General features: G+C 38.7%; 1 protein-coding gene and 1 pseudogene across 1 annotated transcript; both read right to left on the bottom strand.

Annotated features, from left to right (window-relative positions):
* Nucleotides 1–5,293: 5,293 nt before the first annotated feature.
* LOC131903389 (vomeronasal type-2 receptor 116-like) lies at nt 5,294–48,477 on the bottom strand. Its single transcript, XM_059253937.1, has 6 exons — nt 48,281–48,477; nt 13,051–13,342; nt 11,991–12,788; nt 10,391–10,618; nt 9,351–9,393; nt 5,294–6,198 (listed from the first exon to the last, which is right to left on the bottom strand). Exons 1-6 carry the CDS (start codon nt 48,475–48,477, stop codon nt 5,294–5,296), a joined length of 2,463 nt encoding a protein of 820 aa, XP_059109920.1.
* On the bottom strand, nt 19,916–24,024 carry LOC131896019 (suppressor of cytokine signaling 5-like; annotated as a pseudogene).
* Nucleotides 48,478–60,765: the final 12,288 nt, after the last annotated feature.

Below are 60,765 nucleotides of genomic sequence, written 5' to 3' on the forward strand. Positions count from 1 at the left end.
AAAGGAGGAGTTATGAGGTTGAATTATGTTTGCAGAAATTATATTTACCCTATTGATATTAATGCACCCTGGTTTTGTGTAGTTAAGGAATATTTAAGTTTGATGTGAATACATCCAAGTTTTTCCTATGTTCTGTTAGCAAGAAAATTCAAATGATTGAGTTAAAGTTGTAAGATGGAGAAAATTGTTAACTATATATAGCACCATATATGCTAATTCAAATGGTTCTGTTAAGAGTTTGCTTTGAGTTGTAAGATTGAGAGAATTGTGACTATGTATAGCAATATTTATGTTAACCTGTTAATGGTAATGATGAAGCTAAGAGATTCTTTAAGTTTGTAGTTGCCTTAAGAGGTTTTGGCTTAGAAAGGGCTTGAGGCAGCTAAGACTGCTGTAGTCAACTTGGACCTAATTCAAAACAGAAATACCATCTTTATCATCCTCTACTACCATACTGGGAGGTGTAACAGCTATGGAGATTGCTGTAAGCCATTAATAGGTTTTTTTTATATATTAAGAAATAGGGACCTGTGGGAGCCCGTTCTCGGGTTCCTCGTGGCTTTACACAGCAGGTCCGCATAGAGGATGATTAGACCACAGGCCTAAGTGCAGGTGTCTGGGATGGTCTGCACTTGGCTGTGCTGGGGGAGGAGGTCTTTTGCTCCACTCCTTGGCATCTCTATAAAAACCCTGGGGCAGAGACAGTCAGGGCCCGTTGGAAAAGTTTCCAGGCCCTGTCGAGGCTATCCTTTATTTTCTATCTGTTTATCTCCACGATATTCTCCGCAATAAATCCTTCTATCTAATATTTCCTGCTGCTCGCACTCAAGAAAACTCTGGGGAACTGTAGGGGTGGTTGTTTAAACACCCCACAGGGTATCAGGGTAATTGTAGCCTCATAAAAAAGTTTGGTAGTGTTCCTCCTGTTTCTATTGTGTGGAACAATTTGAAGAGTATTGGTATTAGTTCTTCTTTGAAAGTCTGGTAGAATTCTGCACTGAAACAATCTGGTCCTGGGCTTTCTTTGGTTGGGAGACTTTTGATGACTGTTTCTATTTCTTTAGGGGTTATTGATCTATTTAGATGGTTTATCAGGTCTTGATTTAATTTTGGTATGTGGTATTTGTCCAGAAAATTGTCCATTTCTTCCTGGTTTTCCATTGTTGTGGAGTACATGTTTTTGAAGTATGATCTGATGATTCTCTGGATTTCCTCGTTGTCTGTTGTTATGTCTCCCTTTTCATTTTTGATTTTGTTAATTTGGGTGCTCGCTCTTTGCCTTTTGGTTAATTTGGCTAGGAGTTTGTCTATCTTGATTTTTTCAACGAACCAACTCTTTGTTTCATTGATTTTTTCTATTGTTCTCTTGTTTTCTATTTCATTGATTTCAGCCCTCAATTTGATTATTTCCTGGCGTCTATTTCTCCTGGGTGAGTTTGTTTCTTTTGGTTCTAGAGCTTTCAGTTGTGCTGTTAATTCATTGGTATGAAATTTCCCCATCTTCTTTATGTGTGCATTTAGAGCTATGAATTTTCCTCTAAGCACTGTTTTCATAGTGTCCCATAAGTTTGGGTATGTTTTACCTTCATTTTCATTGAATTCTAGGAAATCTTTAATTTCTTTCTTTATTTCTTCCTTGACCCATTGATGTTTCAGGTGGGCATTATTCAGTTTCCATGAGTTTGTAGGCTTTCTATAATTTTTTTTGTTGTTGAAGTCTAACTTTAAGGCATGGTGGTCCGATAAGATACAGGAGGTTATTCCAATTTTTTTGTATCTGTTGAGATTTGTTTTGTGGCCAAACATGTGGGCAATTTTTGAGAAGGTTCCATGGGGTGCTGAGAAGAAGGTATATTCTTTTGTGTTAGGATGGAATGTTCTGTAGATATCTATTAAGTCCATTTGTGTCATAACATCAATTAGGTCCTTTATTTCTTTGTTAAGTTTCAGTCTGGTAGATTTTTGTTTAGGTGAGAGTGGTGTGTTGAAATCTCCTACTACTAATGTGTGGGGTTTGATGTGTGTTTTAAGCTTTAGTAGTGTTTCTTTTATGAATGTGGGTGCTTTTGTATTTGGGGCATAAGTGTTTAAAATCGAGACTTCATCTTGGTGGATTTTCCTGTGATAAATATGCAATGTCCATCCTGATGTCTTTTGATTGATTTTAGTTTGAAGTCTATTTTATTAGATATTAGGATAGCTACACCAGCTTGTTTCTTAGGTCCATTTGCTTGGAAAGCCTTTTCCCAGCCCTTTACTCTGAGGTAGTGTCTGTCTTTGAAGTTAAGTTGTGTTTCTTGTATGCAGCAGATGGATGGGTCCTGTTTTCTTATCCATTCTGTTAGCCTGTGTCTTTTTATAGGTGAGTTGAGACCATTGATATTGATGGATATTAATGACCAGTGATTGTTAATTCCTGTTATTTTTTGTGTGGTTGTGTTGTGTTGTCCTTCTTTGGTGTATGTTGGTGTGGGATTATCTATTGCCTGAGTTTTCATAGATGTATTTAGCTTCCTTGGGTTGGATTTTCCCTTCTAGTGCTTTCTGTAGGGCTGGGTTTGTGGACAGGTATTGATTAAATCTGGTTTTATCATGGAATATTTTGTTTACTCCGCCTATGGTGATTGAGAGTTTTGCTGGGTATAATAGTCTGGGTTGGCATCCATGGTCTCTTAGTGTCTGCATAAGATTTGTCCAGGACCTTCTAGCTTTCATAGTCTCTATTGAGAAGTCTGGTGTTATTCTGATGGGTTTGCCTTTATATGTTACTTGGTCTTTCTCCTTTGCGGCTCTTAATATTTTTTCTTTGTTCTATGTGTTTAGTGTTTTGATTATTATGTGTCGAGGGGACTTTTTTTTGGGATCCAGCCTATTTGGTGTTCTGTAAGCTTCTTGTATCTTCATAGGTATTTCTTTCTTTAGGTTAGGAAAGTTTTCTTCTATGATTTTGTTGAATATATTTTCTGTGCCTTTGAGTTGGTATTCTTCTTCTATCCCTATTATTCTTAGGTTTGGTCTTTTCATGGTGTCCCAAATTTCTTGCATGTTTTGTGTTATGACTTCTTTGTCTTTAGTGTTTTCTTTGACTGACGAATCTAGTTTCTGTATTGTGTCTTCAGCATCAGAGATTCTCCATTCCATCTCTTGCATTCGGTTGGTTATACTTGTTTCTGTAGTTCCTATTCGTTTAGTCAGGATTTCTATTTCCAGCATTCCCTCAGCATGTGTTTTCTTTATTGTCTCAAATTCATTTTTCAGATCTTGGAATGTTTCCTTCATCTGTTTAATTGCTTTTTCTTGGCTTTCTTTGATTTCTTCCAATTTTTTGTTCGTTTTTTCTTCCATTTCTTTAAGGGGATTTTTTATTTCCTCTTTAAGGACCTCTATCATCTTCTTAAAGTCATTTTTAGGATTGATTTCTTCTGTCTTGGTATGTTCAGGTCTTGCAGGTGTAGAATCACTAGGTACTGATGTTGCCATATAGGTCTTTATGTTGTTGCCTGTATTTTTGCACTGGTGTCTACTCATCTCTTCCTCTGCTTGGTGCACGCAGTGTCTGTGTCTGAAAATGCCTCTCTTGTTCTAATTTTTAGTCTTGGTTCACAAGGAGTTCTTGGTTAAATTGGTGCTGTTGGGCTGTTTCTTTGGGAGCAGCTGATCTCAGTCAGTGAAATATATACTTATGATTCTGGTGACCTGGTTTGGTGGCTGGGCAGCGCCTTCTGTTTACTCAGGTCATGTTTTACTCATTCATCAACTCCTCAGCTGATCTTATTTCCTCAGATTTCAAACTGTAGGGATCTGAATCCTCTCCCAGATGGATTTCAGCTGAGCAGGGTAGTCTCATCAACACCTCCAAGTTGTTGGGTTTTGCAGGATCAGCAGCTGGGCCCTGGTTTGGCCTCGGACAGAGTGTTCAGATCCGCTCTGGTTCTGTCCCACAGAGATATCTTCTTCCCCGGGTGTTGGGATTAAAGACGTCCCTGTTCCAAGCTCTTGATTAAGAGCTTGTTTTCACTAACTCTTCAGCGGGTAATAGCTCAGTTTCTGGTCTTTATTGCAACTGTGTTTTGGCCGACTCCCACCGGGCCTGCCTGCTTCCATGGGCCACTGCCTGGCCTGCCTGCCTCTGCCGGTTTGCCTGCTTCTGCCAGCCACCTCCAGGCCTACCTGCCTCTGCTGGCCACTGCCACCGCACCTGTCTCTTCTACTCAATTTTAAACTATACATTGCTTGCATATATGTTATGGTTCAAGGAAAGATTTTTGGGGGGATTCCTGAATGTACAAACACATGTGTTTAATTCTCATGCCTTCTCTTGGGCTCTTTTTCTTATGTTTGCCGATTTTGACCAATTCCAATGTGTTAGATTTTCTTTATAATAGTATGGTTTTTTTTTATTATCCACTAGAAACCTTACTTTTTTCCAATGAGAGATAGAAATGGGGTGGATTCAGATAGGAAGTGATGTGGGGAGGATCTTGGAGGAGCTTTAAGGAGCTAGAGGGGAAACCATAATCAGGGGATATTATGTGAAAGAAAATCTGTTTTCAATGAATGGGAAAGAAAGAAAATCAGTGTTCCATTGTAGTGATATGTAAACTTCAATTTAAAATTTTCATTTAATTTCAATTATGTGTATGTGTGCTTTTTGGGTGTGCTCTTATGTGCACACCTGTGTGTAGGTGTTCTTGAGAGACAGAAAAGGCATCTGATCCATTGGCACTATTGTTATAGGTGCCTATGAATGGTAAGATGCATGGATTTGATAGTGAACTCATCTTCTTTGAAAAAGCCATACATGATTTTAAATGCTGATACATCTCCCCATCTTTCACAATATTATTTTTATTTATTTAACAAAACATCTTTCTTTCTCCTAAGTTTTACTCCTCTAACTCCTACTATGCAACAGCAGTCTCTTGTCACCTCCAAATATTCATTCCCTATACTACAAACTTTCTCAGTTTTCTCTTACATTAAAAGTCACACATTAATTCAGATATCAAAAGAATTTCTTGGAGTGTATTTCAAATATTACTTTGTATTAGAGAAATAAAAGAACACATCCCTGATGCACTAATATCCAGGAAACAGGTCTTGTAAAATAAGTGTTTGAGTGGAAGATTATAGGATACAATGTACAGAAAAGTAATATACATGACATTCCTGGGCATTATCATTAGAAGAAACAGTGAGAATCAATAGCTGATGCATAGATCTTGCATTGTATCATAACAGGTGTCTCTGTACCATAACTATATTTTTCAGTAACAATTTATGAAATGAGTGTTCAGGAAGATGTTTTCTCCCTTAACGTTTGAAGAGAATTTCTCTCTGGTTGGAACAAAATTATATAGCACTTGGGGATAAAGATACATCCCAGCATGCCTGCACTTGAGGACAAAATGGAGAAGACCTCCACCATCACCATGACCTTGCCCTTGATGCTGTGGTAGAAAGGGAGAAAGGCGACCCACACACTGCAGAACAACAGCATGCTGAAGGTCAGCAACTTGGCTTCATTGAAATTGTCAGGGAGATTCCTGGCTAAGAAAGCCACAATGAAGCTCCCTAAGGCAAGGGAGCCATGGTATCCCAAGACACAGTAGAATGCAGTAACTGAGCCCTTGTTGCACACAATGATGATTTGGCCATGCTCAGAGTGTGCATCAGTGTCAATAAAGGGAGGAGAAACTAGCAGACATATTGCACAGAGAATAATTTGGATAAGGGTACATATGGCAATGAAGTAGTTGGGTGCCCTTGAAATCATGAAGAACCTCATCCTTCTTCCAGGGGCTATGACTATGAAAGCCAAAAGCACAGTCACTGTTTTGGCCAAGACAGTGGAAACAGCCACAGTGAATACAACTCCAAATGTGATTTGCTGTAGAATACAGGTAGCTGAGTTGGGATGGCCAATGAAGAGCAAGAGGCACAAGAAACAAAACATAAGTGAGATAAGCAAGATGTAACTAAGATTCTGATTGTTTGCCTTCACAAGGGGAGTGTCATGATGCTTGACAAAGACTGCAAGAACAAGCACTGTGAATGCAGAGAAGCACAAGGCTATTGAGGCAAGAGTCATTCCCAAGGGATCTTCATAGGTCAGAAAGACCACAGATTTGGGAATGCACTGGTTCTGCTCTCTGTTGCCATACTTGTCCTCTGGACACCTCATACATTTTTCCACATCTGATGGAGAAAGGAAAGTATGATTAATGCAGCTTTAGCCATTTATTGACTGGATATTTCAATTTAATGTGCTGAAGAAGCATTGCACTATCTGCATTTGTTTCTGAGGATGGAGTCGAAGGACACTGCTGAATAAAAATGCTTCCATTGCATAATACTCATTCATTATCTTTATGGGGAATGAAACCAAATGCACAGTGTATTGTCTAATTTACTATGTGTTGATGATGCCATTTGTTATGTTATCAGAAAGTACAGATATTTTCAGTACATGACTTAAACTGGTGAATTGAGAGAGGGTAAAATCATTAGCCATTATTTTGCACAGAGTGTATTTTAAAGTCTCAGATCCCATGATTGTAGTGCCTGCTGATGTCTTTCTGTCTGTTTTATTTATGTTCTTCCTGTAATAGATGGGGACTGTGTCTTCTATTGGGACACTTCCTGTGATATGCTTTCTAGTTTGAATTTACTATCCCAAACCCATTGACATAGAAGAAATACTAAACATAATCTGTAGGGACACTTAGAATTCACACATGACATGCCAACACAAAGTAGATTTATTTGACCCAAAGAACAATGAGCAGGGAATATGAGACAAAAACAGGAGATAGAGAATGAAGGAGAAGAGGAAAACAATAAGAAAGAGGGGGAAGAGGTTTTTGGCCATGGAGGACAAAGAACTGCTCTGGATAGAGAAGACACAGACATGGCCTCTTGGAAAATGGCAGCTTATAAAGATGAAAGGGAAACCCCTGGTTAGGCTGAAGTGTTTAATTTTGATTGGACAGTTTAATTAGGACAGACACAACAGAGTTTTGGGAAGCTGGACTTCAATACTTGGATAGCTGGACCTTGATAGTCAGCCTCAGGAGGAGGAAGTGGCCAAATAAGGGAATAGACACAGATGACTAGCTTTAGGAATGTAATAGCCTTAGTTAGCATTTCTATTGCTGTAAAGAGAACCATGATACCAGTAGCTCTTACAAAGGAAAACATTTGATTGAGTGGCTTATAGTTCAAAGGCTCAGTCCATTATCATCATGGGGGGACATGGTGCTAAGCATGCAGACATAGTTCTGGAGAAGAAGCTGAGTATTTTACATCTTTGATCCATAGGCAACAGGAAGAAAACCCTCTCACTTGGTATGGCTTAAGCATATAAGAGGCCTCAAAGTCGTCCTCCACAGTGCACAAATCCTCCAATAAGACCACACCTTCTCCAACAAGACCACACCCTCTAATAGGGCCAATTTCATTCAAACTATCACTGTAATCTCATGATTTTTAGCAAGGTAAAGGGAATGGGGAAGAAAGGCAGGACTTTCTAGAGCCATATTTCCATGCTTATTGTAACTAAAGTTCCTTCATAATTAGTAAGTTGTGTGTGTGTATATATGTGTATGTATGTACATGCAAAAGTAACAACAGAGCTCTAATATGACAGTGATTGGGTTTATATGGGGGAAGTAGGAGGGTGAGAGTGAAGGAAGAATGTTAAATAAATATAATTTTTATGTTTATAAGTGCAAAAATAATTAATCAAATAAATATATCCCCAGTTGTGTCCTTATCTGGAAGTAGGGGTGGTTTGTCCCTGAGTCTTGTTCATAAGACTCAGTAACCCCCTCCTGAAGGCAGAACCTCTGTACATACTTAGCATTAACAAGCCTTTCTTCTTGATTCTATCACTTTTGGGAACAGACAACCACCTTTCTTCCTCTTTCACTAATTTCCATCTATGTGAGTCTCAGATTTTGTGAGTGTACTCAAGTGTGAAGTAGATATTGATATAACACCATGATCACAATAAAAGAAGAACACTCAAGCAAGAGTAATAGGACAGTATGTTTATTTGGAGGAATAATATCCCATCCATAAGTTGCAGTCTCCACCATGGAAAGTTTAAGAAACTTGAGTACAATTGCTCTGAATCATTGGATAATTGCATAGAGTCATGATGTGCTTCTAGGTTTCAAGTCTTTTTATCTAGAACAATGCATTTATGGTCACATGTAACTAGTTATTTTTTTTAAAGGAATAGAAATTTTTCTCAGTAGTGAAGAGAATACACTGCTCTTGCAGAAGAACTGAATTCAGTTCTAAAGACCCATGTCAGGTGTCTCACAACTGACTATAACTCTAACTACAGGGGCCTTGGATGCCTCTCACATGCACATGCAATTGTGTACCCATAACCACCCGTTTCACACATATAAACATAATTAAAGAAATAATAAAAATATTTTCTTTAATTTTCGATGTATTTATTATTGTAAATACCCTTTATTCTTATATGTTTCATATGTAAAACAATTTCTTCAGAGTTGATTTAAGTAAATTGCAGTAAGTTGTATGTGGAGTGCATAGGGATCAGAACACAACCTCTAAGACTTGGCAACATCTTTCTATTACATGGGTCCAAGGGATGAACTCATCATCAGCTTTAGTAGAAAGGGATTTAACTTCTGAACTGTTTTACTGGCCATAAATGTTCTTTAAGAACTTTCATTGTATAGGATGATAGGCAACAAGAAAGAAAACATAAGTATCTGCCATTTTTATATAACTATCTCTAAATAATCATTTGACTAACATGGGCTGTGTAGGTGACAACACCATTTGGATAACTGTAGCTAGTTGCTGTCATAAAAAACCATTGTGTCTTCTACTTTTTACTTTATTAACTATGCTATATATAAAATTCTGATTATAGTACTCCATATTTTCTACTTTATGTGGCAACAATTCTCCACACTCCTCTAGATTTCAAATCACAATGATACTTTGAAAGGGGGGGATCTCTGGATATAGCTTGAAATCCTTTGTATCATACTGAACAGTTTCTTATAATTTCCCAAGAATTTGTTTCCATTCTTCATTAATCTTACAGAGACAGAGGGTTTATATTTGGTTTCTAGAACCCACATAGCAGAGTTCAAGGGATCAGAAGCCCTAGTCTGTTCTCCATTGATTCCCTGCATATACATGGTGCCTATCAACTTATAAACTTATGTAGTGACACAAACAAACATGTAAATATAAAAAAAATATATTAATAAAGTTTCAGGATTGGAATCTAATCTAATGTTTGGGGCCCAGGAATGGGTCCTAGGGGCAGGGAATCACTGGTATGAAGAGTCCCTTACCTCTAGGCCCAATGAAAGCTATCAGAAAGTTTGAATTGGATACCTTAAAACCACCCACATCAGAATTCATTCCTTTAATATACCTTAGGTTCATAGAAGTATACATCATTTATAAATTTCCAAAGCCATTTCTTTTACTACCAATAATACCTCCTCCCCACACAGATGAGGAAAATAGGCACACCCTTGTTTGTTTGAGAGAACTATAAAGAATTAATGGGACCAAGAAATGTTCCTCTATTGAGTAATTTTTTTTTACAAAATATGCTTTTAGGCTGGAGAAATGGCTTGACTGTCTATAACAATTACTGCTCATGTACAGGGTTCAAGTATGACTTTTAGCACCCACTGGGTGGCCCTGCACTGTCTCCACAACCCAGGGATTCAAGCCATTGTTTTGGCATCCATATGCACCAGGCATACCAGTGTTGCAGAAACATATATGCAGACAAGACATCCACACACATTTAACAGAAAAAAGGAACAAAGAAAGAGAAAGACAGAGACAGAGACAGAGAGAAAGAAAGAAAGAAAGAAAGAAAGAAAGAAAGAAAGAAAGAAAGAAAGAAAGAAAGGAAGGAAGGAAGGAAGAAAAAACAAAGTTATAATTCATAGGGTATCTAAATGGGCCATGAAAATGTTATCTTAATATTTGGTTAGCGATGTTGGCAATTTAGGACCTGTTGGTAAAAAGGCTTAAAACAAATTACTTAATAATAATTAATGGTTTGCCTGTGTTTACTTTATTCCTCCTTACATTTACCTTCAGTCTTTCAGCATCTATGTCAAAGGTTCAGCAGAAAAAAAGACAAGCACTGTGTAGTAATCAGAATGGTATCAAGAGGATATTGCTCACTTTACTGGAAATAATATAGTATAGTGGTAACTATTAATTTACTTTCTGTAATAAAAACAAGAAACATGTTCTGGAATGATTGAAAAATCTATTTCAGTGCATCAGTTACAAGGCAGCACAAATGGACCCACTTGACAGTGTTACTGCTGTATGACAGAAATAATTACAGTTAGGTCAGACCCACCTGTCTAGTTCCTGTGGCCCACTCTATCATGTCTTCATATAAATGGAGCTGTTGACCATGTGGAAAATATGGACTAAACTCTCCTATCTTCACCTTGAGTCCAAATCCATTTGGGAAATTCCAAATCTGGAAAATGTCATATTCTGCCTGTAGGTTTTCTCTCTGGTTCATATTCACTTTTTCTCTAACAGGATTAATGAAGTGAGTCTTCCTTAGAAAGGAGTGCAGCTGAAAGAGAGGCAGCATTCTAGAGTGTATGTGCCCTTCCTTGAAGTCAGAAAACATATACATATTTCATCATAAAGGAAACATTATTAAAGGTGTCCAGTAGAGAAACATAATAAGAGAAATAAAAGCAAGTGGATAAATAAAAGTATAATAACATTCCTAGTATTTAAGTTCTTTCAGAGGAAACTACCAAACAGAAACCCAGACATACATGCAGACACAAAACTTTGGTAAGAAAAATACACACACACACACACACACACACACACAGAGAGAGAGAGAGAGAGAGAGAGAGAGAGAGAGAGAGAGACTCACATCCATACAGACATACAGACAAAATACAGATACATACAATATACACACACGTATATATGTCAGACACACACATCAAAATACAGTCAGAAACAGTCATACTAACCCAAACAGACACACAGAAACAGAAACCTGAAAAACACAGAGGCTCACACACAAATGCACACACTTATAGACAAATACACATGGGGAGACATACACATATTGAAACACCCACACCGAGAAACATTGACATATACAAATTTATGCTCACAATCAAAGATTGACAGACAGACAGACACACACACACAGACAGACACAGAAAAACAGATATTCATATGTGCAAGCAGATACACAAAACACTGCAGTAGTGACATGCAGCTGAACTGAAAAACACACAGGAAAATATAATAAAACAAACACACATACACAAAGACTTTGACACAAGATAAATTTATGCTCAGTTCCACAGACAGATATGCAGATAGACTGATATACACACTATATGCAGCAACGCAGATATACACACATATACACAGAAAAAAAGAATCATTCTCCCATACACAGTGAGAACCATTCATTCACATACAGACACATGTATGTCCAGAAACAAATAACAGCACCACTGTTACACAGTAATTCCTGTGTAATTACACACAGTGTGCCAAAGAAGGTCCCTAGAGCCTCTACACTAGGGCAGAATCAGTTGAGAACACTTGTGAAAACCATCTCATACACTGATTACCACATGCTTGACAATCGATGAACAAGGGCTCATCTTCTTATCATGGAGAGGATTAATGGGGAAGGACTGTTATATTTCCAGTAATAGAAGAAGTGAAATGATATTCAGGTGTTCTGTAATTACGTTACTGATATTCCTTGATAAATTGTGTCCTCCACTCCATTGCTTTGACATTAATATTTATATCAGACTCTAGATTTAAACCTTACCAGAAAATAATTTCAAAATATTCATATTTTGACTAAATATTTGCTAATCCAGTAAATTGGGGCATCTGACAGACTCTTAAAGGCTATATTGATGACACATAATTTCATCCAATAGAAAAAACACTACCTTTAAGCAGTTACCATAGTGTTCATTCCCATTATACACATGTTGAAGAAGCATCTCATGAGCAGCATGGACTGCAGTATACTCAGCATTATATATGTCATAACTGTCATCACTAAAGTCCATGTCAATAGTCTGTCCCATTAGAAATTGTAATGAGGCATTGGATGAACAATTCTTCAGTGTCTTACACTTAGAAGCTGAGACTTCACAGTTAAAGTTCATCCATCCCAGCCTTGCAATGTATTCATCTGTGTATTTCAGAGGGTTCAGTGTCTGGACAAATGTTTTAAAACCAGAAATCTCAGAATGGTGGTGTGTAAAAGCTAGTGTCCCATGAGATGAGCCAACTGTGGAGTCTCTCTTACTTGTAGTGACATCCCACTGTGAGGTGGTCACCCATATTCTCTGTATACCTAGGGATTCCCACATTCTAAAGCTCACAGCTAGAGTACTGTCTGTGTCGCCATAAATGATAACTACGTTTGCAGATGATGTTATGATTTGGTTATAATACACTTCAGCTCTTGACATGTAAAAATGCATGTTGGCTGGGATCATGCTTACAAAGGCAAAGCAGACTATATTTTTTTCCATCTCAGTTCTCAAATGTGAGAGAAATTGGGTACCCTGGTCATTGTCAGAGATGGCCAGTCCTATCCAGTTCCAGTTGAAGTGAAGCATCAAAGAGACCATTTCCACGGGTAGAGCTGTGTCCTTGGGGGCCATCTGATACAGATAGGGAAATTTTTCATGATCACTCAGGATAGGATGGAAAGGTCCATAGGTAAGCTGAAGGATCTAGGACACAGGGAGCAGCATGAGGTAACATGCACTTCTAAGAACTTGTAAACACACTTTCAGCAAAGAGTTCTGTAAAAACTTCTTACCTATTATTTTTCCCTCATCTCAACTTCAAAAATGGAAATGAAGCCACATCAAGTCTCTCAATACTACTCTTGAACCACACTGTTTCACATAATTCTACATACTCTTCTTAGATTCTTGGTATTGTTCCAACAGAGTCACAATTTCTTGCAAACCCATACCACAAAAATCTCACCTGTTGAGATAGGTAGGGGTCCAGCAATGTACCAAACATAGCAGATGTTTCCCACTTTGGTCCTGTCAGCACCACTAAACAAGTAGGCTCTTCATTACACTCATAATTAGGGTAAATATCTTGATTTTCTTCAGTTAAAGGCATGAGACTGTATAATTTTGACATAGTCTTACAACCATCTTTGGGCCAATGAAATACTAATGACATATTTGACAAAAGATCAGGGTTCCTATTGACTTCATCCACGGAAAAAGTTAAGGCCAATGGAAACTGGATGTTTTCAGTTGGTATTCTGTAAGAGGGTATGATGGTTATTATGGACAGAGACCTAAAAATAATCCTTTGTAGTCAATAGAAGAACTATCCAAAACTGAATGGTATTCCCAACCAGACCCAAATACTGAATCAAATGTCCTGTGCTGTGAAGTTGAAATGATGTAATAAGCTGGATGTGGTGATATTTTATTGTGCTGAAATGTAGTAATATTTTATTTGTATGTTAATAAATAAAGTTTGGCTGCAGATCAGAGGGAATGGCAAGTCATTTTAAGTAAACACAAAAGTCAGGCAGTGGTAGCACATGCCTTAATCTGATCACTTGGCAGGCAGGGTCTGTTTGTGTTCAAGGCCATACTAGGGAACAGAACCAGACATAGTGACACATGCCTTTAATCCCACTACCAGCCATAGAGACCTGGAGGTCTGAACAGACAGGCAGTGACAAGGAAGTGAGGCAGCTAGGCTAAGAGCCAATGAGGGGACAGAACAGCAAGGCAATAAAGGTGCAGGAAAACAGGAAGTAGCACACACTTTGGAAGCTGTTGCTTGGTGAGGTAAGGTTAGCTAGATACAGCTGCAAGGGGACAGATCTGCAAGTGGCTGGACTGCTTTTGGGGTTACAGGGTCTGTGGCTCAGGCCCGGCTTGGCTCAGGCCAGAGCACGAAGCTAGAATTTTGTTGTTTTTTTTTTTTTCTCCTGGTGTGTAATAGCCCATGCCCCTCTCTTTTAATTCCAATTTTGGACTACCAGCAGACTAGTTAGCTGCTTTTAAATTTGCTTGGACTACTACTCTTCTAAGCAGACTTGGTAAGTCATTAAAGGGAGAAACTAGTTAAAAGAGAATTTTTTCCCATATTAAAAAATGGGAAACATTTTTACAATGGAACAAAATTGGTCTTTTTTTGATAACACGTTAGGCAGTCTGAAAATGGAACAATTAAATGAGAGGATAATTATTGTTGATGGGATGTATATAACATCAATTATGAATATTATTTGTTTAATCATCCTTATTATAGTATTAAAAAGGTTGTTCAATTTAAGTGCCAAGATAAAAGCTTTAGAAAAATCTGTTAAAATGATTTATAGAGAAATTCAGACCCAGAGAAAAGAATTTAAAGGTGAAATTATTTCAGGATTGACTTATATGGTTACAGAGAGACAGCGTGTTTTCAAACAATCAAACTTAATCTATCTGGTAACCTTACAGGAATTGCCTGCTTAAGGGCATGTACAAGCTAACTGGACTCTGGTGGAAATGGGAGATTTAAGGAGATTTAAGGAAGCTATAGTATCATATGGCATGCATTCTCCACTTGTAAAGCAAAAGTTAAACTCATGGCAAACTTGTAATAGGATTACTCCTCAGCATTGGAAAGAATTGGTAACAGCTGTTCTAGAGTCTGGAGCACAATTACAGTGGAGAACATGGTTAAAGGAGGAGGCTAAAACAATAGAAAATGGATGTAGAACAAGAGATGTGGAAATTTACCATGATCAACTGCTCGGATAAGGCGAATATGCTGATATACAAAGATACTGTTTATATGATAACCAAACCTTAATTCTATGTCACATGGCAGCAATGAATGCATGGAACAGAATTGAGGAAGCAGGAAAAAAATTGAATCATTCACAAAAGGGATATAGGGTCCCGGAGAATCCTTCACAGATTTCTTACAAAGGCTGTCCTCAGCAGTACATAGAATAATACCAAATTCAGAAGCTGGACAGATAATAATTGAATGTTTGGCTTTTGAGAATGCAAATGAAGAATGCAAAAGAATAATCAGGCCATTAAAAAGCAAGATCAGCACCCTTGGAGGATTGGATCAGGGACACAATTAATATTGAATCTCATGACCATGATGAGATGTGGATAGAAGTGATTTCAAAACCTTTGAGGGAAAAAAAGTCAGAAGTTTTGGTTGTGGTAAACAAAATTATTAGAAAAGGGAGTGTGAACAGGGTGTTCCTAGAAAGAATGTTTATTCAAAGAACAATGGCAACAGAATGTCCCTCCATCCTGGATTATGCAGAAGATATGGTAAAGGTAAATATTAGACCAACAAATGTAGATCAACAAGAGACGGACAAGGTAATCTTTTGCCTCTGCCTTCAGGAAACTCCCAGAGAGGCCTCATGTAGGCCCCCACAGCAAATTCAGTTCAGACCTTTATGCCATCAAAAAGAAACCTCTACTCAGAGCAATTAAATAACCAAATGACTATTGAAATAAACCGGACTGCTCGGGAGGATAGAACAACTACAGCAGAAAAGTAGAAAATTCAGGAGGAACCATAAAGCAGATTTTTTACAAACTTCTCTAAATGAACAAAGACCAAAATTAAAAATATGAATAAATGATGTTCTCTTGGAAGAATTATTAGACATGGGTATGGATGTGACAATAATTGCACCAGAATTTTGGCATCCAAATTGGTCTGTGCAGGAGGTAAATGTTCAGCTGTTAGGGAACAGAACATTATCTCAAGTGAAACAGAGTACAAGATGGCTCAAATGTGTAGGACCAGCAGGACAGAGAGGAAAATGATAGCCACATGTGGCTAATATAGCTATGAACTTATGGAGCTGTGATCTAATACAACAATGGAATACTCAGATTAACATTCCTCCAACCTCAGAAACAAATCATAAACTAACACATGTTTCTGAGAGAGATATTAGAAGATATTATTCTAAAGAGCTGTCAGTAGCCATCCAGATTGTACAAGAACAGGGCACAACAACCAATGATTTTCCAAAGACACCAACAGCTCTACCTTTAAAATGGTTAAAAGATAAGCCTATATAAGTTCAGCAATGGCCTTTAACAACAGGCTTTAGAAGAGCTGATACAAGAGCAGTTAAATGTTCAGCATATTGAAGAATCAACCAGCCCTTGGAATTCTCCTGTATTTGTTATTAAAAAGAAATCTGGTAAATGGAGAATGGTAACAGACATAAGAGCAATTAACAAAGTAATTCAACCAATAGGCTCTCTACAATCCGGAATTCCTTTGCCTATTCTGTTACCTGAAAGATGGCCTCTTATAGTTATCAATTTAAAAAACTGTTGCTTTTCACTAGTTTGGCTATTTGTCCCTGTGCTTTTTCCAATCATGGTCTCAACAATTCTCACTCATACAACTCCTCCTCTTTCTCGCTGACTGGACTCCTGGAGCTTCACCTGGGGCATGGCCGTGGATCTCTGCATCTGCTTCCATCAGTCATTGGATGAGAGTTCTAGCATGACACATGAACTGTGAACCAATAGCTAAGGACCCCCCAACTGGATCAGACCCTCTGGATAATTTAGACAGTTGATTAACTTGAACGGTTTGGGAGGCCCCCAGGCAATAGGATCGGGACCTATCCTTAGTGCATGAGATGGCTGTTTGGAACCTGGGGTCTATGCAGGGACACTTTGCTCAGCCTGGGCGAAGGGAGGATGGGACTGGATCTGCCTTGATTGAATCTACCAGGCTGAGCTGAATCCCCATTGGAGTCCTTGCCCTGGAGGAGATGGGAATGGAGGGTGGTCAGGGAGAGGATAGAAAGAGGGGCTTGAGGAGGGAGGACAGGGGAATCCGTGGACCTGGGACTGGGACCTGTCCTTAGTGCATGACATGGCTGTTTGGAACCTGGGGCCTATGCAGGGACACTTTGCTCAGCCTCGGCAAAGGGAGGATGGGACTGGACCTGCCTGGACTGAATCTACCAGGTTGAGCTGAATCCCCAGGGGATCTTTGCCTTGGAGGAGATAGGAATGGAGGGAGGGCTAGGGGAAAGGCAGGGGGGAGGACAGGGGAATCCATGACTGATATGTAAAATAAAATTATAAAATAAAAAAATACAAAAAAAATGTACATATCTTTGTATTACCATGTACCTGGTGATGGCGATCTGTACATTCCATCAGAAAGTTCCTAATTCTTGCTTGCTAACTTTGCATCCTTTTTTTGCATCTCCTATGCACTGGATCATTTCATGTTCCCCCCAAATATGGATAACTACAATGCTTCCTTTTCTGTTATGGTTGAAACAATGTCTCACTGTGTAGTGTTGGTTGAGGGCAACTGTCTTTCTTGACCAGGCTAAAATGTTTCCTTCTTCTTTGTATTCCTTTTTTCCCATTCCCCAACATTTTAAGGACTATTTTGAAGAAGTGTGGGGAAAACGCATATCTCTGTCCAGTTTCTGTTTAGTTCTGTCAAGGCAGGGTTTCCATATGAGACCCTGTCTGACTTGGATTTGCTACATAGGCCAGGCTCTCTATGAGAGGGCAGAGATTTTCTGCCTGTGCTTCCAATGTGTTTGGATTAAAGACATGCACTACCACACATACTTGTCCTCATTTCTAATTTTAGTGAATATTATTTTTTTCTCTAATGTAGTACAATGATGTCCATAAATTTACCACAGTAAAACTTAAAATGTGAAGATGTGTTCATTCTATTCTTTCAGGCTTTGTTTTATTTTTTAACTCTACAGGGATGCTAGATTTTGTTAAGTATCTTTTCTGCACATTTTTGAAGGAAAATGTAGTTGTATCCTTATATTTTATTATGTAGTGTATTACACTTAACTGATCTGCCTATGTTGAACCATACTTGCATCTCTTGAATGAAGTTAACTTGGACACAGAGATGGATCTTTCTGTTGTGTTGTTGAGTTTTCTTGGAAGGTGTTTTTCTATTGCTCTAATATGGTAAGCACAAATGTGATTTTATTGCTGCCCTCAGAAAGGATACTTAGCTCAGTAGCTACACCTTTAGGTCATATGTCTTTTCCAAGGGAATGATTATCCTTATTACTCTGAGGAAGAATATTAATTGCCTATTTCATACTATCTGAGCAACCTAAGATAGCACTTCAAATCAAGTTAGAAGACTTTTCTGAAGTTAACTCCCTTAAAAATCAATCCACTTTTTTAGTTAGTCAGTATGAATTGGGTACCTTAAAACCACCCACATCCGAATTCTATCTATAATTATGCCTGGAACGTATATGGAATATTTCATTTGAATGTGTGGAAACAAACTGATGTAATGTTGAGTAGCTAGAAAACCCTAGAAATTTTTTATTACTACTGATACCTCCCATACAAAGAAGCAAACTAGATGTAATCTTATTGGTTTTAATGAACTATGCAAGAATTATGGGGACAAAGCAAGATTCCTCCAGTGAGCAAGTTTTTCATTGGGTATATTTCAAGGTTGGAGAGATGGCTTAGATGTCAATTATAATTGCTGTTCATGAAGAGGACCCAAGTTTGATTTGCAGGTCCAATTCATTGGCAAGAAGCTCTCTCCAGTTCCCAGGATCCTGAATCACTCTTCTGGTATCATTACACATCAATAATGCCAGTGTTGCACAGATATACATGCAGACAAAATACCCATACACACATAAATGAAAAAAAAATACAGAAAAAGAATTAACTGCACTAAAATGCTATAAACTGTACTTAAGTAATTCAGCTATGAGCTTACAACAAAGAGATAAATACTGCTGTCCAAATGATTAATTATAGTTTAACATAACTCAACATCAGCAACCAGTGTAGTCACTATTATCTGATGTGTCTGGGCATCTTCTAGTCTCATTTCCCTCTGGGTTCACAAACTCAAGGACACAGGAGAAGATGCAATTCTGATGAACAATATGTGGACTGCACATGTTAACTTAGGAAAAAAAAATCCCACTAGAAACTCCAACTGCATGCCTGTCTGAAGTCACAGCGCTCATCCCAGAAGAGTACTGAGGGCTTTGAAACACAAATCTACTACTAACTCTAAGTCTGAAGTTTTGAGAACTATTTTAGAGACCTTGGCTTACTTCAGAGTCTCTTTCTCTGAGGAGAAAAGGAGACTGACCATAAACCACATTGACAATGCACAATGCCCTATGGCCAGAAAAGTTGCATTTTTTTTCTCGAAAAAGAAGGCAGTCTTTTCTTATTTGTTTTGGACTTTCAAAGCTTGATTTATAGTTAACTACAAACATCACTACTTTTGGAAGGTTGTAGAAAAATTCTTAGAAAAAATAATTTCAAACATTAGTCACACTGTTGAAATACCCATCCAATATTAATAATTTGTTCTTCAGTAAGAAACAGAATTCTAGCCGGGCAGTGGTGGCGCACGCCTTTAATCCCAGCACTTGGGAGGCAGAGCCAGGTGGATCTCTGTGAGTTCGAGGCCAGCCTGGGCTACCAAGTGAGTCCCAGGAAAGGTGCAAAGCTACACAGAGAAACCCTGTCTCGAAAAACCAAAAAAAAAAAAAAAAAGAAACAGAATTCTTCATAGCAAATGCCCCAGAGCTGCCTCACTCAGGCATCACAGCCATTTCAAACCACACTGCTCACTAACTAGCTGTGTTTCCCAGCCCTGGACACCCACAAATGCTCTGTTGTTTCTAGGCACCTCTATCTGTGCAACAGAAGATCCCACTGGATAGAGGCTGAAGAATAAGTTCACATTCTGGGTGCAAAGTCCTAGCAGCCGACTCTGTGCTTCCTATGGGAATACTGTCTGATGCACATGAGAGCAGACCCTGGGGAATGCTCTTGGGGGACAGGGGTTACTTTGCCTTGACTAGTTCTCACTCTAACCAGCGAACCCTAACTTTCTGTTTATAATGATACTCTTTTAACAAATCCTGTGACATTGATGGCAGAGGGAGCCCACCGATCCCATCATACGTGGTGCACCTGCAGATCACCGCACGGCAGATATACTGCAGGCTGAAAAGAAAAGTCCTATTTAGTGATATCGTAAGCAATGGTTCAAAAAACATGCAAGAGCTGGTGTCTTTGTAATGTTCCAGAAGGCCCGTGACACTGGAGGAGTGAAACACGCAAGGGTTGTGGACATCGAAGCTGAAGTTGTGGTTCCACTGTTGGATCTGGGCGTGCAGGGATCTGTTGTAGTGGCGGAAGCTCACAGAAAAGAGGTAGTCCTCCTGCGCAGAGTCCCTGAGCAAAAACGTGCCTTCAGGTTTCCCTTCCAGAAGGGCTTCTGCTTCGTATCGGTCCATCACACCCCAGTAACAGGGATTGCCTGTGATCTGAAGCAAATCCGGCACAAGGCAGTGTATGTAATCGATCTGTGTATGAACTCTCCAAGCTCCCTGTCTTCTCACGTGTGAGTGGCTGTCCCTGGACACCTGGCGCTGCCTCTGCCTCCTAGTCTGCAGACACAGGGTGGTGGAATCCTCTTCTGAGTCACAAGTCGTCTCCACTTATTTCCATCATCCCCGGGGCTAACTTTGTTCCCAGATTACACAAGGGATTGACCTGTGCAGTGGCTTCAAAGGTGTGTATTTGTGCATTGGGAGGGGGGTCCACCCCTTCCTCTATACTAAGCCATCTTCTCTCTGGGAGCCTATCTTCTTCATCTTCTGTAGACACCAATGAGGGATCAAATGTATCAAAAAAACGTTGAATGTGGGCTCACAGGAGCTGTATGCTGCTTAATCAAATGCCACTTCTGTGCTACATCTGAGCCAGTAGGAAAAGGGCATTTCTCCAGCATTAATTCAGAAAGATGATGTTTTCTTTTATTGGGAAAGACAGGCTTTGACTTCTTGCTGTAAGTTCTCATGGGGAAACACAAACTCACAGTGTCCTGGAGCCTCTGCCTCAGAGAGTGGCTCCCGACCGCCCTGCTGGAAACACTGTCCATATCATGCACCGAGCTGGCTTCATAGCACCGCTCTCACCTCTGAAGGCTGCTCCTAGTTCTACCAAACTTCTTCTCAGTATACAATGAACTCTGGGTCTTTGTGGAACAGGAATGTTTCTTCTTCCCTCCCCATGGGGCACGACGAGAGTAGCAGTCTCTTTGAGCAAGCCTTGTTCTCGGGGTGGTGCACGAGTCACTGTCCTTCTCAATGCTTATTTCAACCATCTAAGGGATCTCAGCCGCGCAGTTTTGGTTTCGTCTTGCAAAGGTCTTTGAAGGGCTTAGTCCCAGCTGTAAGGCAACGTTTTCTCTTAAGGGACTGCTGTGCTGCTGGGGAGCGGACTCTCCCAGGCTGATGCTTTTCTCTTTGACAGACAGACACCTGCTGGAGTTCACATCCACCTTCTTGCTGCGGCTTCCTCCTTCGTGGTTGAACAGAGGCTAACACCTGTGTTTCAAGTTGTTCCACATTTTCCCCCACTTTATCCATTGATTAGAAGAGCAAGAGCGAGAGGGTAATGAAGGGCAAGGGTCGAGGGAAAGAGAGCTTGGGGGAGCGGGAGATCCCAGCTGGATCAAGAACAGAGAGGGAGAACAAGGAATAGGAGACCATGGTAAATGAAGACCACATGAGAATAGGAAGAAGCAAAGTGCTAGAGAGGCCCACAGAAATCCACAAAGATAACCCATACAACAGACTGCTGGCAATGGTTGAGAGACAGCCCGAACTGACCTACTCTGGTGATGGGATGGCCAAACACCCTAATTGTTGTGCTAGAATCCCCATCCAACAACTGAGGGATCTGGATGCAGAGATCCATGGCTAGGCCCCAGGTGGAGCTCTGGGAGTCCAATTAGTGATAAAGAGGAGGGTTTATATGAGCGAGAATTACTGAGACCAAGGTTGGATAAAGCACAGGGACAAATAGCCAAATGAATGGAAACACATGAACTATGAACCAATGGCTGAGGGGTCCCCAACTGGATCAGGCCCTCTGAATGGGTGAGACAGTAGATTGGCTTGATCTGTTTGGGAGGCATCCAGGCAGTGGGACCGGGTCCTGTGCTCATTGCATGAGTTGGCTGTTTGAAACCTGGGGCTTATGCAGGGTCACTTGGCTCGGCCTGGGAGGAGGGGACTGGACTTGCCTGGACTGAGTCTACTAGGTTGATCTCAGTCCTCGGGGGAGGCTTTGCCCTGGAGGAGGTGGGAATGGGAGGTGGGCTGGGGAGAAGGGGAGAGGGGCGGGAGGGTGGAGAACAAGGGAATCTGTGGCTGGTATATAGAACTGAACTGTATTGCAAAATAAAATAAAATAAAAATAAATAAATAAAATAAAATAAAATAATTTTTTTAAAAAAGACTTGCTTTTCAACACCCTTACAAGGAAAAGACAGAGAAAGATTCACCTTCGGGGTGCCTACATATAATAATTCTCAACCAGCAAAGAGATATCAATAGAGGATTCTCCCACAGGGAATGTGGAATAGCCCAACCCTGGGCCAATATTGTGTAGAACAGCCATTAGAATTAATACATAAACAGTTTCCTAAGTCTATAATTCATCATTACATGGACGATATTAGGTGTCCCATCATAGGTATTTGGTTCCTAAAAGCCTGTTGATGCACCAGGGATGGATTTTTTTTTTTTATTATTTTAATGTTGTCATTGTAGTTTTTGGTGGCTGTATGTTGCTTGGTAGAAAAATTTCTGCTATCCTAAGAGGCCTATTCACTGAGGTTCCCATGTAAAATATATTTTTAGGACTGGGAGCTGAGACCAATTAAGGAAGAAAGGCCATGTAGGGAGATGAAAAGGGTTGGTTCCTTTGAAGCAAGGGCACTAGGTTTTTCCACCAGTATGTCTTAGTCCCCTAGGAATGTGTTAGAGAGTCAAGAATGGCCAAAGCAGAAAGTCTTTTATAAAACTGAGAATGGTAATGTGTGATTTGACAGGGGAAGAATGGAAGCAGAGGTGAATATCTGTGGATAGCCAATCTGCTTCTCTAGCCACAGTTTCGTGAGTGTTCCCTGGGTGTAGTTGCTCAGGTTGCATGGCTAGGAAAAAAGCATAGAGTATGGACAAGGAAGTTTGGTGAGGAAGATCTGTGTGATTCACTGGAGAAGTTGATGCGGCTGGCTGAAGCAGGTGATAGGCTATATAACTGGGTATATGACATGGCATTGTTTTTTTGTTTTTGTTTTTATTTTTTTAGGAACTGAAGGAGAGGTGAACATTTGCAGTTAAGTTTTATGCTTCCCTGCCTGGAGTGGACTATAAGTATCCAGGGAATGTCTCCTTGAATTTGGGGCTCTGTTAAAGCAATGAGTGAGAGGAGGAAAGTTAGGAGGGGGAGATTCCTGTGTTCCATTGACAATAGGATCAGAGGAAGAGAATTGAGTGCCCAACATGTAGTCTGCTGCTGAGATGGGGAAGGGATTTAGAGATTGGATTTGTTGGAATGGAGGGGAAGGTAATGATCTGCAGTTAGTCTAATAATGTGCATAATTTAATAGAACACATGGTGCAAAATATACTTGAAGTGTGTTTATAACAGAGGTTGCAACACAGTCCTATGATGCAACTTGTGTAGCACTGTGAGAAGCATCTGAGTACTTTTACTTTTAATATTTACTTACTTTTTGCTAATTGACTGTTCAAAAAAGTTTTACTGTTTTCACATGTGCTTGAACATTGTGGGTTCCTGGGCAGATGAACAAATGACTGTTAACCCCAGATAAAGCACCAGTGACAGAGCAAGTCAATGATTCAACCCAACCATACACTTGTCAATCAAGTCTCTACCCTTTAACACGCCTGCCAACAAAAATCTTTATGGGCCATTTGCATGTTGAACTCTCCAGATCTCTCTCTTAGTGCCAGCCTAGTCTATTCCCTGTTTCCATAACTGTTTCTACATTATCCCAGACCCCAATGGGGTAGAGTTTCCCATCTCTATCAGAGACAACAATGGCCACCAGAATTCCAAGTAGGCCATCCATCCTTGAACATCACCCACTGTCTTTGTCCCCCCAAAGCTATCACCCATCTATAACCCTCCAGACCACAATGCAACAGACCCAAAATACTGAGTCTCTGATCAACTGGAGAACATGCAGGACTATAAGATGTTCACATTGGAAGCCCACCTCTATACTATCCCACATTATGGTGCTCCACTCTATCTACAATCACAAATCCCTATGCATCAGAGTGCCTCAGCCCCAACCTGGAAAGAGTTCCCCTGATGGACCAGAGGCCAATTCAGACACCAGAACTTTTTCCTCCAACTCAAGTGGAGATGTCTTGAAGAACCTCAGGCCAACTGGAGGGGAAAAAAGAGAAAAAGGAAACAAAGGAACAAAACACATTCAAATAAGATGAACATAAAAATAAGCACCTAGGCTTATATTCACCACAAACTTAGATGCCTAGACACAAGTGTAAGTATACAATCAACAACAGCTGAGGCAATATGTCACTAGCAATGCCAGCTGTCTTACTACAGCAAGCCCTGACTATTCCAACACAGCTGAAGTAGAATAAAAAAGACCTTAAAACCAAATTCTTGGAGATGGTTGAGGACCTTAAGGGAGAAATGAAAAAAATCCCTGAAAGAAATAGAGGAAAAGACAAATGAAACAGTGTAGGAAATGAGTAAATCCTTTAAAGAAGGAGGAAAATCAGATGAAACAGAGGAATATAACTTTAAGACCTGAATGGATGGAACTAGAAAATGTCATCCTGAGTGAGGTAAACCAGACTCAGAAGAATAAACATGACATGTACTCACTCATACGTGGATATTAGATATAAAGCAAAAAATAACCAGACTACAACCCACAGCTCCAGAGAAGTTAGCTAACAAGGACAACCCTAAGAGAGATGCATGAATTGCCCTGGGATGGGGAAATAGATGAATAAGTAAACTGAGAGGTGGGGAATAGCAGGCATGGGATCAGAGATGAGAACATGAGGGAACAAGAGTTGAGCTGGAGCATGAACAGAGTGGGAGAGCAATGAAAGAGATGCCATGTTAGAGGGAGACATCATGGAGACAGAGAGAAACTGGGTGCTAGGGAAGTTCCCAGGAATTCACAAGGATGACCCCAGTTTAGACTACTAGCAATAGTGGAAATGGTACCTGAACTGACCTACCCTAGTAATCAGATTGGTGAATACCCTAACTGTTATAATAGAGCTTTGATCCAGTAACTAATGGAAGCAGATGCAGAGAACCACAGCAGGCCAAGCTCCAGGAGTCCAATCAAGGAAAGAGAAGAGGGATTCAATAAGCAAGGAGCATCATAATCATGATGGGGAAATCTACAGAGACAACCAAACCAAGATAAACTTTAAACCAACACCTGTAGATCCTCCATGGGAATCAACTAGGCCCTCTCCATAATTGAGGCAGTTGTATACCTTGATCTGTTTAAGGGGCCCCTTGGCAGAAAGATAAAGATCCATCCCTGATGCATGAACCAGCTTTATGGAGCCCACTACCTACAGTTAGATATCTTGCACATCCTTGATTCGGGGGGTGGGGGGTTGGACTTGCCTCAACTGAATGTACCAAGCTCTGCTGACTTCCCATAGGAGGCCTTACCTTGTAAGAGGAGGGAATGGGGAATGGGTTAGGAGGGAATGCTGAGGGGCAGGAGGAGGGAAAAGAGGGGAGTCTGTGGTTGGTATGTAAAATGAATAAATAATTTCTTAATAAAAGAGACCTGAAAATGAATTAGAAACAATAAAGAAAACACAAACTGAGGGAACTCTGGAAAAGGAAAATCTAGGTAAGAAAACAGGAACTACACACATCAGCATCACCAACAAAATACAAGAGATAGAATAGAGATTCTGAGGCATTGAGATATGAGAGAAAAAATCGATACAATTATCAAATATTAGATCCTAAAAAACCTTGACACAAAACATCCAGGGATACTTGAACACTATGAAAAGGCCAATCATAAGAATAATAGGACTAGAAGAATGAGAAGAATCTTATCTCAAATTCCCAGAATATATTTTTTTCAAAATTGTAGAAGAAAATTTTCTTAACCTAGAAAAGGAGAAGCCTATCAAGGTACAAAAAACTTTAAAAAACACCAAATAGATTGGAACAGAAAAGGGATGTCCTTGCAAAATAATCAAAAGATTAAATATACCTAACAAAGAAAGAATATTAAATACTGCAATGAAAAAGTTGTAGTAACATATAAACGCAGACCTATCTGAATTTCATCTGACTTTTCCATGGAAACTATAAAAGCCAGAATGATATGGTCAGGTGTACTGCAAATGCTAGGAGATCACAGATGACAACCCATACTACTATACCCAGCAAAACATTCAATCAATCCTCATAAAAGGAGAAAATAAGATACTCCATAATAAATCCAATTTAAACAATATCTAACCACATATACAGCATTACAGAAGGTAACAGAAGAAATGCTGAAACTAGGGATTTTAACTTCATCCATGAAAACACAGGAAATAAATAATTTCTTACTAGCAAAGCAAAGAGGCAAAACACACACAAGCGCCACCATCAACAACAACAATAAAAAAAAACAGAAATTAACAATCATTGGTCATTGATATATCAGTGGTATCAGCTCCAAAATAAAAAGAGACAGACTAACAAAAGTACGGACCTGGAAAGAGTATTCATCCTTCTTCTGGAAATAATAAGTATACCTCAAAATCAAAATAGTCATACCTCAGATTTAATGGCTAGAAAAATATTTTAAGCAAAATGACCTAGAAAACAAGATAGTGAAGCCATTCTAACATCTAACAAAATGCACTCCAAACCAAAATTAACAAAAGGAGATGAGAAAGGATACTACATATCTATCATATGAGAAATCCACATAGATAACATTTCACTTCTCAACATCTATGCTCTAAGTGCAAGGGTATTCACATTTGTGAAAGAATCATAATTGAAGCTTGAATCACACATTGATTATCACATTGATAGTTGGAAATTTCAATATCCCACTCTGTCCAAAAGACAGGTCATCTAGACAAAAGCTAAGCAGAGAAATACTTAAGCTATTAGACATTATAAGTCAAAGAATCTAACAGATATCTACAGAACATTGCACTCAAACACAAAAAGTGTTTCTTCTTTTCAGGACCTCATGGAACTTTCTCCAAAACTGACCACATGGTTGGTCATCAAACAAGTCTCAATTGATGCATGAAAATTGAAATAACCCCCTTCATCCTGTCAGACTACTACAAATTAAACCCAAACATCAACAATAAGAGAAAAAACAAAAAGCTTTCAAACTCATGGTAACTGAACTCCTTAATGAACGACTAAGGGATCCAAGGCAAGAACAAAGAAATTAATGACTTCTGAGAACCAAATGAATGTGAATATAGCATACATCCAAATTGATGGGAAAAAGTGGCAGTGTTGCTAAAAGAAAAGTTTGTTTATCTAGCTTTTTTACCAAAAAAAAATTGGAGAGAACTAATACTAGCAATTTACAATACACTTGAATGCTCTAGAACAAAAAGAAGTAAGCCCCATCCAAGAGGAATAGACACTATTATAATCAAACTAAGGTCTAAAATCAATAAGATAGAAAAAAGAGAACAATAAAAAAAAAAGATTCAATCTAACAAGAATTGGTTCTTTGAGAAGAGGAACAAACTCTTATCCAACCTAATGTAAAGATAGACTGAATATCCAAATAACAAAATCAGAAATTAAAAGGGAGATATAATAATAGATATCAAGGAAATCTGAATAATCATTAGGTCACATTTGAAAACTTGTAATTAAAAAATTAGAAAATCTAAAAGAATTGCATAATTTTCTCAATAGATACATCTTACCAATTTAAATCAAGATCAAACAATTGAAATGCACCTGCAACCCCTAAGGAAATAGAATCAGTCTTTCACAGTCTCCAAACATATAAATCCCAGTGCCAGATGGCTTTAGGATAGACTTCTACCAGATATTCCAGTAAGACCTAATATCAGTTTTCTTCAAATAATTCCACAAAAAACAAACAGAAGAATGTTTGCCCTCTTCACTTTATGAAGCCACAGTCATCTGATACACAAACCACAAATAATTCCACAATGAAAGAAAATTACAAATTCCCCTTATGAACATAGATATAAAATACTCAATCAAGACTTCCCTTCTGGACCAGAGGTGAGTGTCCTGGCTCAGCCCGGACCCCATCCCTGGGCACCAGCCACTCCGGGGAAGACCTGCCCAACTTGGCCCCAGGTTCTGGCCACCGGGCAGGTTCCCTTCTAACCCCAGCAGACCCTGCGATCTCCATGCCCTGCCCCCACGCCCATCCACCCTAGACCCCAGCCACATCCTGAGACTTGGAGTGTAGATGTAACCAACCGTCTTATTAAATAAGAAACACAGAGCCGATTCAGAGAAGAAAGCCAAGAGGTCAGAACTAAGAGCCTTACCCTTCCTGCTTCAGCTATCCTGCTTCAGCCAAGAGAGCTCTCCGAAAAAAGGGGCCTACTTCCTGTGTGTATGCCTTTTTATAGTCTAGCTGTTCTGCCTTCTCATTGGTTGTAAACCTAAACACGTGACTGCCTTGTCATTGCCTGTATGTACCACCTTCCAGGTCCTTAAAGGCGTGTGCCACCACCGCCACGCACTTGCTATGGCTCTAAAACTCTGACCCCCAGGCAACTTTATTTATTAACATACAATTAAAATCACATTTCAGTACAAGTAAAATACCACCACATTTCCCCTTTTCTATTTTAATAAAAAGGAAAAAAAAGAAAAAGGTTATAACTAACAAAAGAAAAACTATATACAAAAGTACAATAACTATATACAATATATACAAATAATAAATGTCTAAACAATGTCTAGTCCATTTGTATTTGACAAATTCAGAGATAATAATTTCATTATCCTATTTTGTTAAGTCCAAAATGTATCTAATTCACTTTCTATCCTAATTAATCTTCAACTATAACTAACTAACCTTCAACTATAACTAACTAATCTTCAACTCCCTCAGAGACCCAAGAAGGAAATAATATTAGCTAACAAAAATAAAAACAGAAAGTGCATGCAAGCAACTTCCAAAAAATTTGTGAGTTGACAGAAACAGCCAGCTGCCTGGACAGTCACCTGAGGTTTCTCCGCAATGCTGGGGCATCATCTTCAGCCTATAGGCTTAGCATATCTGACAGACTCATTTGTGAAGTAGGATGTACACAAGGTCAACAGTTCAACCTCACATTGAGTGAGAGCAGTCCATGCACCAGAAACACCTGAATTCCACTAGTGTCATGTCATGATTCAGGATTTTAAATTCTGGAAATTGTTGATGGTTTTTTAATTCAGCTCTCCATTCTTCTTGGCTGTGTACATATGGCTTCATCTCAGCATCCCGTTCTTCTTCACATCTCTCTATCAAATGCCAGTCTACTATTGAGAGGCGTGAGCTTAGTTACTCTTCAAGAATAACTGTTTCAGCTGCTGTTCCATAGCACATCAGAAGCCATCGGCCCACTGCCTGTTCAGCTGCCTTCGAAGAAAAGGGCACTGTACCTTTTCCGAGTTGCAAAGGCCACGACAGGGATGGTGCCATATTGTCCTGGCCTCAAAAGATGCCTTTTGATAAAGCCATAACCACGCTTGTTTAGGCAAGAATCAGTAGTCCTTTGTTTCATGTCCTGTCTGTCCATTTTGTCAGCAGTTGATTCGAGGATACTTGTCCAGTGGCTAACTTTTGCCACAATGAAAGCTAACTCCATACGCAGTTTCTTCAATGCCCATATTTTCTCTGAAGTAGATTGGTACTGCCAGGAGCCGACATGTCTCATAGTCATAACAAAAAAGAAAAATTTTCTAAGTTATTAAAACATTTTAAATGCCATATTCTATAGATCTCTGAAAGGTTTGAAGATGACCTATCTAAAATATATCTGCTCAATTATTAAAACATATCTAATATGACTACAAGTTCTATTGTAATGTCTAACTACTAACTATCATTTCTTTATATCCTAATAGTTGGTAATAATAACATTCAAGGATCAGAAAATTGCATTGTTAAATGAACGATATAAGTACAATTAGAAATATACATATAGCATTTTCTAACAATATCAATTTCAATATATATAATTTGTATACAATATAAAACAATCCAATCCAATGTAAAGTGTTTAAAACTAGTAATTGTCTTTTTCTTCTTCTTTCTTTCTCTTTTTTTTAAAAAAAATAAGAACCTTAAATCTAATCTGCTTAGTCTTTTTCCTAACCCTTAACAACAACTTGTAACCAACCCCCCTAAACAATGAAAATTATCCCAGACCCAAAACCCATAAAAAGACCAAAAAACCACCTACCCCACACCACCTCTTTGGGAATGTGGGCGTCGTATTCTTAAAATTGCTTCCTGCTGGGTATGGGCGAAGTTATCTTTATCCTGAAAGAAAAATTTTAGGTTAATTGTCAAATTCTAGGAAAGGTAACTATATCCTTCATTATCCATTCTGTGTATAATGCCAAAGTTCAGGGTTTATCTCAAGTCCTTATTCAAGTAGTCTTTGAGACTGGATCATCTCAGCTAGTCATCTCAAAATTGCTCTGAGCACCTTGTAGTTCAAAGCTGATCTGTAGATGATGTTTGTCAGCTTAGTGATGTTATTATTGTCCATGTGGAATTGTTGTTGTGTGGCCCCATCTTCTTCCTGGAGACTTCAGTTGATGTTAAGCCTGGCCGTGAATTCCTGCAGAAAACTGATAAGAGACTCGAACACAAAGACATATATATGCAGCTAATTGAAGCCTTTTTTCTAGAATTAATTAGTACTCTATATGACCATTCATATCTTAGCAAAGTTTAAAATGTATATATATATATAGATATAGATATAGATATTAATCTTGTAAGTTTTGATATAAAATTTATACTTTAAGAAAAGTTTAAAGAATCAGAATAGAATCAAAGAGTTGAGATTAGTAATAGAATAGTCGTTTAATTAATTTGGCTTTTCTCCTGTCTCATAGCAGAAGATGGCTCTTTTCTTCTGGCATGATACAGGGAGTTTGCATTTTCCTTTTAACAACATGCTTGAGTTTAAAGAAGGAGAGAGCCATTCTCCAACTCCAAAGTCAGCTTTAAATTTTAATTGGACTGGGACTATTAGAAGATCAATAGTGTTAAATCTTTAGAGAAAAGCAGAAACAAACATTTAGGAAGACATAAAATTTTTTAGATAATATATATCCATACACCATTTCACTCTGCTTCCTGGGATAGATGATTTGTCCCTTTTCTTCAGTTGCCTTATTTGTCCAGTGTTCTTCAGATTCCTTAACCTTCATTCTCCTAAAAGACAAAAACAAAAACCTTTCCCCAAGACTAATTTTGGGGATGTTCCTTTTTGGCAAGTTATTATCTGATTACATGAAAAGGCATGTGTTACTGGTATAAGTTAGTTTAAATTGGATGTCCATGTTGGCTGATGAGCTATCAACTCCTCTAATTAAGAGGTTTCTCTTGTTCAAATCGAACCTTTATCAATTTTGATGGTACCCACAACTTATCTTCTCCTGTAGAAACAAAAGCAAAACCTCGTCCCCAATGTAACACATACCCTGGTTTCCATTCTGAGGTCAGCACATCCTTAAAATATATAGGCTGATTTAATTCTGTAGTTTTTTCTATTATCCAATGTCTCTCTGCAGCTGTTGTTCCTTTCCCATTGGCATTAAGAAAATTCAAAGTTAATAGAGCATTATGCAGTCTGTTTCTGGGGGTTTTTGTTACCCCTTTCTGTTTATTTAGCATATCCTTTAGAGTTCTGTTTGATCTTTCTATAACTGCTTGACCTGTAGGATTATGTGGTATGCCTGTAATATGCTTTATATTGTAATAAGCAAAAAACTGTTTAATTTTAACAGAGACATATGATGGAGCATTGTCAGTTTTGATTTGTGCAGGTATACCCATGATGGCCATAACTTCTAGCAAATGAGTGATTACAGAATCAGCTTTTTCAGAACTCAAAGCAGTTGCCCACTGAAATCCTGAATAAGTATCAATAGTGTGGTGTACATATTTCAGTTTTCCAAATTCTGCAAAGTGAAACACGTCCATCTGCCAGATTTCATTCCTTTGAGTACCCTTTGGGTTACATCCTGCTGGTAATGGCGTTTGATTGTAGAAGGAACAAGTAGGACATTTCTTTACTATTTCTTTGGCTTGTTGCCAGGTTATGGAAAAATCCTTTTTTAAACCTTTACTATTGACATGATGTTTTTTATGACATTCTGAGGCCTCCAGCACATTTCCTATTAATAACTTATCAATCTCATCATTGCCTTGTGCTAGAGGGCCTGGCAGACCAGTATGGGATCGAATGTGAGTTATATGTAAAGGATGACTCCTTTTCCTGATTGTATCTTGTAATTGAATAAATAGTGAGGTTAATTCTGAAGCATCAGGGATAAATTCTGCAGTCTCAATGTGTAATACTACTCTTTCAGCATACTGAGAGTCAGTTACTATGTTGAGAGGTTCTGAAAAATCCATTAATACCAACAGAATAGCATATAATTCTGATTTTTGAACTGAATTATAAGGACTTTGAACCACTTTACTTAAATTTTCTGATTTGTAACCTGCCTTTCCTTGTTTGTTGGCATCTGTATAAAATGTACGAACTCCAGATATGGGCTTTTCCCATACAATTCGAGGCAAGATCCAATCAGCTCTCTTTATAAGATCAATTCTATCGCTTTTGGGATATTTGCTGTTAATTTCTCCCAAAAATTACTGCAAGCTCTTTGCCAAGATTCACTTTCTGTCCATAATTTTTCAATGTCCTCCTTAGTTAAAGGTACAACAATTTTTGCTGGGTCTATTCCCGCTAATTGACGAAGTCTCAATTTTCCTTTCCAAATCAAGTCAGAGATTTTTTCCACATAAGTTTTTAATTTTTTATTTGGTTTATTTGGTAAAAATATCCATTCTAATATAATATCTTCCCTCTGCATTAATATTCTTGTAGGAGAATGCCTAGAAGGTAAAATAACCAAAATGCAATCCAGCTTTGGATCAATACGATCCATGTGCCCTTCATGTACTTTCTTTTCTACCAAGGCCAATTCTTTCTCAGCTTCAGGTGATAACTCTCTTGGACTATTTAAGTCCATGTCACCTTCTAAGGTTTTGAACAAATTATGCAGTTCATCATTTTTTACCCCAACAATAGTTTGTAGATGAGAAATATTTCCAAATAATCTTTGAAAGTCATTAAGAGTCTGTAGTCTATCTCTCCTAATTTGCACCTTTTGGGGTCTAATTTTTTGTAGCTCTATTTTATATCCTAAATAATTAATAGAATCTCCTCTTTGTATCTTTTCAGGAGCAATTTGTAATCCCCAGCAAGGCAAAATTTTCTTTACGTCTTCAAACATTCTTTCTAAAGTATCTGCATTTGAGTCAGCTAGTAAAATATCATCCATATAATGATAAATTATAGATTTAGGAAATTTTTTACATATCACTTCCAATGGCTGTTGTACAAAATATTGGCACAGAGTTGGGCTATTCAACATTCCCTGTGGGAGGACCCTCCATTGAAATCTTTTAACTGGTTGAGAATTATTATAAGTAGGCACTGTGAAAGCAAATCTTTCTCTGTCTTTTTCTTGTAACGGTATTGAAAAGAAACAGTCTTTTAAGTCAATAACTATGAGAGGCCATCCTTTTGGTAACAGAGTAGGCAGAGGAATTCCAGATTGTAGAGAGCCCATTGGCTGAATTACTTTGTTAATTGCTCTAAGGTCTGTTACCATTCTCCATTTACCAGATTTCTTTTTAATAACAAATACAGGAGAATTCCAAGGGCTGGTTGATTCCTCAATATGCTGAGCATTTAACTGTTCTTCTACCAGCTCTTCTAAAGCCTGGAGTTTCTCTGTTGTTAAAGGCCATTGCTGGACCCATACAGGCTTGTCTGTTAACCATTTTAAAGGTAGAGCTGTTGGTGTCTTTGGAAGATCATCAGTTGTTGTGCCCTGTTCTTGTATAATATGGATGGCTGGTGACCACTCAGAATAATGCCTTCTAATATTTCTCTCAGAAACATGTGCTAATTTATGATTTGTTTCTGAGATTGGAGGGATGTTAATCTGAGTATTCCATTGTTGCAACAAGTCTCGACCCCACAAGTTCATAGCTATGTTAGCTACATATGGTTTCAATTTTCCTCTCTGTCCTTCTGGACCTATACACTCGAGCCATCTTGCACTCTGTTTCACCTGAGATAATGTCCCAGTTCCTAACAGTTGAACGTTTACCTCCTGAAGAGGCCAAGTTGGATGCCAAAATTCTGGTGCAATTATGGTAATGTCCGCACCTGTGTCTACCAGACCAGACAACAAAACACCATTTATTTTTATCAATAATTTTGGTCTTTGTTCATTAATAGAAGTTTGCCAAAAAATTTTCTTTATATTTGCTCCTTAATTTTCTATTCTCTCTGTTTCATCATCCTGACCAGCATGACTTATTCCAATAGGCATTTGGTTATTTAATTGCTCTGGGTAGGGGTTTCCTCTACGACTGCAGGAAAGGTTTGAACTGGATTTGCTATTGGGGCCTGCATGAGGCCCCTCTGGGAGTTTCCCGAAGACTGAGGCAAAGGATTACCCTGTCTGTCCCTTGTTGATCTACATTCGTTGGTCCAGTGTTTTCCCTTACCACACCTTCTGCATACTCCAGAAGGAAGGGGCATTCTGTTGCCATTGTTCCTTGAAGAAACACTGTTTCTAGGAATGACCTGTTTACAGTCCCTTTTCAAATGTCCTGGCTTTCCACATCCAAAACATCTAACATTCCTCAAACCTTTTGAAATTGCTTCTCCTACCCACGTATCATCATGCTCATGAGCTTCAACATTAACCGTATCTCTAATCCAATTTTCCAAAGGTGCAGATCTTGCCTTTAACGGTTTGATTATTGTTTTGCATGCTGCATTCGCATTCTCAAAGGCCAAAGATTCAATTATTATCTTACTAGCTTCTGAATCCGGGACCATTCTCTTTACTGCTGAAGCCAGTCTTTGTAAAAAATCTGTGAAAGATTCTTTTGGGCCTTGTACAACCTTTGTAAATGACTCAGTTTTTTTTTCTGGTTCCTCAACTCTGTCCCATGCATTCAAGGCTGCTGTTCGACATAAAATTAGGGTTTGGACATCATATAAACATTGTGTTTGTGCTAAAGCATATTGACCTTCTCCAATAAGCTGATCCTGGCAGACTTGTATTCCTTTATCCCTCCACTGTTTTTCTATGTTTTTAGCTTCATCCTTGAACCAAGTTAGCCACTGAAGCCTTTGACTGGGTTCAAGAACAGCTTGTGCCAGCTCCCGCCAGTCCTGTGGTACAATCCTATTATATGTTGACCAAGAGTTTAACATTTGCTTTACATATGGTGAATGCATGCCATAAGATACTATTGCCTCCTTAAACCTTCGTAAATCTAACATTTCAATTGGAGCCCAAATATTTTGTGTAGTCATTTGATCAGGCGACTGATGTACGGTTACTGGACAAACTAAGGTTGACTGTGTGAAAACAGGCTTTCTTTCTGTAACCCTATGATCCAATTTTGAAGCAACTTCACTGTTAGTTTCTTCTGTCTGAGTTTTTACAGGTTTAATAGGTTTTTCTAAAGCTGTCACCCTGGCACTTAAATTGACTATCTTTTTAAATAGTAAAATGAGGATAAACATAGTAATAAAATGCATAATTCGATCAACATTAATCTTCTCATATAGCTGTTCCATTGTCAGACTGTCTAAAATTGCAAACAAAGCCCAATTTTCTTCCAATGTACACAGAAAACCCATTTTTTTTTAATGTGGAAAAAAATTTTCTTTTAAATAGTTTCCTTTAAAATATCTGATATGTTAAGTGACTTACCAAGTCCTTGTAGAACAGTACCAATCCAAGGGAATTTCAAAACAGCCACCTAGTGTCCGAGGTGTGAGTCCAGAGAGAGAGAGAGAGAGAGAGAGAGAGAGAGAGAGAGAGAGAGAGAGAGAAAGCAAGCGTAGCCACAAGTTCTGCCTAAGAGCTTGAATCCAGCCACGTGTTCCCGCTTGAGCCTAGTCAAGCCTTGGCTCTGGCTACCTTAAGCTCCAACCACGTACGTTGGCTTTACAGGCAGGGGCCCTGTTCGGCAGGGCAGGTCTGAGTTGTCTGTAGCACTGGCTTTAAGCAAGTAGCTCAAGGTTAGTCCGGCCTGAGGCCAAGCCGCCTGGGCCCCGGGCTAGGGAGCCGGCTGCCCTGGCGGGAAACCAGACCTGCAGGCCGCCCTGGCGGGAACCTGGACCTGCCGCCAAGCCAAGTTAAGCGGTTTTTAATGGATTCTTGTCACGTTGGGCGCCAAATGTAGATGTAACCAACCGTCTTATTAAATAAGAAACACAGAGCCGATTCAGAGGAGAAAGCCAAGAGGTCAGAACTAAGAGCCTTACCCTTCCTGCTTCAGCTATCCTGCTTCAGCCAAGAGAGCTCTCCGAAAAAAGGGGCCTACTTCCTGTGTGTATGCCTTTTTATAGTCTAGCTGTTCTGCCTTCTCATTGGTTGTAAACCTAAACACGTGACTGCCTTGTCATTGCCTGTATGTACCGCCCTCCAGGTCCTTAAAGGCGTGTGCAACCACCGCCACGCACTTGCTATGGCTCTAAAACTCTGACCCCCGGGCAACTTTATTTATTAACATACAATTAAAATCACATTTCAGTACAAGTAAAATACCACCACATTGGAGACCAGCCCTCAGCTCCCATCCTGCCCCGGATTTCCCTTCTGGACCAGAGGTGAGTGTCCTGGCTCAGCCCGGACCCCATCCCTGGGCACCAGCCACTCCGGGGAAGACCTGTCCAATTTGGCCACAGGTTCTGGCCACTGGGCTGGTTCCCTTCTAGTCCCACCGGGGAAGATCCCCTTCTCCAAGACCCCCGGCAGACCCTGCAATCTCCACACTTGCCCCCACGCCCATCCGCCAGAGACCCCACCCACTTCCTGAGACTTAGAGACCGGCCCCCAGCTCCCATCTTGCCCTGGACTTCTCTTCTGGACCAGAGAGAGAGAGACAAGAGATCCCATCCTGCCCCGGACTTCCTTCTCTACAAGAGCTCCCATCCTGCCCCGGAGTTCCCATTTGGACAAAAGAGTTCCCATCTGGACAAGAGAGAGAGACTTCCTGAATCTGTCAGCTCTGTCTGAACCAAGTGTGCTGATAAGACCAAGAACAAACCACCAGGAGATGGGCAGACGTCAAGGCAGAAATACATACAACAAAATGAAGAGCAATACAGCATCACCAGAACCTAGCCCTCCTCCAACATTGAGACCTGAACATCAAAAATTAGAAGAAGCAGAAGAAAACAGCCTTATGAATGACATCATGAAGAAGGTAGAGGCTTGTGTAGAGGAAAAGACAAAAAATGGGAAGAATGCTGTAAACAACTAGAGGAAAGGGCAAACAAATTAGAAGAAAACAATAAAATCCTGGAAGAAAACAATAAAGTACTGAAAGAAAATCAAGAAAAAGCAATGAAACAAATGAAGGAAACAGTCCAAGACCTGAAAAGGGAAATAGAAAAATGAAGAAGACACAAACAGAGGAAATGCTGGAAATAGAAAATCTGAAAACGATCGGGAATTTCAGATGCAAGTATAACCAACAGAATGCAAGAGATGAAAGACAGGATCTCCGGCGTTGAAGATACAGTAGAAGAAATAGATTCATCAGTCAAAGAAAACACTAAAGCCAACAAAGTCATGAACCAAAATGTCCAAGAAATTTGGGACACCGTGAAAAGATCAAACCTATGAATAATAGGGATAGAGGAAGAAGAAGAATACCAACTCAAGGGCACAGAAAATATATTCAACAAGATCATAGAAGAAAACTTTCACAACTTAAAGAAGGAAATGTCTATGAAGATACAAGAAGTCTGTAGTACAACAAACAGACTAGACCCAAAAAAAAAGTCCCCTCGCAACATAATAATTAAACAACTAAATGTACAGAATAAAGAAAGAATATTAAGAGCAGCAAAGGAAAAAGGCCAAGTGACTTATAAAGGCAAAAATCATCAGAGTAACACTCGATTTCTCAATGGATACTTTGAAAGCCAGAAGGACCTGGACAGATGTAATGCAGACACTAAGAGACCATGGATGCCAGCCTAGACTAATATACTGGCAAACCTTTCAATCATCATAGACAAAGTGAACAAGACATTCCAAGACAAAGCCAGATTTAAACAATACTTATCCATAAACCCAGCCCTACAGAAAGCACTAGAAGGAAAATTCCAACCTAAGGAAGTCAGATACACCCTCGAAAACACAGGCAATAGATAAAGCCACAGCAGTAAACCCCAATGAAGAGAAGTACACACACATTACCACCAAAAAATAACAGGAATGAACAATCACTGGTCATTAATATCCCTTAATATCAATGGACTTAATTCACCTATAAAAAGACATAGGCTTACAGAATGGATATGAAAGCAGGACCCATCTTTCTGCTGCATACAAGAAACACATCTCAAATTCAAAGATAGACACTACCTAAAAATAAAAGTCTGAGAAAAGACTTTCCAATCAAACAGTCTTAAGAAACAAGCAGGTGTAGCCATCCTGATATCCAGCAAAATAGACTTCAAACTAAAATCAATCGAAATAGATCAAGAAGGCACTACATACTCATCACAGGAAAGATCCACCAAGATGAAGTTTCAATTCTGAACATTTATGCCCCAAACACAAGGGCACCCACATATGTAAAAGAAACATTACAAAAGATTAAACCACATATAAAACCCCACACATTAATAGTGGGAGACCTCAATACCCCACTTTCACCACTGGACAGATCTCCCAAATCGAAACTTAACAGAGAAATAAAGGACTTAACTGATGTCATGACTCAAATGGACTTAATTGATATCTGCAGAACATTCCATCCTAACAAAAAAGAATATACCTTCTTCTCAGCACCCCATGGAACCTTCTCTAAAATCGACCACATACTTGACCACAAAACAAATCTCAACAGATACAAAATAATTGGAATAATCTCCTGTGTTCTATCAGACCACCATGGTCTAAAGTTAGATTTCGAAACAACAAAAACTACAGAAAACCTACAATCTCATGGAAACTGAATAATACTCAACTGATTCACCAATGGGTTAAGGAAGAAATAAAGAAAGAAATTAAAGACTTCCTAGAGATCAACGAAAATGAAGACACCACATATCCAAACCTATGGGACACTATGAAAGCAGTGCTAAGAGGGAAATTCATAACACTAAATGCCCACATAAATAAGTTGGAGAAATCTCACACTAGTGACTTAACAGCACACCTGAAAGCTCTAGAACAAGAAGAAGCAAAGTCTCCCAGGAAAAATAGACACCAGGAAATTATCAAAATGAAAGCTGAAATCAGTAAAATAGAAACAAAGAGAACAATACAAAAATTAATAAAACAAAGAGTTGGTTCTTTGAGAAAATCAACAAGATAGACAAGCCCTTATCCAAACTAACCAAAAGAAAGAGAGAGAGCATCCAAATCAACAAAATCAGAAATGAAAAGGGGGACATAAAAACAGACATTGAGGAAATCCAGAGAATCATCAGGTCATACTTCAAAAAACTCTATTCCACAAAACTGGAAAATCTAAAAGAAATGGATAACTTTCTGGATAGGTACCACATACCTAAGTTAAATCAAGACCAGATAAACTATTTAAATAGTCCAATAACCCCTAATGAAATAGAAACAGTCATTAAAAGTCTCCCAACCAAAAAAAGCCCAGGACCAGATGGTTTCACCACAGAATTCTACCAGATCTTCAAAGAAGAGTTAATACCAATACTCTCTAAATTGTTCCACACAAGAGAAACAGAAGTAACATTACAAAACTCCTTTTATGAGGCTACAATTGCCCTAATTCCTAAACCAAACAAGGATACAACAAAGAAAGAAAATTACAGACCGATCTCCCTCATGAACATTGATGCAAAAATACTCAATAAAATACTGGCAAACGGACTCCAAGAACACATCAAAACAATTATCCACTATGATCAAGTAGGCTTCAATCCAGGGATGCAAGGGTGGTTCAACATACGAAAGTCCGTCAATGTAATACACCATATAAACAAACTTCTCACTAGATGCAGAAAAGGCATTTGACAAAATCCAACACCCCTTCATGATAAAGGTCTTGGAGTGATCAGGAATACAGGGAACATACCTAAATATAATAAAGGCAATTTATAGCAAGCCAACAGCCAACATCAAATTAAATGGAGAGAAACTCAAAGCTGTCCGCTCTCCCCATACTTATTCAATATAGTACTTGTAGTTCTAGGCAGAGCAATAAGACAACATAAGGAGATTAAGGGGATACAAATTGGAAAGGAAGAAGTCAAGCTTTCCCTATTTGCAGATGACATGACAGTATACTTGAGCAACCCCAAAGATTCCACCAAGGAACTGATACAGCTTATAAACACCTACAGCAACATAGCAGGATACAAGATCAACTCAAAAAAATCAGTAGCCCTCCTATATACAATGGACAAAGAAGCTGAGAAGGAAATCAGAGATACATCACCCTTTACAATAGCCACAAATGACATAAAATACCTTGGGGTAACACTAACCAAGCAAGTAAAGGACCTATATGACAAGAACTTTAAGTCCCTGAAAAAAGAAATTGAAGAAGATGTCAGAAAATGGAAAGATCTCCCATGCTCGTGGATAGGCAGGACTAACATAGTAAAAATGGCAATCTTACCAAAAGAAATCTACAGATTCAATGCAATCCACATCAAAATACCAACACAATTCTTCACAGACCTGGAAAGAATAATTCTCAACTTCATATGGAAAAACAAAAAACCCAGGATAGCCAAAAGAATCCTGTACAATAACATAACCTCTGGAGGCATCACGATCCCTGACTTTAAGCTCTACTATAGAGCTACAGTAATAAAAACAGCTTGGTACTGGCATAAAAGCTGATATGTGGACCAATGGAATCGAATTGAAGACCCTGACATTAATCCACACACCTATGAACATATAATTTTTGACAAAGAAGACAAAAGTGCACAATGGAAAAAAGAGAGCATCTTCAACAAATGGTGCTGGCATAACTGGATATCAACATGTAGAAGGCTGCAAATAGATCCATATCTATCACCGTGCACAAAACTTAAGTCCAAGTGGATCAAGGACCTCAACATAAATCCAGCTACTCTGAACCTGCTAGAAGAGAAAGTAGGAAGTAGTCTTGAACACATTGGCATAGGAGATCACTTCCTAAATATAACACCAGTAGCACAGACACTGAGAGAAACAATCAATCAATGGGACTTCTTGAAACTGAGAAGCTTTTGTAGAACAAAGGATACGGTCAACAAGGCAAAGCAACAGCCTACAGAATGGGAAAAGGTCTTCACCAACCCCACATCTGACAGAGGACTGATATCCAGAATATATAAGGAACTCAAGAAATTAGACATCAAAATGCCCAACATTCCAATTAAGAAATGGGCTATAGAACTAAACAGAGAATTCTCAACAGAGGAAACTAAAATGGCTGAAAGACATTTAAAGAATTGCTCAGCATCCCTAATCATCAGGGAAATGCAAATCAAAACAACTCTGAGATACCACCTTACGCCTGTCAGAATGGCTAAGATCAAAAACACTGAAGACACCTTATGCTGGAGAGGATGTGGAGCTAGGGGAACTCTCCTCCACTGCTGGTGGGAATACAAGCTTGTACAACCACTTTGGAAATCAATATGGCACTTTCTTAGAAAATTGTGAATCCATCTCCCCCAAAATCCAGCTATACCACTCTTGGGCATATACCCAAGGAATGCTCAACCACACCACAAGAGCACTTGTTCAGCTATGTTCATATCAGCATTGTTTGTAATAGCCAGAACATGGAAACAACCTAGATGCCCTTCAACTGAAGAATGGATAAACAAAATGTGGTACATATACACAATATACTCAGCAGAGAAAAACAATGACATCATGAGGTTTGCAGGCAAATGGATGGATCTAGAAAAAATCATCCTGAGTGAGGTAACTCAGACTCAGAAAGACAAACATGGTATGTACTCACTCATAGCAGGATACTAGATGTAGAACAAGGATGACTGGACTGCTACTCACATCACCGGGGAGGCTACCTGGAAAACAGGACCCCAAGAAAGACATGGGGATCACCCAATGACGGAGAAATGAAAGAGATCTACATGAACAGCCTGGACATGAGTGGGGATAATGTAAGGCAAGGGTCGAGGGAAAGAGAGCTTGAGGGAGCGGGAGATCCCAGCTGGATCAACAACAGAGAGGGAGAACAAGGAATAGGAGACCATGGTAAATGAAGACCACATGAGAACAGGAAAAAGCAAAGTGCTAGAGAGGCCCACAGCAATCCACAAAGATAACCCGTACAACAGACTGCTGGCAATAGTCGAGAGACAGCCCGAACTGACCTACTCTAGTGATGGGATGGCCAAACACCCTAATTGTCGTGCTAGAATCCCCATCCAACAACTGAGGGATCTGGATGCAGAGATCCATGACTAGGCCCCAGGTGGAGCTCTGGGAGTCCAATTAGCGAGAAAGAGGAGGGTTTATATGAACGAGAATTGTTGAGACCAAGGTTGGATAAAGCACAGGGACAAATAGCCAAACGAATAGAAACATATGAACTATGAACCAATGGCTGAGGGGTCCCCAACTGGATCAGGCCCTCTGAATGGGTGATTGGCTTGATCTGTTTGGGAGGCATCCAGGCAGTGGGACCGGGTCCTGTGCTCATTGCATGAGTTGGCTGTTTGAAACCTGGGGCCTATGTAGGGTTGCTTGGCTCGGCCTGGGAGGAGGGGACTGGACCTGCCTGAACTGAGTCTACCAGGTTGATCTCAGTCCTCGGGGGAGGCTTTGCCCTGGAGGAGGTGGGAATGGGGGGTGGGCTGAGGGGAAGGTGAGGGGGGGCGGGAGGGTGGAGAACAAGGGAATCTGTGGCTGATATATAGAACTGAATTGTATTGCAAAATAAAAAATAAATAAAAAATAAATAATTATCAAGTAGAATATCCCCAGGCAACATCAACAACAAAAAAAATACTCAATCAAATAATTGCAAACTGAATCCAAAAACACATCAATAAGATCATCCATCATGACCAAATAGACTTTATCCCAGATTTTGAGGGATGGTTCAACATATGAAAATCAGTCAGTGTAATCCACTTTATAAACAAACTGAAAGAAAAACACCACATGATAATCTCATTAGATGCTGAAATAGCGTTTGACAAAATCCAACAACTTTGATGATAAAAGTCTTGGGGAAAGAAGCAATACAGGGAACATATCTCAACATAATACAGGCAATGTACAGCCATCCTACAGCCAAAATCCAAGTCAACAGAAAGAAACTCAAAGCAACCCCATTAAAATCAGGAAGAAGACAAGGCTGTCTATTCTCTATATCTACTCAATATAATATTTGAAGATTAAGAGCAGTAACACTGTTGAATTAGATCATGAGGTTACAACTACATACATACACACACACACACACACACACACACACACACACACACACACACTGCTACACACAGAGATACTCACATCCATACAAAGATACATACATAATACAGTAACATATTCATTTACACACATTCCCATACATACTAAGACACACAGAGAAACATGCTGTCACATATAGATAGAGAGACATATACACCCAAATAGACACACAAAAAGAGAAACAATCAAAATATACCCAGGCCCACACAAACATACATGTTCTCAGAAAAATACACATAGGGAGAGATACACAGATACAAACAACCACACTGAGAGACATTGACACAGACAAATTTATGCCCACATCCAAAGACATACCAACAGACACACCCATATACACCAACACAGACATATGTATGTGCAACCACTACACAGAAACATGCAAAATACCCACATAGGCACATGCAGACACATACACTGACAAATACAGATACACAGGTAGACACAAATCTACATATACGTAAAGCAACACAGATACATACACAGACACACAGAAACACACAAACATACATCCATACACAGTGAGATGCATCCATTCACATACATGAATATGCATGTATGCACTGTACTGAATCACAGCACAATTTCATGCATAATTACTCCTCAGAGCCTAGATTCGGGGCAGAATTAGCTAAGGATACTTGTGAAAACCATCTCCTACACTGATTATAAGATATTTCATAATTAATAAATGAGGGCTCATCTTCTCAACATGGAGAGCATTAATGACTAAGGGCTGATATGTTTTCAGTATTAGGATGAGCTGATATTATTTGAGGCTTTGTAACATAATCACTGATTTTCATGGATAAATTGGTTCTTCCACTTAATTGGCTTTGCATTAGAGACTAAAAACAACATCTATATGTACTTCCTCAGAAAGAAAAAAATGTTCAAAAATCTTTCCATTTGGTAATTATTTCTTAATACACTAGATTTGCACATCTGAGAGACTCTTAAGCACTATGACATTGATGACACCAAATATCATCCAATAGAAGAAACACTACCTTCATGAGGCTAATATCAGGTTTTTCCTATTGTCCATTGGCTGATTATCTTTTTGATGACAAAGCATCTCATGCAGAGCAAGGGATACAGCATACTCAGAATTGTATACATCATAACTTCCATCACTAATGGCCATGTCAATAGTCTGGAACATTAGCCATTCCAATGAGGCATTGGATGAGCAGTTTTTCAGTGTCTTACACTTAGATGCCAACAGTTCACAGTTAAATTTTATTCCCCAGACTTGCCAGGTATTCATCTGAGTATTTGAGATGGGTCAATGTCCAGACAAAAAAATTGAAACCAGAAATCAAAGGATGGTTTTGTGCAAAAGCTAGAGTCCCAAGGGATGAGTCAAGTGTGAATCTTCTCTTACTTGTAGTGACATCCCACTGTGAGGTGGTGACTCATATTCTCTGTATACCTAGAGAGTCCCACATACAAAAGCTCAAAGCTAGAATACTGTTTGTGTCACCATAAATAATTACTACATTCATGGATGGTGTCATGATTTGGTTATAATACACTTCAGCTTTTGACATGCTGCCCGGTATCATGCTCACAAAGGTGAAGCAGACTGTATTTTTTTCCATGTCTCTTCTCAAATGTGAAAGAAATTGTATAGCCTGATCATTGTCTAAGATAGACAGCCCAATCCAGTTCTGGTTGAAGTGAAGCATCAAATAGATTATGGCCAGGAGTAGAGATGTGTCTTTGGGGGCCATCAGATACAGATATGGAAACTGATCATGATCACACAGGATAGGATGGAAGGGTCCATAAGTAAGCTAAAGGAACTGGGACACAGGGAGTATCATGGGGTATCATGCACTCCTAAAAACTTATAAACACTGGTAAACACTGTTCTGCTAAGTATTCTAGAAAATCTCCTTCCTTGTTACTTCTTCCCTCATCTTGTTTCACACAAGGAAATGTGGAAGTCCCATCAAGTCTCTGAATTGTACCCTTGAACTACACAGTTTGACATAAGTGTGATGCCTGTCTCCTCCTCACACTCTTCTTAGAATCTGGGAATGGTACCAGTGGAGACAGGATTTCCTGCAAAATCACCCTCAAAAAACTCATCTGCTGGGATTTGTAGAGGTCCAGGAATGTCCCAATGATGACAGATGCTGCCAAATAAGTTCATAAAGTTCATGAGAGTGCATCTCCCATTTAAAAAAAAGATGGGACGTTGCATTTTCCACAGAGAGGGCTGTCAACTCTGTTTTTTGTGAGCTTGCTCAGAAGGTAAATACAAGGGCACAGTCCTTGACCAAACAGTAAACCTGACCTTGAATTCCTTTTGAAATTATAGCACATGACATGTGATGCATGAGCCAAGTTTCTGGTAATTTTTATGAAACAGACTGAATTGGATAAAGTATTCAAAGAATGACTGGTGAATGCACAATAATCTTTCTGGGGCAACATTTGGCTCCTGTACTTATAATTCATTATAATTAGTGGGCAATGTAGTTAACATATTCTTTCATGTCCATCCTCATCTTGTTCTTTTTTCTTTCTGGTTTGTCTATTACGGGCACAAAATGTTTTTTTAAAAGATTTATTTTTAAATAAAATTAAATAACAGAGTATATTTGGTAAATATATGCATCTGTGTATGGACATGAGAACTACTCATTTATGCCATAAAAGGATAATGGATTCCCTGATTTTGAATGACACTTGGCTTTAGACTGGACTGGCCTCAAATGCACGGCAATACTCCTACTCTATTTCCTGAATGCAGAGATTAAGGGCATGTACCACACTATTGGTCATCTATTTTATGTTTACAGAGGTGTGTTCAACGTACTCCCACTTGGTATATCTGACCAACATAAAATTTTCCTACAGAAAGCACCTTTTGTGTACATTTCCATATACATATGCACAACATTAGCATATTACTGAGAACTAGGAACATCTGGAAATTGCAATGAGATTTGTTTGTGCCAATATTACATGTTTGTATAATAAAAGATTATAAAGTATATGGAAAATGTTTATGAATTTTGAAAATAAAAATAGTCTAAAAGTTAGTAGGAATAGAAAAATACCATTTTGTGTTTATGTGTATGGGAAGAATAATAACTCCCATATCTTCTTACTCGTTTCATATCATCTGACCAATAAACATCAAACTCAAACATACTCTTTCATTCTGAGTAATTCACTCAGAGTTAAATACAATCTATTTTCCACTTAGAAATTGTACCACTGTGGTATCTTTATGAATAAATACAAATGTTTATCTATGCATTTTTAAAATAAAAAACATCTTAGAATATTCTTTATTACCACATGAAAAAATGTCATTGAAATTTTCAGTACCAGTCAACCCAGAATTTGAGAGTATAACTTATGAATCTCAAACACCAACTCCTGCACACTAAACAATAAGAAACATGAATGCCTTGAGCTGTTACTGTTGCCTACTGGACTAAAGTGCTATGTTTGAAAAAAAACTATCAATAATATACAAAATCAAAATGTATATTATGCCCAAATTGGTAAAATGTGCAGCTATAACTAGTAAAATTACAGAAAGAGAAACATAAGGGGTAAATATAAGTGTTAGAGAATAAACACCTTAGACAAAAAGAGAAGAAATGCATGCTTCTTAAATAATGTTAGAGATGTGCTTGTATGTAACTATTTTCAAGTGTAGCCAAGAATCACATGCCACAGCTGTCACTCAGGCAAGTGACAATGAAAGTAAGCAGTCATATGAGGGAAGAGGGGGATCTGTGATTGGTATGTAAAGTGAATAAAAATTTCTTAATTAAAAAAAGAAAGTAAGCAGTCACCACTATTAGTTATAGCCTCACATTTCAAAGAATGCAAACATATCGTTTATAGTCCACACATTCCTTCTGTAGCCTATAAAGAGAGTGAAGAACTAGACTATGAAATTAAAGGTCAGTTGTTACATATGTCTATAAGTGAAGTACAGGGAAACAGGAACACATATGAAGTTCACAGTGGACAGGTCTCCACTTTTATTCTTGATGCAGCTTTAGAAGGCACAATGTGACTACGTGAAGAACATCTGAGAGAGTAACTGAATAGCCATGTAAAAATTCTCTGGAGACAGGGTTGCTGCAAATATTATTTGTCCTAGCACATGCATTAGGAGTGACATAGTGATCAAAGGGTCATCACAGACTCTACTTGACAGTCATTTACTTACACTCATTTAGAATGATAATCATTGAATAGTGGGTTTCTTTCAGTGAGACATCTCCAGCTACTGTGCTGTGGAAACTGTCAAGAGGAGGGCTATATGTGATGGACAAGATACAGAGTCCTTTTTTGCTCAGCCTCCAGCGTAATAAGTAGGAGGCTAACTGGGAGAATAACAAAACACTCTTTGGACAAATTAAAAGTAGAAAAATAGCATTGAGTCTCTAAAAGAATCTGGAGTTGTTTCTTGGTGTGCAGATTGGGTAACAGGACAAAAGACTCAAAGTAATGCTCTGACTCTCATCTTCCTACCCACCTACATCACACATTTACAAAGAAGATACAAAGAAACTTACTGTGTATTCAGAATGTAGTTGAAATAATCTTTCTCAACATGCTCCTCCACAGCCCTAAGGAAGAAGATACAACCTGTCAACAGGTCTCCATCCTTGTCTTTATTCTGCTTCATTCTCCAAAAGTACCTGGGATGAATGAAACTGGACACAAGAAGTGGAATGTTCATGAGGAAGAACAGACAAATCAAAGTGAACATCTTTGTCTTACTTGACACCTGGGCAGTGTGCATTGTGAAATGCTATTAAGATCAACACATTATATGGGCACCCATATATTTTCATTGCTTTGTTTCTATAGCCAAAGGAGGGACTACTTATAAATTCATGTTTTCTTTTTCTCCAGATGGTCCCTCCCCTCTGGAAAATCTTGGACACTCTCTTCCCTGGGGCTCTGCATTTGATGTCCATGTGATTAAATTTGGTTTATAAACATATATGAGGAGAGTTCAGGAAGTTTTATGACATCACTCATAGTTGTGGAAATTAAGGCTCTTTGGAGGATGCCAGTTTGGGAAAATTTGATCCCAGGACTGCCTGAATAATCTGTTTATGTTAATGCCTTTAGAAATGATGTCAGTAGATTTTATTGGATGATCCACATTGAGACTTGCAGTGATGGTTCAGGAGGGACTCACAGTCAGAATTCATGGATACATACTGGGAATTGTATCACAAAGTCCCTGGTAGGCAAAAGCAGCTTGATGTTTAGAGCAATTGAGTTACACACAGTGTGCACAGGACCTACACCTGTGACAGTTAATTTCTAACCAAATCCTGTGCTTCCACTGTGTTGAGAACCAATAATCAGACCAAATTCCAAAATTTCCTTAATCCTGCCATTTTAATACTATCCAGCTAATCACAGAACCACTGTTACATTTATAGCATTACAAAAATGTTTTTAAATGTTCAAAAAGATCCATAGAGATCTTCTGTCCTACATTTCAAATACTAAATAAGATCTCTCATTCCTCCTCTACATCAATCATTATTAAAGCGTAGATAAGGTGAATATTTGATTTCTAAAACATCATCTTTGTCCCCAAGCCTCAGTTCTCGTAGATCAATTTCTTGTGTTGACTCATTTCTTCTGCTTTATATTTGATTTCCTACATCGTTTTATTTCATTTTACAATCTAATTTTAAAATGCTGTGAAGAAGACTTTTTGAGTATCTTAGAAGCAAATAACAAATGGGAAGTGGCCCTGTGTTTAATGTGTAAATTGTTCTTATAACATTTTCCTAGTTTCCTATTATTGTTTGCACTCTAGAACCTGCCCTGCCAGTGTGAGAGTGTTCTGATGAGTGTGGGCCGATCATCTTTCAGTGGGTGTGGACCGCAGAGAAAGCAGAACAAAAGTAGGGCACTTCTTTGCTGTGGTTAGCGATGTGTCTCATTTAGTATTTGAGATGATGTACACATGGCTATTGTTCTTATCTGGATCTTATTGTTTATTCAATCATAAACATTTAAAGAGTGCGTGACCTCTGGTTTTGTGATGAGCTATCCTGGGAGTCTAAAATGTGGAAATAGAGGAATGTGACAGGAAGAGTCTTTCATAGGAAGACAGAGAAAAATCACCTTCATGAAGGGTGCAAATAAAAATTCCAGTGGTCCAGTTTGGGCATGGTATCCAGCTTTGTTTTGTGTGTATAATTATTTTTTTAATTAATATACTTTATTCCGGCAATTCACACATGTATCATGTGTCCTTTGGTGGTATTTTCTCTACTCTTGCCCACATCTACTGCTCAACTTACTACTTATTTCATTCCTCAGTCTAAGTAGTTTCCTTCTAACTTTCTGATGTTTGTGTGTTTCTATGTGTGCATATTAAATTAATGAGACAGTGTAATATTTCTTTATATTGGTTTCACATGGGAACCCATCCTTAGGCCTTAAATTCTCAAATAATGAATATGGTGATGTTTTATTTGTGCTGAAATGTGATTTTATTTGTATGTTAATAAATAAAGTTGCCTGGGGGTCAGAGCTAATAACAAGGCATTTAGCAGAACTCTGGCGGTGGTAGCACACGCCCTTAATCCAATCACATGGCAGACAAAGTCTCTGTGTTCAAGGACACAGCCAGCGTGGTGACACACGCCTTTAATCCCAGTACCAACCACAGAGACCTGGAGGTCTGTATAGACAGGCAGTGATGAGGAAGTCATGCGGTTGAGTTAAAATCAATGAGAAGGCAGAACAGAAAGGAAATAAAAAGACAGGTCACACAGGAGAAGGTCTCTCTCTCAGGGGAAGAATGGCAGCAATTGGTAAGCTAAAGGCTATTCGCTAATGCTCTTACCTCTTGGGCTTTTAACTCTTTATTTGGCTCTGTGTTTCTTATTTAATAAGACCGTTTAGAATTACATCTACATAATAACTCTCTTACTTTTTTGTGTAAAATGTTTGCATACATGCACACACACAAAAACATGCACATGCACACAAAAACTCACAATCACATACACATAAACACATAGACACACAGATATATACAATTGTATCTAAAATCTGTGAAAAGTCTGAATTTCCAGAGTCTGTCTATTTAGGTAACATGGATAACCTACTAATTTGTCCCCAATACTTGTTAATGACATCATTTAATTCTTCCAGGCTGCAGACATCTTTATTAGGTGTAAATAAACCTGTTGAGGATTTCCTCTGAATTATGTCTAAGAGAAGTCAGGACTCAGTAATCTTATTTGTTTAACTTCATCTTTGGTTCCAATCATTTATGAATTACATAGAATCAATTTGTTTAAATTTCTCTAAAATCCATGTATACAGTTTAGTTAAAAATCACTGTGCATATATTTAAGTGTGGTAATTCATGAAACAAAACTTTCAAAATTCTAAGAATGCATGGCAAATAGCAATAGTGAATCTTTGTACATATGAAAATAAAATCAAAATTTTAGCTGAAGTCTTTTCTTTATTTCCTCATCTTTTGAGAATCCTTATGACTGATTCCATATCTAGCAAATTCTGAATAACAGTGAAATAAATCCAGGCAGACAAATATATATGTGCTATGCTGACTCATGTGCTTTCAGAAGGTTGCAGAAGGTTGCATGAAAGGTGTGGATGGACCATAAGATATTCCTACATTTACTGACTGAAGTAACTATATGTGCTTACCACAATGGAGCCCTCATGTTCAACTCACACTAGAAATATTCACTGTTATTCCCACAACTCCTATGTGCTCATTAATTTATTATAGGTCATATTTTAGTCACCAATTTTCACAGTGATGGGGGACTCCCATCTTTACTATGGTTTTCCCTTTATATAGCTAAAACAATTGAGTGTACTTTTATACTCATGTTGTCTTTCACAATTTGAAAAAATTAAAGTTAAAATCTAACATTGGTTATGAAGAAGTCAGCATTTCTAATATTTTAATGTTGGCCATGGACTTCCTTTAAACTGCATTAATCATGTTGAGATATGTCCCATTTATCCCTAATTGTCTCCATGACTTTTACAACTAAGTGGTGTTGGATTCTTTCAAAGGCTTTTCTTCATCTCATGAGATGATCATATGTTATTTCCTTTTTTGAGGTTGTTTATGTGGTAGATTATGTTGATTGATTTTCTTGTATTGAACCATCCCTCCATCTCTGGGAAGAGGCTGACCTTGATCATGTTGGATCATGATATTTTTGATGCATTATTGGATTTGGTTTGCAAGTATTTTATTGAGTATTTTTGCATCTACTTTCATAAGGGAAATTGGACTATAATTTCTTTTTTTGTTCAATATTTAGGAGATCTGCATATCAAGGTAACTGCCTCGTAAAATGAATTGAGCATGGTCCTCTGATCTCTGTTTTGTGGAGTAAATGTTTGAGTATTGGTGATAACTCTTCTTTGAAAGTCTGCAATAATATTTTATGACCCAGGCTTTTTTTTTGGGGGGGGGACTTTTAATGATAGCTTCTATTTTACTAGGGATTATAGGTCTATTTAAATTGTGTTTATGATCTTGAGTCAACTTTTGTAAGAGGTACATATTGAGAAAAATGCCTGTTCATTTTAGATTTTCCAGTTTGGTGGAGTATGTTTTTAAAAGTATGTTCTTATGGTTCTCTGGATTTCCTCAGTGTCTGTTCTCTTCCCCTTTTCGTTTCTGAATTTATTTAATCTCTATTTTGTTTCTGTGTCTTTTACTTAGTGTGGATAGTGATTTGTTTATCTTGTTGATTTTCACCAAGAACTAGCTCTTTGATTCCTTTTTTTTCTATGTATAGAGCACTTTGTTTCTATTTTATTGACTTCAACCCTGAGATTGATTAAGTTTTTATATCTACTCCTCTTGGGTTACATTATTTCATTTTGTTATTGTTCTAGAGTTTCCAGGTGTGCTGTACTGTTGTTAGTGTGAGATCTCTCCAACATTTTTATGTAGCACTTAGTGCTATGAAGTTGCCTCTTATAGCTACTTTTCTTCATGCCCCACAAGTTTTGTATGCTGTGTATTCATCTTGATAGAATTCTAGGATGTCATTATTTTTTTTTCATTTTTTCTGTCCTGGCCTATTTCTCATTCACTGGAGAACACTCCAGTTTGCATGAGTTTGTAAGATTTTGTTGTCACTCTTGTTGTTTGTATCCAACTTTAATTCATGATGGCCTGATATGATGCAGGAATTTATTTCAATTTTCATGTATCTGTCGAGAACTGCTTTGTTTCTAAAAATGAGGTCAATTTTGGAGAAAGCACCATGAGGTACAAAGAAGAAGATATATTCTTTGGGTGAAATGTTCTGAAAACCTCTATTAGGTCTATTTGGTTTACAGCATCTGATATCGACAGTATTTCTCTGTTTAGGTTTTGTCTGCATGGCCTGTCCATTGGTGAGAGTAAGGTATTGAAGTCTCCCACTATCAATGTGTGGGGCTCAATGTACGAATTTTAAAATACTGGGTTCTTTTACAAACATGAGTTACTTTGTATTGGAGCAGAGATTTTAAGAATTGAAATGCTATCCTGGTAGATTTTTTTTCCTTTGATGAGTATGTATTGTCCTTCCCCTAAGAGCTTTGTTTAGTGGTTTGAAGTCTGTTGTATCGGATATTAAAATGGCTACACAAGCTTGCTTCTTAAGTTCATTTTCTTGAAATATCTTTTTCCAATTCTTTACAATGAGTTAATGTCTGTATTAATGTTGAGGTGAGTTTTGAGAATGCAGCAAAAAGATGGGTCCTATTTTCACATCCATTCTGTCAGTCCCTGTCATTTAAATTGGGGAATTGAGTCCATTCATATTGAGAGATTTTAATAACTAATGATTACTGATTCTTGTTACTTAGTTTTGGGTGCTGTTGATGCTCTGTGTGTGTGCTTCCCTTATTTTCTTTAATAGTCTAAGATTGTTTAATCCCTCTGTCTTCGTGGTAGGCATTTTCCTTCTATCACTTTCTATATGTACTTACTTAAAGATGGATATTATCTGTAACATAATGGATAACCATGCCACCATCAACAGACCCAGAAAGGCTATCTAACAAGTAGGGCTCAAGGGGGTATATGATTCTCCCTGGGAAAGGGAGATAGAAGAGATTTTGTGAACGGGCTGGGTGTGGGTGTGGGTGGGAACAGGAAGTATCAGATTGGGGTGTATGGAGGGAAATAGCATTGAAAAAGATGACTGGAAAGTGGAGGAAACTTGGAGTCAGGTAGAAACCTGGTGAAAGGGAAATTCATAGGAATTTGTAAAGATGACCCCAATTAGGACACCTACCTAGAGCAGATACATATCCTGAACTGTCCATCTCCTATGGCCAGGTAAGATTTCCAGTGGAGGGACTGGGATAACAACCCAGCCACATAACCATTGACCTACAGTCTTTCCTGCCTATGTAATGTGCTGGGTTAAGGGTTGTACAGAGATTGTGGGAATAACAAACCAATGAATGGTCAAGCCTGAGACCCATAGCAAGAGAGTGAGCTCACTCCTGGCACTGCCTGGACCACCAGGACCCAGAGGCTGGATGGTCCATAGATCTAGGATAGAAATAAACATGACTACAGAAAAAAACAATGTCAATATAATGTGGTCTTATAATCACAGATTTGTACCTAACCCAAGTGATTTCAGAGAGGTTTCTTCCATTAACTAAAGGTACGGATGGAAAGACCCACAGACAAACATGATGAGCTCATGGAATCCTGATGAGGAGAGAGAGGAAGGATGGTAAAAGCCAAAAAGATAAAGAACATCACAAGAAAACCCACAGAATCAAATAATCTGGCCTTGAAAGAACTCAGAGTCTGGACCAAGAACCATGGAGCCTGTGTGGGACTGACCTCGGCTCTCTACATATATGTGACAGTAATATAGCTTGGTCTTCTTGCAGGATTCCTAACAGTGGGAGACCGTGTTGTCTCTAACATTTTGGCTGGCTTTTGGGGACCTATTCCTCAAACTGGAGTGCTTTGCTAAGCCTCAATACAAGGGTAGATGTTTACCCTTATCTCACCTTGATATGCTAGATTTTGTTGATATCCATGGGAGGTCTGCCACTTTCTGAACAGAAATGGAGGAGTGGATTGGAGGTGCAGGAAGGATATTCTGGGGAGAGAATGGGAGGAGAGAAGAAAGGAGAAACTGCAGTCATCATGTAAAATAAATAAATTTAATTAAAAAACACACAAATGATAAAACAAAAATTTGAAAGTTCACTGGTTACTTTTTCTAACGATGTGCCCCTTTGTTTGTGTTCAGGAGTGTTAGGTATTTATCATGTGCATATGTGTGTTTGTCTGTGTGTATATGTCACATGCATACAGCCACAAGAGCCAGAATATATTGCCAGATACCCTCGGAATAGAGATACAAGAGGTATAAGCAGCCCTGTAGGTCCTGGGGAATAGAACCCTGATCTTCTAGAAGAACAGCAAATGCTATTAACCACAAAGCTACCTCTTCAGGATGGTACAAGGAAATATTTACCTAAATAATGAACTGCAATTTTACCAAAACTTGAAGAAATGGGTTCCTTAAAAGTCATAAATGATAGAAGTTAGTGGTAAAATTAAACAAATAATAATTTTGATTACAATCTTCTCTTAGGCATATTAGAATTTTTTAAAGGGCACATGAGGTTTATATACACACAATTGATTAGTACTCAGCTGGTACTATCATTTAATTCACTGAGAATTAAATGATACAATTATCAAGAACAGGAACAAAATAAAACATCATCAATTCAGAGAAGGAAAACCCTTGTTATTTTACCTTTAGCTACAAACTTAAATGTGAGGGGTGTGTGTGTGTGTGTGTGTGTGTGTGTGTGTGTGTGTGTGTCTGTCTGTCTGTCTGTGTGTGTGTCTGTGTGTGTGTGTGCACGTGTGTGTATGAAAAGAGCCCGGAGAGATTTTTTTCAGGGTTAAAAAAGTCTGATAGTTTTGGACATGTAAATTACATAGCCAATGATAAGAAAATTACAGTAGATGAATAAAAAAGTCAATCATTATGGGGAGCACCAGGAACCCTAGGGAAGAGGAGGAGGAAGGATTGTAGGAGGAAGAGAGGTCAAGGACACTATGAGAACATGGTATTCAGGCTCAACTAAGCAGGGATCACAGGGGCTCAAAGAGACTAAAGGAGCAGTCACAGGGCCTCCATTGGTCTGTGCTAGCTCCTCTGCATACATGCAGAGGTTGTTTAGCTTGGGATGTTTGTGGGACTCTTAACAGTGGGAGATGCATGTCTCTCTCTGACTCTTTTGCCTGTTCTTGAGACAATTTTCCTCCTACTGGGTTGCCTCATCCAACCTTGATAAGGGGGTTTATGTTGGGTTTTATGGCATCTTGTTGTGCTGTGTTTGTTTGACCTCCCTGAGAGGCCTGCTCTTTATGAAGGAAAAAGGAAAGCAATGGGTCTAGTGGAGAGAAGAAGTGTGGCCCGGTGGCCAGAAGGGATGGAGAGAGGGGAGGCTACTGTTAGGATGTATTGTTTGTGGGAATAATAATAATTAAATAAGAACTCCAGGATAACACACAAAAAAAAAACAGGGGAATGAAGTGAATAATACACTTCAAGACCTAAAATGGAAATAAAATCAATAATAAGAAAAAGGACCAAAGTGAAAGATCTCTGGAAATAAAAAATTTAAAAATTCATGTGGGAAAAAATATAGACAAGCTTCACCATCAGAATGTACCATTCCAACTCAATTTTTTACAGAACACCAGAGGAAAATTTTCACATTCATATGGATAAACAATAACAAGAAGAAGAAGAACATAAACAAAATAGCTGAAATAACCAAGAACAATAAGTGAACTCTTGGAACTCTTACCATCCCTGATTTCCAGTTGTACTAAAAATCTATAGTAATAAAAACAGCATGATACAGTCGTAAATAGATACAGGTTGGTCAATTGAATCAAACTGTTGATTCTTTTTCTTCTGGAGCTCTCAGGTGGGCTGTTAACTTGCTAGTATAAGATTTCTCCAGCTTCTTTATGTGGGCATTTAGAGCTCTGATCTTTCCTCTTAGTACTGCTTTCATAGTGTCCTATAAGTTTGGATATGTTGTACATTCATTTTCATTGAATTCAAGGAAGTCTTTAATTTCTTTCTTTATTACTTCCTTGATGCAGTGGTGATCCAGTTGAGCATTATTCAGTTTCCATGAGATTGTAGGCTTTGTGTAATTTTTGTTGTTCTTGAATTCTAACTTTAAGCCATGGTGGTCAGATAAAATATGGGAGGTCATTCTAATTTTTTTGTAACTATTGAGATTTGCTTTGTAACTGAGTATGTGGTGAATTTTAGAGAGGGTTCCATGGGGTACTGAGAAGAAGGTATATTCTCTTCTGTTTGAGTGGAATGTTCTGTAGATTTCTACTAAGTCCATTTGAGTCAAAACCTCTGTTAGTTCTCTTATTTCTCTGTTAAGTTTCTGTCTGACAGACTTGTCCATTGGTGAGAGTGGGATGTTGAAGTCTCCCATTATTAGTGTGTGGGGTTTGATATGCAATTTTAAGCTTTGGTAATGTTTCTTTTACAAATGTGGGTGCCCTTGTATTTGGGGCATAAATGTTCAGAATTAAGACTTCATCTTGATGGATTTTTCCTGTGATGAGTATGTAATGACCTTTTTGATGTCTTTTGATTAATTTTAGTTTGAAGTCTATTTTGTTAGCTATTAGGATATCTACACCAGCTTGCTTCTTAAGTCCATTTGACTGGAACTTTTCCCAGCCCTTTCCTCTGAGGTAGTGCCTGTCTTTGAAGTTGAGGTGTGTTTCTTGCATGCAGCAGAAGGATGGATCCTATTTTCATATCCATTCTGTTAGCCTGTGTCTTTTTATAGAAGAATTGAGTCTATTGATATTAAGGAATATTAATGACCAGTGATTATTAATTCCTGTTAATTTTTTGGTGGCAGTGTGTGTGTGTGTGTGTGTGTGTGTGTGTGTGTGTGTGTGTGTATTTCCCTTCTTTGAGATTTGTTGGTGTGGGATTATCTATTGCCTGTGTTTTCATGCATGCATCATCTAACTTTCTTAGGTTGAAGTTTCCTTTGTAGTGCTTTTGTAGGGACGAATTTGTGAATAGGTATTGTTTAAATCTGGTTTTGTTATGAAATATCTTGTTTACTCTGTCTATGGTGATTGAGAGTTTTGCTGGGTATAATAGTGTGGGCTGGCATCAATGGCTTCTTAATGTCTATTCAAGACCTTCTGGCTTTCAGAGTCTCCATTGAGAAGTCAGGTATTATTTTGATGGGTCTGCCTTTATATGTTACTTGGCCTTTTTTCTTTACAGAGCTTAATTTGTTTTCTTTATTCTGTATGTTTAGTGGTTTGATTATTATGTGGTGAGGGTATTTTGGGGGGGGGAGGTCCAGTCTATTTGGTGTTCGGTAAGTTTCTTGTATCTTCATAGACATTTCCTTCTTTAGGTTGGGAAAGCTTTCTTCTATGATTTTGTTGAATATATTCTCTGTGCCTTTGACCTGACACTACTATTATTGTTATTGTTGTTGTTATTATTATTATTATTATTATTATTATTATTATTATATCCCTATTATTCTTAGGTTTGGTCTTTTCATGGTATCCTAGAGTTCCTGGAAATTGTGTGTTATGACTTTTTTGGCTTTAATTTTTTTTTGACTGATGAATCTATTTCCTCTATTGTATCTTCAGTGCCAGAAATTCTCTCCTCCATCTCTTGCATTCTCTTGGTTTTGCTTACACCTGTAGTTCCTGTTCATTTACTCAGTGGAGGGTAGTCAGGCCTGCCTGCAGGAGTCCTGCCTACTGCCATGCGACTGGGGCTGCAATGGGTGGGGATATAAGATCATGGGTTGTGCCCCTGGGCCTAATGCCTAGAGGCTGAGGTGATCAGCTAGGAGAACAAAGATTCACCTCTTGGTCCAATCAGAGCTGGTGGAGTCCATGTCTCAGGGAGCAGCTGTGGTCTTAGGGGATGGGTGGGTTTGAGCAGTGGAGTGGGGCTTGTTGGTTACAGGGTCTGGTGAAAGTCAGGCCTGCCTTCAAGGGTTTTGACTACTGGCCTGCACCTCAGGCTGCAATGAGTAGGGGTATGGGGGCATGGGTTGTGCCACTGGGCCTAAAGCCTAAATGCTGGGGTTACTGGCTAGGTGAACAAAAACTCACCTCAAAAATTCTCTTTTTAGGTCTCTGTCCCATTTTAGCTGGACAATTTGGTTTGATTGTGTCCACTTTATTGAATTCTTTATATTTTTGGATGTTAATCTTCTATTGGACATGTAGTTGGTAAAATTTGTTTCTCATTATTTGGGCTGCTGCTTTATCTGATGATGGTATCTTTGCCTTAAAGAAGCTTTTAAGTTTCAAGAGGTCCCATTTATTAATTGTTGTTCTTAGTGCCTGTGCTATCTGTGTTCTATTCAAAAAGACATCTTCTGTGACAATGCATTCAAGGCTATTCTGCACTTTTTCTTCTATCAGGTTTAGTGTATCTGGTTTATAGTTTTTATGATGTGAGTTTTGTGCAGGGTGATGAGTATGGATCTATTTGCAATTATCTAAATGTAGACATCCATTTTGATCAATACTATGTGGTAAAGATGCTGTCTTTTTTCCAATGTGTACTTCTGACTTATTTTTTTAATCAAAAATCTGTTGTTCATAGGTGTGTAGATTCATGTCCGAGTTTTCAATTCAATTCCATTGATAAACGTGTTTGTTTTTATTCCAATATCATGCTGTTTTTGACTAAAGTTCTGCAGTACAACTGAAAATCTGGAATCAGGAGACCTCAATCAGCTCTTTTATTGTTCAGGATTGTTTTAGTCATCCTTGGTTTTGTTCTTCTACATGAAGTTGAGAATTATCCTTTCAAGATTTGTAAAGAATTGTGTTGGAATTTTGACAGGGATTGCATTAGATCAGTAGATTACTTCTGCTTGGATAGCCATTTTTACTATGTTAATGCTACCAATCCAAGAATATGAAAGATATTTCTATCTTCCTTAATAAAAACTGTTAGATTACATTTCTAAAGCTAGCCACCAAGGTCATTTCCCTTATTTGGGCACTTTCTCCTCCTGACGTTGGCTACTAAGGTCCAGCTATCAAAGTATTGAAGTCTGGAAATCAAAAGTTTCCTTTTGGATGCCCTAATTAACCATTCCAATCAAAAAATTAAACACCTCATCCTAACATGGGGTTTCCCCTTTTAGCTCTATAAACTGCCATTTGCCTTCAGACTACATCTGTCTCCTCTCTATCCAGATGCAGTACTTTTTCCCACCCCACCCCCAGGCAACTGATATTTTGTTTGTGCTCTAACAACTAAAGCTTACCTAGAGATCAGAGTATGGAGCTAGTGACTAGAGGCCCGGCAGTGGTGGCACATACCTTTAATCCCAGCACTTGGGAAGAAGAAACAGGAAGTGATATGGTAGGGTGGAGAAAGGAATATAAGTTGGACAGAGACAGGAGCTTGGCCCTTATAGGCTGAAGAGTTGGTGAGGTAAGATGTGAGTGGCTGGCTGTTCCTTTGTCTCTCAAATCTTTCAGCATTTACCCCAATATCTGGCTCTGGGTTTTTATTATTAAGATCAATTAGAATTCACCCCACATCTGGCATCCAACTTGTGAGACATGAACTCACAAAAAGCCACTCATCTGTGGCTTGCAGCCACCAGCACAGACTAGAGCTACACATGGCCAGAGTCAATAACCCAACAGCTAAGGATTTCCTTTCTGTTCCCCAAGCCCACTGAATAAGTCTGGAATTTTTTTCAATTGTAGCCTGTCTGCTGCAAACTTCACAGTCACATGGGCTCAAAATGCTGCTGAAGTTATCCCCTCTCATGATCAGCCACCTCTACCTTTAGGCAGCTCCCACCGCACAAGTTTCTTGCTCACGATCTCCTGTGTGCATTTTTCAGATAACAGGTTCTCTCTCCTGGTGGGTTGTAGGTTTTCCCTGGACCCCTTTCTTGGGCTACTGTCACAGTA

This window comes from Peromyscus eremicus, chromosome 1 (assembly GCF_949786415.1).
Source record: "Peromyscus eremicus chromosome 1, PerEre_H2_v1, whole genome shotgun sequence".
Classification (NCBI taxonomy): domain Eukaryota; kingdom Metazoa; phylum Chordata; class Mammalia; order Rodentia; family Cricetidae; genus Peromyscus; species Peromyscus eremicus.

Coding starts and splice junctions, on each gene's coding strand:
- LOC131903389 (XM_059253937.1), bottom strand. CDS start 48,477: ATGTTCACTTTGATTTGTCTGTTCTTCCTCATGAACATTCCACTTCTT. Junction 13,343..48,280: donor AACTACATTCTGAATACACA/GTAAGTTTCTTT, acceptor ACCCTCTTACAG/AATACCAACTGAAAACATCC. Junction 9,394..10,390: donor GGGCCACAGGAACTAGACAG/GTGGGTCTGACC, acceptor GGTGGTTTTAAG/GTATCCAATTCAAACTTTCT.